At 39.2% G+C, this 72,089-nt stretch overlaps 3 protein-coding genes across 3 annotated transcripts in view; 2 read left to right on the top strand and 1 right to left on the bottom strand.

Annotated features, from left to right (window-relative positions):
• Window positions 1-17,150, top strand: part of ankrd6a (ankyrin repeat domain 6a) — an 18,131-nt gene extending 981 nt beyond the window's left edge. The window contains exons 2-14 of the mRNA XM_049464267.1: window positions 5-103; window positions 1,639-1,752; window positions 2,351-2,449; window positions 3,841-3,939; window positions 5,171-5,269; window positions 5,964-6,041; window positions 7,337-7,441; window positions 9,389-9,514; window positions 9,740-9,895; window positions 11,229-11,381; window positions 11,463-11,576; window positions 13,271-13,598; window positions 14,189-17,150. Coding sequence (XP_049320224.1) covers window positions 5-103; window positions 1,639-1,752; window positions 2,351-2,449; window positions 3,841-3,939; window positions 5,171-5,269; window positions 5,964-6,041; window positions 7,337-7,441; window positions 9,389-9,514; window positions 9,740-9,895; window positions 11,229-11,381; window positions 11,463-11,576; window positions 13,271-13,598; window positions 14,189-14,781 — 2,163 coding nt within the window. The 3' untranslated portion in view covers window positions 14,782-17,150. The remainder of the gene's footprint in view (window positions 1-4; window positions 104-1,638; window positions 1,753-2,350; window positions 2,450-3,840; window positions 3,940-5,170; window positions 5,270-5,963; window positions 6,042-7,336; window positions 7,442-9,388; window positions 9,515-9,739; window positions 9,896-11,228; window positions 11,382-11,462; window positions 11,577-13,270; window positions 13,599-14,188) is intronic.
• Window positions 17,151-19,532: 2,382 nt separating this feature from the next.
• gja10a (gap junction protein alpha 10 a) lies at window positions 19,533-23,748 on the top strand. The gene is made up of 2 exons (XM_007233664.3): window positions 19,533-20,380; window positions 20,924-23,748. The coding sequence occupies exon 2, from the start codon at window positions 20,946-20,948 to the stop codon at window positions 22,416-22,418; it is 1,473 nt and encodes a 490-aa protein (XP_007233726.3). The 5' UTR covers window positions 19,533-20,380; window positions 20,924-20,945; the 3' UTR covers window positions 22,419-23,748.
• Window positions 23,749-29,286: 5,538 nt separating this feature from the next.
• bach2a (BTB and CNC homology 1, basic leucine zipper transcription factor 2a) lies at window positions 29,287-71,396 on the bottom strand. The gene is made up of 5 exons (XM_049463329.1): window positions 71,205-71,396; window positions 47,406-47,661; window positions 42,839-44,263; window positions 34,983-35,189; window positions 29,287-33,145 (listed from the first exon to the last, which is right to left on the bottom strand). Exons 2-5 carry the CDS (start codon window positions 47,646-47,648, stop codon window positions 32,816-32,818), a joined length of 2,205 nt encoding a protein of 734 aa, XP_049319286.1. The 5' UTR covers window positions 47,649-47,661; window positions 71,205-71,396; the 3' UTR covers window positions 29,287-32,815.
• Between the last annotated feature and the right edge of the window lie 693 nt (window positions 71,397-72,089).

Genomic DNA, 72,089 nt, shown 5'->3' with positions numbered 1-72,089 from the left:
TCAGGGGCATCAGACAGCACTGCACCGGGCAGCTGTGGTGGGAAACCGTGAGGTCATCTCCGCCCTCGTCCAGGGAGGCTGTGCCCTCGACCTGCAGGACAAGGTAATAATACAGTGCATTTATATTTTAATTTAATATTGAAGACTAAATTAAAGCTATAGAGGAACACATGCAAAAATTATTCTCTAAACAAAAAGTGCACTGTAAACCCAGAAGTAGTTTGAACTCAAATAATTTGAGTCTGTTTTACGTAAAATTGGATATTTCTAAACAATACTCAACTATTTTGAGTCAGTTGAACATTTGTGGGCACATATACTGTACTATTCAAACTCAGATATTTGAGTTGAACCAACTTATAATAACTAAGTTTAGTCTGTTGCCATTAACAGCTTCTTTTCCATTGGCTTCTGTCACAATCTATTTGCATACTGGGTGTGTCCAACAGTTTCTGACTAACACTCACCATCAGTGTGTAGTGATTCCCCCCGGACTACCTTACAAATAAATCAACTTCCTCTTTAGTTGTACTAACTTGACGTTTTAATTTATGTTAACTCAAGTTGTCATTCCCCACTACTTCACTGTTTTAAGGCAAACGGTTTCCTAAGTAAATTCAACTTTTCTGGGCTTACAGTGTGTTAAACAAAGCAGAATATGTTAGAATTATACTTAAGATTCTTCTAAATAAGAAGAAACTTATACATAAAGCTTAATAATTGAACAATATACTTGTTGATTTTCTAATTGGGATTAATTTCAATACCCCACCTTGGTTAAATTAGAGTTATACTGATAAAACAACTCTGTTATGTGAAAAAAAAGTATCTAGACATAGGCTGAGAATATAATATGCAAAAGTGGAAATAGAAATAAGTGAGAATACAAATATGATAAGTAAATTAAAATGTAAAGAAAACTGTTGATCGTTCAAAAGAACAAAATAAAACAAATTATGTTTTTAATGTGTTTAATGGGATATTCTTCACCTGAATTTTAACAGAATTTTTCCTTTTTACAGATTGTTTTAACCTCATTTTTTTATAATAAAAAAGAGGAGGAAATTATGAAAATACATAAAATAAAAAAAGACATCCACCGTAATTTTATGGTAAAATCTGATTAAGGATTGTAGGAATTTCCTATTGATGTAATGAGAAAAATATATATTGGTACAAACAATTTAAACAAATATAAACAAATTTGTACAGTATAACAAATAATGTAAAGATTACTAGCACACATTAATGAATAGTTATCCTATTTTCAATTAGCTACTGTACACATATACAAAGTGGTAAAACACGTCTGCCTTACAAAGAGATGGTCCTTTATTTAATTGCTGAGTTAAAAGGCTTTTAACCAACAAACAAACTATATACAGAAATGAAATCTCTACATGCAAACTGTGGATATTAATATCTCAAATCTTCAGCTGTATTCTGTATTCTCGAAATAAGCAAGGAAATATCTTCACGTTGCATTTTTATATCTCTAATATTAATCTACAATGTAATAAAGCATAAAGACATTTAATGAGGTGATACTGTATACTGTAACTCCTTCAGAAAATACATTATATATTAGCCTTCTAAAGTTTTTAGAAGCATATATCGACCTCCTGTATAAAATAACAGGATTTATTTCAGCAGGAGGGAAACACCGCTCTGCACGAGGTGGCGTGGCACGGTTTCAGCCAGTCTGTTAAAGTTCTGGTGAAAGCTGGAGCGAACTTGCACATTCAGAACAAGGTAAGGACATCCTACAGTACACAACTCCTGTTCTGGGTGACTATACTGTTCTACACTAATATGTTTCCTTGGGCAAGACTCCCAACGCTACATTGGCCCATCTCTGTAATAGAAATAAACCTGTAAATCTCTCTGGATAAGAGCATCAGATAAATGCCGTGAATGTAAATGTAACTCAGATAAAAACTCTTAAAACTTTATGAACATCTTATGAACATCTTTTTACAGTCTCTAGTCTGAAAGCTCTGCATCTTTTTTTGTTATTTCAGTCATTTCTCATTTTCTGTAAATAAATGCTCTAAATGACGATATTTTTATTTGGAATTTGGGAGAAATGTTGTCTGTAGTTTATAGAATAAAACAACAATGTTCATTTTACTCAAACATAAACCTATAAATAGCAAAATCAGAGAAACTGATTCAGAAACTGAAGTGGTCTCTTATTTTTTCCTGAGCTGTATATATAAAATGTATCGCAGAAATCGTATAGTGTTTATGTAATAATTTAACATAGTTAGATATTAGTGAGGGGTGTAGAAATATACTGCTGTACAGTATGAATTGAGTTATATGTGAAAGTGTACCTGATGTTTTTCAGGGAGGAAGCACTCCTCTTCATCTGGCCTGTCAGAACGGACACGCTCAGAGCGCTCGAGTGCTGCTGCTCGGAGGATCAGTTCCAGACATCAAAAACAAGGTGGGCACTAAATGTGGGCATCAGTAAATACCATGCATTATTTCTGGGTAAGATTTATTGTTTATAAAAGTTAGCTCTGCTCTTTGGGCTGTCATTGGTTATGTAAATCTTGTAAAAAATTACAGTGGCTTCCCAGTAACTTTACAGTGATTAGTCAGCAGGTTGAAGTACAGTACCTGTCAAAAAAATGTAGACACCTTAAAATCAGTGTTTTTACAGTATTTAAAAATAATTCTGCAAAATTGAGTCAGACCTAGCTTTGACTTGGGTTCTGATTCTGGCCTAAATGCTCGGCACACATCAGAGCTGATAACCGCTTTTGCTAACACAGCAGTCACTATAGTATAATACGGCATTAAAGCCAAGCTGCTTGTGCCAAAACCCCGGTTGCAGAGTATAATATGGGAATCTGCTCCTGCCAGTTGTGCAAATAATCCAGTTATCAAGTATAATATGGCAATCGGTCCAAGCTGCTTGTGCCAAAACCCCGGTTGCTGAGTATAATACATCAATTGGCCTAAAACACTTTAGCCAACACCACAGTTACCAAGTATAATATGGCAATCGGCCCAAGCTGCTTGTGCTAACAGCCCAGTTGCCAAGTATAATATAGGAATCACCCTGAGCCACCTTTACCAACACCGCAGTTACCAAGTATTATACGGCAATCGGCCCAAGCTGCTTGTGCTAACAGCCCAGTTGCCAAGTATAATATAGGAATCACCCTGAGCCACCTTTACCAACACCGCAGTTACCAAGTATTATACGGCAATCGGCCCAAGCTGCTTGTGCTAACAGCCCAGTTGCCAAGTATAATATAGGAATCACCCTGAGCCACCTTTACCAACACCGCAGTTACCAAGTATTATACGGCAATCGGCCCAAGCTGCTTGTGCCAACACCTTGGTTGCAGAGTACAATATGGGAATTGGCCCAAGCCGCTTGTGCAGACACCCCAGTTGCAGAGTATAATATGGGAATCTGCCCCTACCACTTGTGCCAATTGCCTAGTTTTAAGTATATTATGGCAATTGGCCCGAGCTTCTTCTGACAACACAATTAAGTTCAATGAATCCAATTTGAATGCTAAATGGCGTTGTTTTGCTGTCTAAAATATTAGAACTGTAAATAAAATCAAAAGAGTCAAAACTGTGAGGTAACAGTTTGGGGGATTTAAAATTAACTCATGTTACAGTGCTTGAGGTTTACGGTTTGTCAATTACATGTACTAAACTGTATTCATTTTTCAACAGTATCAATATATATATTTTTTTTCAATACAGAATAGAATATTTTATTTTAAGAGTGGACATGCAGTATATTCCCATTATGGTTTTTAAAAGGCATTCAGAAACATATCTGTGTCAGATCAAGGCTTATTTTTGTTTCAGGCAGGTGACACATGTTTACACATTGCCGCTCGGTACAATCACGTGGTGGTGGTGAAGATTCTCCTGGGTGCGTTCTGCTCTGTGGCTGAGAAAAACCAGGTCAGTTCCTCCAGCGTGCTGCCGTCTGTTCTGGATTCAGCGTGGAGACGGGTCACGGCTGTTTACTCGGGGGGTTCGGATGAATCGCGGAGGCTTTGATGTCTGTAAATCTGCTATTTGGCAGCGTGAGGTGTAAAATTAACATTATAGTCTTCTATACATTAAAGAAATATATATAAATATATTTTCTCTACTAACCTAAAAAAAATGCTGCAGCTGTTTAATCAGATATTAATGAAACATGCTAATTTAAGCTCTGGCATCTCTTGATAGAACAGCTTCAGCCAGTATGTTGTTCTATGAATCGTTTGTCCTAATGTAGTTCCACACTCCGGGTTGTCAGGTACGCAACACAATAGCTCAATAAGCAGAAATGGAGTAAAATACCAGTAAATATTTGCAGTGTGTTGATAGATAGAGACAGCTTGGATCCCAGAAGGACTACAAGACACACAGATACAGCAGATACAGAGGTTGGACAATGAAACTGAAACACCTGGTTTTAGACCACTATAATTGATTGTGGTGACGGACAGTTCTGGTGGAAACAGGAGAGTTGAGGTGCACATTGAATTCTGCGTGATTTGATCAGCCGTGGTTTTCTGTTTTTTGGATACAATCCGGGTTAGCACCCGAACATCCCTTTCAGACAGCTTCCTCTTACAGCGTCCACAGTTAATCCTGTTGGATGTGGTCGGTCCTTCTTGGTGGTATCTCGCTGACATTACCCTGGATACCGTGGCTCTTGAGGCATCACAAAGACTTGCTGTCTTGGTCACAGATGCTCCAGCAAGATGTGCACCAACAATTTGTCCTCTTTTGAACTCTGGTATGTCACACATAATGTTGTGCGCATTGCAATATTTAGAGCAGAACTGTGCTCTTACCCTGCTAATTGAACCTTCACACTCTGCTCTTACTGGTGCAATGTACAATTAATGATGATTGGCCACCAGGCTGCTCCAATTTAGCCATGAAACCTAAAATCCCACACTAAAATGACAGGTGTTTCAGTTTCATTGTCCAACCCCTGTACATAGCAGTTAATTTTCCAAGCTTCAGCCAAGGTTAGCTAACCTGAGCTATGTGTCTAATTCAACACAGGCACTACAATATTTCGTCTTGCGCTTGTTAGTGTAAATTCAGTGTCCTCAACCTGGCAACCAATATAAGCTTAAAGTATATACTGGTCCATTAAAGAGAATCTCTGTGTTGTTGATTCTTTTCACAGGTAGGAGATACTGCTCTTCACGTGGCCGCCGCCTTAAATCACAAGAAAACAGTGAGTCTGTTACTGGAGGCGGGAGCTGACTGCAGCATAAAGAACAATGTAGGTGATCTCTGGAAACATTATGTCAGTTAGTCAGTTAAAAAGAATGGCTCAGATATATGGTATGTCCACTTATTGTTGGACACTTCTTCTAATGACTGTATTCAGTGGTTGAAGGACCGACATTTACATTAATTGGAGAAGAAACCAACACCAGAACATTCTAACTGGGAGAAATGACTCGGTTATAAAGCTCCAATGAAGAGGAAGCATTAGCTGCTTATAAGGTTTTTAAACTAGCTCTTATTATATGTAATTGGCCCCTGCCATTGTCCTGACACCCCGGATGCTGGGTATAATACAGCAGTCATTTAGGTGGATGTTTTAATTGTAGCTCCTATAACCACAGACGCAGCTCCCCTTCTTTGAAAGGCATTGGATACCTGTTATATGCTAAGACAGAAGAAACTAACTTTAAAAAGAGGGTGTGGCCAAATAAGGTGGAAAAACATTTAGTTATCAGTCTATTTATATCAATTTAAAAGAAAATAAGAAGCTACTTTTTGGTGATTGTCCAAAAAAAACCCACCATTTCATCAATTTGTTTGACTGTCAGTGAATTCCTCTGTGTTCTGTAGGATGTTTCTACAGTAAAAGGCTATATATCCAGTCTTGTCAGTATATAATGTGTGTTTATATATGTCATTGTGTGTAATGAGATGCCGGTGGTGTTAACTGTTGTGTTCTCTGACAGGCAGGTCGCACAGCGCTGGATAAAGCCAGAGACAATAATAACAGAGAAGTGTCTCTTCTTCTGGCCAGATCCAACCAGGTAAATTAAAGAGCGATAGGATTTTCGGATCTTGCTCATGAATATTCATACATGCAAACATATCGCCTCTGATTGGCTAACAGCACTGCGACACCAGGAGGCAGGGAGATAGACAGCAGTTTAAAACATTTTAAAATAAAGACATTTTTACGCTAATAACAGTTTTTTGCAATGTCATATGTTACTTTACAACATGTGTAATAATGCCCTGCTAAGTGCAGTTCAGACACTGACCTAGTCTTAGAGTCTCTGTAATACACCAAATCCACTGGAGATCCTATTTAAACCTAAAGTTTCTTACACACAGAGGTGGGTAGTCCAGGTCCAGAAAGTAAAATTCCACCCCGGTGTTCTAAACATACACCTAACTATCTCAGTTGTACTTGGCTGGTGGTGTTTTTCCTCCATAGACTAATTCTAACCATTTGTTTCTTAGCTCTGAATTACTGGGTAAAGTATATAAACACTGATGTGTTATTCACACAAATAACACAGGAATTAACTGCAAGCTATTCCTAGCGCTAAAAGCTCCTATCTGACGAGACAGCAGGGTATTATTGAAAGAAACACATTAGTCCAAATATTTATGAGTTGTTATCTTGGTTTTCTACGTCTTAAGTCCTCAAATCACTGCTGCTGTCCATTTTCCCGCCTATTCATGCCGTTCTTTCCATTCTCCTCGCCATCTTTTTTTCCTTCTGTTTGACATTAAAATGGTCAGAATGGTATTGCAGTTAGTTGGATATGTATCGTATTTCAATATCACATATTAAAGTGACCCAAATTGGTATTGAAAATGTTTTAAAAAAGTGATATAATTACCCACCAGAAAGTCCTTTACTTGGTTTCATATTCTAAAAAGAAACAGAAAGACATGATAGATTAATACATGTTTCATCAGTGCAATAGTTAATTGTTTCCATTAATTCAGTTTTTTTAGTGTGCATACTTTGATATGGTCTACAAATTCTAATTCATTTTATTTAAATTGTCAGATTCAGTGTGTGATTTTCTGTTTACACACCTGTGTTACATTAAATGCTTAATTAAACAGTTTAAATTCAACCAAAAAAGCCCAGACACAACAGATTAAATATTTACTCACTAAATTTAGTACTTCCCACGGCCTTTTAAACCTCATGTTTAGCTGTTTTTCTGTTGTTTTTAGAGGTGGAGGACATGGCAGAAATAATCATTGACTAATCGACTAATCGAAAAAATAATCATCAAATTAGTCGACTACCAAAATAATCATTAGATGCAGCCCTACTATTAATGTAATTGTTATTGTGTAGGTTCAGAGGTTCACACGCGGCAGGACTGTGAGGAAGAGGAGGGATGTACTGAGAGCTCAGAGAAGAGCCCAGTCTGTACCCCGAGATGAGGTGCTACCTGGCAAGGTAAGAATTATATATAATACAAAAAAACACCATAAGAGTTTCTGTCGATTAATCGCATTTGTTCTTCTTAAGACGCAAGTTTTTATAGTGGATACATAGTAGTGTTAATTAAAATACTCGTATATACTTGTGTGTTTGAGGGGAGATAAAGCCAATATGGGGCGCTAGAATAAAGAATACATGATAAAATGGATAGAGGAAACCCTTTTTACTTTATTTTAAACATCTCAGCTTGATTGTAAGGATTTCTGAATTAGAACTTAATTAGTTGGGTATAAAAAAAAACAAAAAAAAAAACATTTTCACACCTGTAGTTGTGAAAGTTTCTATGATCCGGATCAGTTGATGAGTTTATTTTGATGTGTTTATTTGGGGCTTCAGTTTCTCCCGCTGTTTGGTTTGGTTTCACACAGGCATAAAAACCTAAACGCATCAAAATGTGCACCAATAAACCACGCAAGCACATCATATTCTCTGATTGGTCAGAGCTGTCTGGTGCAGGAAAGAAGCAAGAAAGTAAATATATAGAGCATACATCTGTGCAGAGTGAAGCTGCTTTAACACAGAGCGCTGAAAATGTTCCACTGTCAGTGAACGCTGCACATACCGTGCTCAGTGTGTAAACAGCATGGAGCAGCAGAGACAGCATTAGTTCATAGCTGTGGTAATTAGTGTTTTCTGACGGGGCCTGAGCAGATTACGACAGAGGTTGGGGTCAAACTTGGTGGTAACTGAATCATGTGCATTAATGCTTTAACGTTGCCAGCTCTAAATATAACACATGCATACACATGTTTCCTTTAACCCACATGTAGATGATCAGTAAAGACATGTAGAAATGCATGAAAAAAGAAGGACATTTCCAGATAACAGCTAACAGATTATTTCAAGTGTCCTATCATTTACATGGGGTAGATTTTTCCCAAGTTAAAGTAGCTAAAAGCATTAATTAGATATGAACAAGTGTCCACAGTCTTTTGGACAAAAAAATTAAAGATCACTTAAAAATGAGTTTCTTTGATTTTACCAAATTGAAAAGCTCTGGAATATAATCAAGAGGAAGATGGATGATCACAAACCATCAAACCACCAAGCTGAACTGCTTGAATTTTTGCACCAGGAGTAAAGCAGCATAAAGTTATCCAAAAGCAGTGTGTAAGACTGGTGGAGGAGAACATGATGCCAAGATGCATGTAAAATTACAGCTTGAAACTCACTGCAGCGCTGCATTGAGGTGTAATAGGAGGAATAGCGGTGCTCTCGTGTCTGTGCCGGAGCTCCTCTGAGCTCAAACCAGACTCTGTAAGTTTTCCGAGGCGGCCGCGACCAACACTCGCGAGAACTGCGACCTGCTTTCCGACCTTTAGTTCTAACAGTTCTACAAGGACTACTGGTTAATTCTTTACAAACTAACATACAGACACTCTGGCAGAAGCTGGAAAGAGACGGAATATGTCTGTGAAAGCCAGAAAACGAGAAAGAGAAACTAATCCGCCTGAAACATTTATTACACTCTACAACTGTAGGGGGAGCCCACGAGCAAAAAATCTCAATCCTACCTAGTGGAGCTTTAAAACTTTATGAATATGAACTTGTTTTCTTTGCATTATTTGAGGTCATGAATGATCTTTTTGTGTTATTTCAACCATTTCTGTATATGGCTCATATTCTGTAAATAAATGCTTTAAAGAAATGTTGTCTGTAGTTTATAGAATAAAACAACATTTATTTTTTTTCCAGAGCTGTATATAGTGTAGTACGAGCTGTGTGTCTATGTGTGTGGATCTGGATTACCATTTATCACTCAATATTTGTATGGTTATGGGTGGGATAAGAAGCAATTGGCACGAGGACTAATCTCCTATAGTCCACACTAAAAGGCCAGCGGTCATGTGGCGGGAGCTCACAGTAATCCCTCACATACTGAAGGCTCTGGACGTTCTGCAGGACAGTCCATCGGTGGGCGAGGACACGCACAGCAGCGACCGCGTGATTCGCAGGATCGCACATCCTTTGGGAAACACCACGTCCAGCCCTCACACCAGGAGGAAGATCAGGAGGCATAAAGAGAGGGTGAGAATGTGATTTTAATTCATTAATTACATATTATGTAATTTACAATCATTATACAAAAGCATTTGGACGTTAAACTGTGGGCAAGTCTCCTGAACATGGATTAACCCAGCCTAGTGAATCAATCGCCATTAAAAATCCCATTTACTCCAGGCTTATTGCTAATCTGTGTCGGGAAACTGGCCATACGTCTCATAATAGCTTTATGTTTGGATAATAAACCAGTCAGAACACACTTCCCAGAGAGAGACCCTCCTACAGACAGCAACCAAGCGACCTGGACACAGCAGCTCCAGCCCTCAGGAAGAGGAACGGCATCCAAACGGAAACGCGTACCAGCTTTACACCCTGTACCGGGACATAGATGGGTGCATAAAACAGGTAATGTGCTATAATAATAATAATGGCTAATATAATTTATAGTATAGGGCTCTGTGTTGCTCTGTATTGCTGATATGATACATACAATTATGATACAGGGCTTACAATTCGGTATATAGAGATATATTGTATATAAAGGAACACATAAGGAATCATGTAGTAACTTAAAAGTGTTAAACAAACCAAAATAACTTGTTAACTTGCAGTTTCTGAGGCTGAAAACTCAGCCTAATGAACTTAACCTTTACAACAGAGGGAACTCTTGGCGAACCTGATAAGTGCCGGTTTCATCATTATAATGTTTTTGATGTTTTTTGTAAAGTGACTGCACTTGAGGATACTTTGAAAGTTCTTTAAATTCTTATTTTCAGATTGACTGACCTTCATTTTTTCTTAAAGTCATTTTTTTCTTTACTCGAGTTGAGGACCGTATTTTGCGCACTATAAGCTGCACTTAAAATCCTTAAATTTTCCCAAAAATCATTAGTGCTCTTTATAATCCGGTGCTTATTATGTATGAATTCTACCAGTCAGGTATTAAGTAGCAGTAAAGCCACTCCACCTGAAGTACAAAGTTATACAGGAGTTTCAGACTCGAGACTGGAGCAGCATTAGCATTAGCCGCTAACTGCGCTAAGTGCTAGCCCTTTTGCAATTCAGCTTGCTAGCTTATATCGCCCTGGCTTACCACAACACTCAGGATTCCTCAGTGTAGCGCTGTCAGGCGGCATTTAATAGCGGTTAGCCGCTAATGCTAATACTGCTCACTCATCTGTGTAGATTAACATCCAGCACTCGTTTGATTTTGAAAGAAAATGTTTTTTAAGAATTGCAGTTTTGTTTACTTAACTTAGCGTTTAGTTAGTCCCCCACCAGCACCCAGCAGCGAACCTGCTAAATTAGACTGAAAACATGGCGACACCGCTGTTCCTTACTAGTGTCACATAATGTGCCTTATAATATGGTGCGCCTTATAATAGCGGTAGTTCTTGCTATAATGTGGATTCGAACATTACTCAAATATTCACTATTCACTGTATACTTGTATACAACTTTACAGCTGATGCTCTTAAACACTTTATTAAGAGACAAGAAATTCAAGTAATTAACTCTTGGCGAGTTCAGCAGCACAGCTGTTAACTGAAAGCCTGAATTCCAGGGGACTCTACCTCATGTTTAGCTGCATACGTTCTAATAGCAATAGTAGTTTTTTTTACAGTGTAAACTCTCTCACTGTTATAATAACAGGATTAGGATTAAAACTTCTGAACACTACTGTAATTATACTCGTGCATTTCTTTATTATGGGACAATCATTATGTTACTAATACAGGCACCTGCTAATGGCTGTAACTGCAAACCCTTAATCAAGAAACTGGAGCACCAGCTGAAAGCCACCAAGAAGGAGATGAGGTCTCAGATCCACATGGTTCAGGAGCAGATGAACTGCAAACTGGGGAGAATAGACTGTCAGAGCAAACAGCAGGTCTGTACCTTCACTCTCATTACTATATAGCAGTGGATCTCCATTTCTAATATACTGTATACGTCTTCATACCTGTTCTAGATTAAAGTTCTGGAGAAGATGACGCAGGAGCGAGTATCTGCTGAGAGGATGGAGTGCCGTTACCGCATCAATCAGAGAGCCACTTTGGAGAGAACGGAGAACCAGACGAGACAGGTAGTAGCAAAAAAAAACATATTTTTCAGACTATAAGCGCTTAAAATCCTTTAATTTTCCCAAAAGATTCTTATAATCCAGTGCTCCTTATGTATGAATTCTATCAGTCAGGTATTAAGGAGCAGTAAAGCCACTTAAAGCTGAAGTACAGAGTTATACAGCAGTTTCAGTTTAGTTCTCCAGCACAGAGACTGAAGTAGCATTAGCATTAGCCGCTAACCGTGCTGGCTATTTCCCTGTTCAGAGGTGAGTGTTATCAGCCTGTTGCCTGCTCTCTACCCCGGCTAGCACTGCTGGAGTGGTTAGCTACTAATGCTAATGCTAATGCTCCAGCCTTAGTGCTGGAGAATTTGGAAAAATCTAAGCTTACTCTAAATAAAGGGAAGCGCTTTACTCACCCAAGTAAACAATTTTCAGGAGAGAAATCTGTGTAGATTAACATCCAGCGCTCGAATGACATTAAAAGAAAGTGTTTTTTGATTACATTTATTACATTATTTTATTTTTGTTTTACTTTACTGAGCTTTATTTAGTTACTTATTTAGACTTATTTAGACTAGAGTAGCATTAGCATTAGCTGCTAACCGTGCTCGCTATTTCCCTGTTCAGAGGAGAGAATTATCAGCCTGTTGCCAGCTCTCTACCCCGGCTAGCACTGCTGGAGCGGTTAGCTGCTAATGCTAATGCTAATGCTCCAGCCTTAGTGCTGGAGAATTTGGAGAAATCTAAGCTTACTCTAAATAAAGGGAAGCACTTTACTCACTCTACACTTTATTTAGTTACTTATTTAGACTTATTTAGACTAGAGTAGCATTAGCTGCTAACTGCTATTTCCCCGTTTAGATATGAATATCATTGGCCTGTAGCCTGCTCTTTACCCCGGCTAGCACTGCTGGAGCAGTTAGCCGCTAATGCTAATACTCCAGCTTTAGTGCTGGAGATATTTGGTAATCTAAGCTTACTGTAAATAAAGGGAAGCATTTTACTCACCAAAAATAAACAGTTTTTAGGAGAGAAATCTTTGTAGATTAACATCCAGCACTCTTTTGACTTTAAAATAAAGTATTTTTTATTACAGTTTTTCTTTACTTTACTGAGCTTTATTTAGTTACTTATTTAGACTTATTTAGACTAGAGTAGTAGAGTAGCATTAGCATTAGCCGCTCAATGCTATTTCCCCGTTCAGATATGAATATCACCGGCCTGTAGCCTGCTCTTTACCCCGGCTAGCACTGCTGGAGCAGTTAGCCGCTAATGCTAATGCTCCAGCCTTAGTGCTGGAGAAATGTGGTAATCTTATCATACTGTAAATAAAGGGAAGCACTTTACTCACCAAAAATAAACAGATTTCAGGAGAGAAATCCTGATATATCAGTGCAGTGTTTTATAGAGATGAGGATTTCATTTTCCAGCAGGACTTGGCACACTGCCCACACTGCCAAAAGTACCAGTTGATCATATATAATGTTAAAATTTTCTGGGACACTGATTTTTTGTTTTTTATTGGCTGCAAGCTTCAAAATCATTAACTATAAAAGAAATAAAGGATTAAAATAGATCACTCTGTATGTAATACATCTATATACCGCATTTTGTACACTATAAGGTGCAAAGTCCAAAGCTTCATAATCATCATATATAGTACATATATTAATCTGAGTCTAATCTAAGTTGTGTCTGTATGTGTTAAGCAGGCGTCTGCAGCCGGCGAGGTGAAAAACTGGTGCATGTCGAAGCTGCAGGAGATGGAGGTGCAGCTACCAGCAGAATCTGGGTACTATAAACTGGTCCAGTCTCCTTCAACTGATCATTCAGTGCTGGAGACTGACCCAGAGCGTCTCCCGCTGCTGTCGGTCATCTCTGCGGACAGCGGCAGCTCTCTGGCCACCTACGTCAATCTGTTACCAAACCCTGCAGCCACAGGTTCTGCTGGGAAAAGCCCAGAGTTTGATGATCTTCAGGGAAGGAAATATTTTGAGGTGAAGCTGGACGGATCACCCAGTAGACCAACATGTCTGTCGGGTATGTGAATACTTTTTTTTATCTTTTTTGTTTTACACCTACGCTATATTGCCTATAAAAGTATCCTGGTCTTTGCTTTCAAACTTCTTGAAATTCGTCTTTTCAAATTGACTGACCAAGTATTTTAATTTCTTTATTTAGTTGAGTATTTGAACATTACTCAAATAAAGCTATTCACTGTATACCTGTAACTCTACCTCTTCACTACTTTACAGTAGCAGAGGGAAGCATGAATGCTGTAAGATTTTGTGGGAAAACACTGCTATACTGACTTTAGACTTGATAATAAAACACAGTGGATCAACACCAGCAGATGACAGACATGTCTCTCCAAACCATCACTGATTTGTGGACACTCAAGCAGCTTGGCCTGTGTGTCTCTCCACTCTTCTCCAGACTCTGCTCCCTTGATTTACTAATAAAATGCCAAATTTATTGTGATCAGTGATGGTTTGGAGAGACATGTCAAGTGCTGGTGTGGTTAAATGACCAATTTATGCAGTTTAAGCCGTTTTCTATAAGCTATATTGGGATAATTGCTATTGGTTGAGAGATGTGACAGTAATGTGATATTTTCCACTCTTTTACAGACAATTACCAGAACATATCACAGCACTGTGCCACGCCGCCCATCCCAGCCCATCCCGTAAACCCACACAGACCCCTCATCAGACAGCTGGCCAACGCTGACCCCCAGTGGCTGAACCCAGAACAGAGAGAGTCTGAGTGCAGACGGGGTCAGAGCGAGGAGCTGAGCTACAGCAGCACCAGCAGCAGCCTGTCCCCGTCCAGCAGGGGCTTCGACGACAGCGACCCCGAGCCCTCCAGACTCCAGGCCTGGCACCACCGCAAGCACCTGAGGGACCGGATCAGAGCCCACCGAGCCAACGCCCAGCCGGGCAGCACCCTGCACACCCTGGAGTTCTTCACCGAGCGGCCCCCGGAGCCCTCCTTCATCCAGGAGAGGGCCAACCTGCACGCCGTGGAGGTCACCCAGCGCTTCTTCGAGACGGTGTCCACGCAGCTGGAGCGCTGGTACGAGAGGAAGATCCAGGAAGCACAGAGAGCCGTGGAGCACAGGGCACAGCAGGACAGAGCCGGCCTGCTGCATCGCATCGACGCCCTGGAGGAGGAGCTCCGGAGACTGAGGGCCAGAGAGCCTAATGACTGCTTAAACCCTTAAAACCCTACAGACGGACTTTACGGCCAAAATCGCACCTTGTGTTCTCAGCTTAATTACTCAGGAAACCCTTCACACATAAACCTAATCCATATATGGTTAGAAAGGGCGGAGCTTACTCTTTCTAAAAATAGTGATGAATAACATCCCAGTGCGGTAAAGCTAAATCTACAAGAAACCCATTGAGAAAAACACCTAAAAAAGTGAAAAATCTCCTTCCCCAACCAATATTTAATATTTACCTTTAGTGCTTCAAACATATTTATATGATGTTTCAAACCAAATAATATCAGTAAATAAAGACTCAAAAGAAAAAACACAGAAAAAACGTGTGAAACTACCTGCTTTACTCAAACTAAAGCTAGGTATGTTGTGCGCACTACTTTATATCGTTTTTATTTTACTCGCACATTTTTACTAAGTAGTTATTTTGCACTAAACTAAATTTTTATTTATTTAGACTAAAAAGTTTACATTTTTGTATATATTTATTTATTTTCTTTGTGTGTCCTGACTCTCATATACACTCTAGTCTAAGCATTTTTGAAAAGATATCTTAGGTGTGAATATATTTAAAGTCTATACATTAAAAAAATGAGTAAAAAAAAACAACTAGTTTTTATACAGATTCTCTCCAAAAAACCTAATGTAGCATATTTAGAGTGGCGCTGCCACTTTGGTCGGGAGATTGCTAGTTTGAATCCTGGTCATGCAGCTTGCCATCAGCTGCCGGAGCCCTGAAAGAGCACAATTGGTCTTGCTCTCTCTCTCTGGGTGAGTACAGTAGATGGCGCTCTTTCCCCTCATCGCTCCTAGGGTGATGTGGATCAGCACAAGGCTGTGTCTGTGAGCTGATGTATCGGAACCGATTCGCTGCGCTTTCCTTTGAGCGTTAGCGCTGTGATGCTACTTAGCAGTTGCAAAAGAGGCGGAGTCTGACTTCACATCACTAGTGATAGGGGGAGTCTTATTGAGTGGGTTGGGTAATTGGCCGTGTAAATTGGGGAGAAAATGGGATGAATATAAATGTGATTTAAAATAAAAGCACAAAAATATTAAATTATTATAATTATTATTATAATAATAATTATTATTATATGGTAATTTATGTGTTTATTGAGAGCAACCCACTCCACACAAGAAGGATGCCAAAAATAGCTTTTAGAGGATCTACACTCAGGATTTGTTGATTTACATAAAGTTGAAAAGGCTACAAAGGCAAACTATTTACAAATGGAGACAATTTGGGACTGTGGCTACCCAGACAAAATTGCCCCTAGAGCACAGCAGAGACTCATCTATGAGGTAAAGAAATTCTGAGTGAAATAACTGCATGTCTGAAATTCCTCAGTGGTACTGGCAAAATCTTTTTTGAGATTGAAGTGCTGTAAGATTGAATTGCTGCTCTGATAAAGATCACACTAAAAACATCATGCTAACTGTATAACATGGTTGAGGGAACATCAGGATGTGGGTCTGCTTTGGTGTATTAGGGTCTGGACAGCTAAAAATCACTGAGGGAAAGATTAATTATTATAGGATATTGTGAGAGTGTCTGTACATCAGATGAAACCCTGTAGATGTTGGATCACGCAACAGGACAATGACCCAAAACTTATTATATGTTTTGGAGTACTAGTCAGATTTATTCAATGTTGGCATTGTAAAAAAACGATATGGACACAGTCTGATGCTAATAATATGTATTTCTTAAAACAAAAATAAAATACAAATAGTAAGTAACTGAATACAGGATGCAGTTTTGTTTTTTCTAGATTGTGAAAATATTTAACTTCTTTCCTATGCTTGGAATTATGCTTCTTATTTTCTCTGTTTGTATTGGAAAGGCAAAACTAATTAATAAAAAAAAGCCAGACCTGTCAGTTACCCATCCATAATGCTGTAACATGTATATATAATATGATATATACAGCTCTGAAAAAAAATAAGAGACCACTTCAGTTTCTGAATCAGATTTTGCTATTTATAGGTTTATGTTTGAGTATTTAAGCATTCATTTAGAGCATTTATTTGCAGAAAATGAAATGAAATGAAAAGATGCAGAGCTTTGAGATCTCAAATAATGCAAAGAAAACAAGTTCATATTCATAAAGTTTTAAGAGTTCAGAAATTAATATTTGGTGGAATAACCCTGGTTAGTTTTTAATCACATTTTTCATGCATCTTGGCATCATGTTCTCCTCCATCAGTCTTACACACTGATTTTGGATAACTTTATGCTGCTTTACTCCTGGTGCAAAAATTCAAGCAGTTCAGTTTGGTGGTTTGATGGCTTGTGATCATCCATCTTCCTCTTGATTATATTCCAGAGGCTTTTAATTTGGTAAAATCAAAGAAACTCATCATTTTTAAGTGGTGTCATATTTTAAGAGTAAATTCTTCTCTAAACTTTAAAGTAATACAATTAGCAGATTCTAAGATTTTTTTTATATAATAATGACTCAAGATAGCAGCGTGTAACTCTACTCAGACTTTACACAGATGTTCTATTGTAAATATCCGTGGGTGAGGGGAATCTCATTATCTGCAAACAGGCAGATCAGGACTGCACGAGTTGGTATTGACCCGCATGGATCAGTGGGAAATAATCTATCACTATAGTGGGGGCAGGGGAGGAGAGCGATGCCCTGGAACTGCCAGCCCAGCCAACAACACCAGCCAAACAACAATCAGAATATGAGCGCAGGGGAAGAGTAGTTTCTAAATTTAAAGACATCAGCAGCTAAAGGACTTAAACCATCCTGAGATAACCTATTATATCCTGGAATAATATATTAGTAACTGTAAATACTAGTGCATCTTAAAAAATTTAAATATCATTGAAAAGTTACTTTATTTCAGTAATTCAGTTCAGAAACTTCCGTTTCTCTACTATTTATAGGTTTATGTTTGAGTAAAATGAACATTGTTGTTTTATTCTATAAACTACAGACAATATTTCTCCCAAATTCCAAATAAAAATATTCTCATTTAGTGCTTTTATTTGCAGAAAATGAGAAATGGCTGAAATAACAAAAAATATGCAGAGCTTTCAGACCTCAAATAATGCAAAGAAAACAAGTTTATATTTATAAAGTTTTAAGAGTTCAGAAATCAATATTTGGTGGAATAACCCTGGTTAGTTTTTAATCACAGTTTTCATGCATCTTGGCATCATGTTCTCCTCCACCAGTCTTACACACTGCTTTTGGATAACTTTATGCTGCTTTACTCCTGGTGCGAAAATTCAAGCAGTTCAGCTTGGTTTGATGGCCTGGGATCATCCTTCTTCCTCATGATTTTAAAGTGGTCTCTTATTTTTTTTTCATATCTGTAGATGTATTACACACAGAGTGATCTAATTTAAATGTTTAATTTTATTATTGTTAATGATTATGGCTTACAGCCAATAAAAACTCAAAAATCATTGTCTCAGAAAATTTTAATATTATATAAGACCAGTTGGTACTTTTGGCAGTGTGCCAAGTCCTGCTGGAAAATGAAAACCGCATCTCCGTAAAAGTTGTCAGCAGCAGAGGGAAGCATGAAGTGCTGTAAGATTTTGTGGGAAAAAAACTGCACTGACTTTAGACTTGATAATAAAACACAGTGGATTAACACCAGCAGATGACAGACATGTCTCTCCAAACCAAAAGCCATATTATGAAAATCAGGAAATACTCAACTAAGTAAAGAAAATGTTACTTTAAGAAATGAAGGTTTGTCAATTCAAAACATTTCAAGAGAGAATCTGAAAGCATGCTCAAGTGGAGTCGCAAAGACTATCAAAAACATTATAATGATAAAACTGGCCCTCATCAGGACCTCCCCAGGAAAGGAAGAGAAAGAGTTACCAGCCTCAGAAGCCATAAGTTAACAGCTCCCCAGATAAGAGCATCTAAATGCTTTTTCACTGAGTATTTTGGTTTGTTTAACACTTTTAAGTTACTACATGATTCCTTATGTGTTCCTTTATAATCTGGATCACTTTTGGATGAATTCTCAATGTAGGAAGAAAAAAATGGCCTTAATGACTGGACAATTGTCTGAAGTTTGTTTAAGTCAAAGTTCGGCACATCGCTTTTTTGCATCTGGCTCAAAGAAGGTAGCTGTGAAAGCTCTCAGAGTTTGTTTGTTTATTTTCTACTCTAGCTGCTGTGTTGAAGCTGTTAAGAATCTTTTATATAAATAAAGAAATTCCCAAAAGCCTCCCAGCTGATTTCGTTTTCAATCAAAGCAATTAGATCCCCTGAACAGTAGTAGAAACGCAGCAGATAGACTGTTTTCTACAGATCACTAGGTACGCTATGAACCCATTATGTAATAGAGAGTCCCCGATGTGACTTCTGGCATTCGCTGTTCAAGCTTCTGCAAGGGAAAATCAAATCAATCCACCATTGACTCTGTCAGAGGGTGATGGAAAGCTAATTAAAAGCCTGAGGCATGGCTGGTCATTTTATGAGCATGTAGTGTAGCTCAGCGATCCAGTCGTGCGGCGCTCACAGGCCTGGTGTAGGACACATCAGGATAACACGCTCACGTGCATGTGCTGATCCGATGGAGCCTGTTCTGCCTTTCCAGCTCCTAGAAACAACAGAAACATATTGTTCTTTCGCTTCCAAAGAGCTTTGCTCGGATGCGACACGTGGAAACGGGCGACTTTTTGCAGACGAAGACTTCTGCAAAGGTTTATTTACGCATTAGGTGCATATTTATGGCATTGATGGATTGAGTTTAGATGCAAACTGATGCAATCTGGTGCATAGTCTTTCATTTGACATTGACATTGGCTTTAGATGCAAACAAGGTTGCAAAGCCCCTGCGCAAACAAGGAATCAGCGATTAAATAAAGGTAGTTAGCGTTTTCAAGAGATCACATTTTGGAGAGGAGTGATATCCCCGTTTGACAGACAACAGGCAAAGAGAGAGAGATAGAGAGAGATGCAATTCAGTTAACTATGAAATCGGACATGAATCATTGACCAGCTTGTCTGGCTTTATAGATTAGGCATTTGATTAATCAAATATGATGGACATGTACACTTATATAAGTTTGGTATTGTTTTTTTTGCAGTTTGAGGCACCACATTGCCAGAGATGACACCATCTGGGGATGCCTGTGAAGGCGCCACGGGTAAACACCCTACGGACCACTTTATTAGCAGTACTGCCCTATCGATGGTGCTGGTACAAGGGGCACTTGGTCGCTTTGCATCCTAGGCTGACTTCATAAAAGTGTGTGTGCTTGTATGTGTGTGTGTGTGTGTGTGTGTTTGTAGCAGCAGTGGTGTTTGTGTTGCATCGGTGATGATGGAGGGGGTGGTAGTTGGCTGCTCTTTTCAGTAACTGCTTGATAAGATGTGCCATGGGGCATTGTCCGGGCAGTTTCGGATCAATTCCTACATCCTGTGAACTCTGCATGCAACAACCGTGGTGGGGAACATTCACTGCAGCCAACATTATGCAGAGAGAGAAGCCGTGTGTTTATACTGGGACCTTTACCTCGAATCCATGGCTGTAAAATGACAAAACGAATTTGTTCTTTTTGGAGAACATGCGCATCTTTCTACACAGGAAAGGAGAGAGCACTTCCCGTTGATATGTGAGTTAATATCCCTAGTTTTATGCAGAGATTTGAGTGCTTTGTTTTGAATTTTGGCTTTTGGGGATCTTGAGAAAGTGGGGTTGCACGTTAGGGAGAATTACTTAAACCAAATGGGATTGTTGTTTAGTGGAATTGTCCTTCAGTTCTCGTCCTATTGCAGGGTTTCTCAATCCTGGTCCTGTAGGTACTGCAAATTACATTTTTAGTTGCATTCCTTCTTCAAAACACCCTTTGCACTTCTGGAAGGGCTTGCTAGTTATCTGGTTAGCTGTATTATGTTTTCCGGGTAATGAGAAGAGTGCCTCCCAGATCAGATTTTAGAAACAGAGTCAACTATTGGATGGGATTGGTTTTGGGCTTAAAACACAAACCTGGTTAAACAAGTAATTCTGCTGTGTAAATACTTGATTTGCTTAATATTAATCTGTACAAGAAGAAATAAAAAAAGGTAATGCTTGGAAGCATTTGTCAACACTACAGACCAAAAATGTGTTACAAATTTGTTACTTAAATCTAACATTTCACTTCGTTTTCATGTAGCACGGACATGTGGCAATGAAAAATGGGTGACTGGAACCTGCTGGGCAGCATTCTCGAGGAGGTCCACATTCACTCCACCATCGTGGGTAAAATCTGGCTGACCATCCTATTCATCTTCCGGATGCTGGTCCTTGGCGTGGCGGCCGAGGATGTGTGGGTGGACGAGCAGGACCAGTTCATCTGCAACACCGAGCAGCCTGGGTGCAAGAACGTCTGCTACGACCAGGCCTTCCCGATATCCCTCATTCGCTTTTGGGTGCTTCAGATCATTTTTGTGTCCTCTCCTTCGCTGGTCTACATGGGGCATGCTCTCTACCGACTGAGGACCCTGGAGAAGGAGAGGCACCAAAGGAAAGTCCAGATCAGGGCAGAGCTGGGAGAGACTGACACCTTGATGGACGATCACAAGAGGCTGGAAAGGGAACTTCGTAAGCTGGAGGAGCAAAAGAAAGTGAAGAAGGCTCCTTTGAGGGGCTCATTACTGCGCACATATATCATTCATATCCTTACCAGATCAGTGTTGGAGGTGGGCTTCATTATGGGGCAGTATATCTTATACGGCATCGGACTGGATCCTTTGTATAAGTGCGAGAGGGTGCCTTGCCCGAACAGCGTGGACTGTTATGTCTCCAGACCCACGGAAAAGACCATCTTCATGGTCTTCATGCTCATTATTGGTGGGGTCTCACTATTCCTCAACCTCTTGGAGATATCCCACTTGGGAGTGAGGAAAATTAAGCAGACCTTATCTGGCCTGCAGTACATGGAGGATGACAGTTTTTGCAAACCCAAGCAAGCGCCAACTGTCCAGTCTTTATGTGTGGTGGCGGATTCTTCACCGCACAAATCAGCACAGTTAAAAACATTCATTCCAACTGGGCACACGGACCCTCCCCCACTGTACTTACCCAACACGTGTCTGAATCCCTGCATTGATGGGCAAAGGCACAACAGCTTTGCTGACACCACCCTCCCTGTGTCTTGCATAACCCAGCAACCCAGGCAAATGCGCCAACCCAGTCAAGGGATGATCCATGACCTGCGCTTCCGGCTACCGATGGAGCAGCACGTTGCCGAGGAGCCAGAGGAAGACCAGCGTCCAGAAAGCAGCAGTGGTTCATTCAGGGACAGCAGACCTTCAATTTCAGGTCAACAAAGTCATGAGCGTCTTCTCATGCCAAGACCAAGCCATGCGGAGTTACCGCCCTGCCTGCGCAACGCCCTGCACAGGCCCAGTCACGTGCCGGACCTAATGGACGATGGCATGGACTCCACAGACAGTGACTTACTTTACCCCAACCCAAGGAAGGCCAGTTTCATGGCCCGAATGCCCTCGGACAGCATGTCGGACAGCCCGTCCTGCACCCCGACGAGAAGCTCAGAGTCCGAGCTGGGCTCCCTCGCTGACCTTCCGATGAACCCACCACCAGGGGGGCGGAGGATGTCAATGGCAAGTAGAGCCAAAAGACACATGGCTACTGATCTGCTAATTTAGAGGCGTGTGTTCTCAGCTGTTGTAATTCAGTTCTCTGTGAGTAATAACCGTTAGAATAGAGAAGATGTAGAATAGAATACCATATTAGTGTCGTCATTTATTGTTTTTTTATTGTGTAGCATTGTGTAGCATGTCTGGGAACAGTTGGGACTATTTACTTGAGTCATAACCTGAGTCGTAAATCATAAGATAATCATGTTCAGATGGAATATAGTCTCCACCTTTAATCCTACTTCAATGCCACAACTAGAATCAATTTCGTCAACCCTAATACAGAGCCCTGGGGGATTCAGGGACTCGATGTGCTAAACCAAAAGACTACCAAATAATTGCTAATGGATTCTTTATTACAACTAATGAAGTACAAACTAGTGAGAACACACACTTAGTGACCTGTTAAAGAGATTTGGGTTGCAAGTGCTGTGGTACCCAGGAAACAAATGCGGGTTTAAGGGCTTTGGTTAAGGGCCCAACAGTAGAAAACCTGTCAAACCAGAGTACTGAACCCACAACCTTGTAATCAATAACCTGGTACTCTTACCACTGATCCACCAATACCCCTAAAATCATGTCAGAAGCGGGAATTGAAAACACAGTATGTCTTCCGAGCAGACTGTGACCTGAATCAAGCCACTTAGATGGCTTGACCAATTTGATAGACAGTGTCAGGTTCATTAGTAGAACTATAATATGTGATAATCAATGCAAAGATCGATGCATTTGCTTTATTTTTGGTTAGGCTAGTAGTTTGTGAAATTAAAAACTGTTTTATTACCTAAAAACTGAATTAATTAGATTTTCTGTTTTTCTTCCAGAGCGTATTCTTGGATATCTCTTCCATCATGAAGAAGTGAGGACTACGAGTACGGGAGTTGAAGACTACAGGAATGTAACAGGCCATGCATTAACAGGACTAAACGGACGAAATTATCAACAGCGTTTAGCGTGATTTTCCACTGCATGGCTGAGAAACGCAGGAGAACCTTCTGCACGGACGAGGTATATGGAGTGCTGTTGTACACAGTTTCTTTTTTATTATAAGCACCTTAAAATACCTGTAAAATCACGAAGTGAAGAACTCCTGCCGTTGGCGCCCGCTGAAGATGGAAGGAAGCTGCACATCAGAAAGGCCTCGGACTGGAGCGTGTTGGGGGACTTTAAATGTGATGCACTGTACATCTCATGCCATTACCAGCAAAATAAATTTTGTTTTGGTTTCCATGTTTTTTTTTCTATTTGTCATTGTCTCCAGATTTTGGGGATAAACTGTTACAGATGGTGAAATGTCAAACAAATTGCATCATATATTTTTGATGTAGCAGAATATTTATGAGGAACAAAAGGAAAAGAAAACTCCTAAATGGGGAAAAAGTTGTTTAAAAATTGTTTTACAAAATAAAAGACTAAGCTGCTAGCTGTCACTATGCTGTTTTTGCTGCTAATCTACATTGGCTCTTGTTAACAGTCGGTTAAATTGAAGGACCACTTAAAAATAATACATTTCTTTGATTTTACCAAATTGAAAACCTCTGGAATTTAATTAAGAGGAAGATGGAGGATCACAAGCCATCAAACCAAACTGAACTGCTTGAATTTTGGCACCAGGAGTGGCATAAAGTAGTGTGCAAGACTGGTGGAGGAGAACATGATGCCAAGATGCATGAAAACTGTGATTAAAAACCACCAGGGTTATTCCAACAAAAATAGCGATAAATCGCTTTTTACACTGTTATCTAGGTTATAAAGTAGCTCCACACCTCCTTGGTAGAATCTGGAGAGCTCTGACATTTGAAATAAGGAATTAATAACTTTAAAGGTGCACAAGAAGCTCCTTAAAAAACACTGTTTACATCCTATAACGCTAGCTATAACTGCCATCATAGTACTGATAATGACCATAGACATATATATATATACATAGACTCCGCATATATGGCCACCTGACGTAGCAGCCGGTGCCCATTGTATTTATTTACAGCTCAAGTGTAAACTCTATAGACATATAGACCATATGTCTGTCTGTGTTTCTTCTGCACCTTTTAAGTTATTAATGCCTAGTTTTAAATGTCAGAGCTCTCCAGAAGAAGAAGTGGAGCTACTTTGAGCTGGATAACGGTGTAAAAAACAATTTTTTGGGCAAAATGGGCAAAAAACACAAAATTACTGGACCTCAGAAAGCTGCGGGAGAGCAGAGGTGTGCTATTCAACAAAGGTTAGTACTCTTTATCATGTTTTACTACAACAAAAGTTCTCCTTTAAAGCATAGAGCGGTAAAAATGCTGCCACACAAATCTGTATTTGACAAAAAAGTGATGAACTATAACATTTTATTTAATGTCAAAAATTGTCAAACATTGTCAAAACATTCAACTTTGAACAAAAATTACAAAAATTTAAGAGTATCCAAACACTGAGGTCACAACTCCGAACATTCAGTTAATAATCAAGAGCACAGAACCGACAATAATCAAAAGAACCCCACAAACAGCTATAAATAACCAGATATTTACATACTTATACAAAAAAACTAGCTGAAAAAGACTGCAAAATATCTGCTGCAAACGCTGTAAACCACACAGGTCTCGACCGTATGTGAGAGAGGTATGTCGATTTGTTTTAGTCTGCGTTGAGGCTGTACTCCATGTACTGTGTGTAAACTCATGAAGAATATCATGTTTAAATGGGAATTCCATTGGGATTTTCAGAAATTCCAGTATAATTCAAAGAATAAGAAGAAAACAGTCGATTAAATTGCTCTAATTCAGCCGTATGATATCTCTTATGAACATTTTCACAATAAAAAGACCAGATTAATGACCGTAGTAAAGCAGGTACAGATGAATGTCTCTCAAACATGAGGTCTACTGCCTCTGCTGGCTGGTGGTGGCAGTGCGATATGTAGCTCCACCCATCCCCATATTTTTTTATACTGTTACAATGCCAAAATAAATCAATGCCCCGCCAATTTTCCAGATTTTTTGGATGCTAAACCGAGTACAGTACCAGTCAAAAGTTTGGACACACCATCTCATTCTGTGTTTATAGATTTTTTTTTCCTACATTATAAATGAATAGTAAACATAAGGAATCATGTCAATCCAAAATACTCAACAGAGCAACAGAGGGAACTCTTGCTCTTCGTTTCCTAGGGAGGTCCTGATGAGGGCCAGTTTCATCATTATAATATTTTCGATAGTCTTTGAGTGACCTCCATTTGTTTTCATATTTTTTTCTTTACTAAGTTGATGGATTATAGAACATTACTCAAATATTCACTATTCACTGTATATCTGTATCTCTACCTCTTCACTACTTTACTTTAACTGATGCTCTCAAACACTTTATTAAGAGACAAGAAATTCAAGATATTAACTCTTGAGTTCAGCACAGCTGTTAACTGAAAGCCTGGATTCCAGGTGACTCTACCTTATAAAGCTGACTGAGAGAATCCAGCCAAGAGTTTAGTTTAGGCCATTTTGAAGAGTTTCTATTGGTCTGTTCATCAAAAAAGTTTGCCATAGTGTAAGGGGGTAATAGTTTGTCTGTTCAAACTATGTAGTAAACAAAAATCAGCAAAATTGGAGATGCTAGTTTTTTAATTGGACAGCGACGATATTCTGATTTGTTCAGACTTTTTGACTTTTTTCATGTTTTTCTTCATAGTTTGGATGACTCTAGCATTAATCTATAATGTAGAACAATTTAAAATAATGAAAAAACACAGAATTGAAGGTGTGTTCAAACTTTTGACTGGTACTGTGTGTGAATAGAACACCTTAAATAAGTAAATAAATCACTTTCACGTCATCAGCATCGAGGGGCACTTTAGGGACCGTAGGGAAAATACAGAAGAAAATGAGTAATGAATAAATCTATTCATCTTTCATAAACTTTCATGTGACCTTGTGATGTCAAACCAATGGTAAATATGTAGGCAAATTTCTTTGTATTGGTTGTATCGTTTGATTTGACATCACAAAGTTATTATACAGCGTTATTCATTACTCATTCTGTCTGTTATTTCTCCTACAGTCCCTAAAGAAGTATTTTAAGTGCTAAAAAGTGGTGGTAAAGAGCCCCTAGTGTCCAAATAATTCCAACAGTTCGTTTTCCCTGTGTTAATACACTCTGGTAACCAAATCAGCAACATGGTGTTCATTTTTTTTTGGTTAATTTCTATGGAACAGATACAGTCATTAAACCAAACTCTCTCAAAACTATGGTAAATCACTGTTTTAACCTTTGGGCAGTGTATTTATAACCATTTGGTGTCTGGAAGGAAGCTTTTATGGGCATTAAATTCTTCAAATTTTATCTTATTCCATTTATCACCACTTGTAAACACCTTTTTATATCTCAAAAAGTTGAATTATACTGAAATTCTGAACCAAGTTGGCAGATATTCCTCTTTAACAAGCTTATTTAGCTTATTTAACAACCATATATTATTTCATATTATAACCTTGGCACAACAGAATTGTAAGGCAAGTCAAAAAATTATGTACAACAATCTTTTTCTTTTACCAAGTACCGTTTAAAATTTTTTCGCACTCTAAGGCTCATTGAAAATCCTTTAATTTTCCCAAAAATCATCAGTGCATCTTATAATCCGGTGCTCCTTATGTATGAATTCTATCAGTCAGGTATTAAGGAGCAGTAAAGCCACTCCACTAAAGTATTATAGTCTGCTGCTAATCCTGGCTAGCACTGCTGGAGCAGCATTAGCATTAGCCGCTAACTGTGCTAGGCGCTAGCTCTTTCGTCATTCAGATGCAAGTATATTAGACTGTAGTCTGCATGTTTACCGCGTTAAAACAAGCTAAGCGGAACAAACCTCTGTCTAATATGTTTCCCTGGCCTACTGAAACACATGGTTTTCTCAGTGTAGCGCTGTCGGACGGCATTAGCTGCTAACCAAGGGTAGTGTTAGCAGTTAGCTGGTAATGCTAATGCTGCTGCACCTAGCGCTAGTGGAAATCTGGAAATCTAAGCTTACTGTAAATAAACAGAAGCACTTTACTCACCTAAATAAACAGTTTTAGAAGAAAAATCTGTGGAGACACCCCTGTTCCTTACTAGTGTTGCACAATGCGACTTTTAATCTGGTGCACCTTATAGTGGGAAAAATATGATACCTTTAAATTTATTAATATTTTCTACATTTTAGGACGGTCTAAGCCTAAAATTTAGCCTTTATCTTCATCTCTGTTTCATAAATAAAAGGAAAATTACGATTTTTGCATTAATTTAGTACATTTTCTCGAATAAAAATGACTTGTCGTGACTGTATTTCAATTTCAAAGAGATTTTACAATATTGTGCTTCTCTTAACATGATGGAGCAGCAACATTTCACCAAACCTGTGCCTAAAAAACGTGCCAGCAGACTGAAGGCGGAGTTTCAGAGTAAGAAACCGTGGTTAATTTCCTTTAGCAAAACAATGAAAAGTGAGATTTTCCTCTGTTTCTGTGAGTGTGATGAACAGAACCGTGGCTACATGAAAAACTTCAGTGTGTTTTTTTTAATCAACCCCTGAGATACAGAACAGTGGAGATCTGAGTTTATAATAGAGCTGCCTCCTTTATAAAGTCTACAGTATCAGGTCCCACATTTTATTAACTGTCTCTAATAACTGTGCTTTAAATGTATTTATGTTCATTTTATGTTTTTTCCTACATAGTAAAATGAATAGTAAAGTGATTCAGATTATGAAGGAACACATAATGAATCATGTAGTAACTTGAAAGTGTTAAATAAACAAAAATACTCTGAAGAAACATTTAGGAGCTTTTAAAAACGTATTCTGTGAACAGGAGAAGTTTCTTGGGGCGTTCCTGATGAGTGCCTGTTTCATCATTATGATATTTTTGATGGTTTTTGTGTTGACTGCACTTGAGGATACTTAAAAAAATTATTGAAATTATTCTTTTAAAATTGACTAACCTTCATTTTTCTTCATCTTAAAGTATTTTTTCTTTACTTTCCTGATTAGTCCTCTTTATAATCTGGATTAGAACATTACTCAAATATTCACTATTCACTGTATACCTGTAACTCTACCTCTTCACTACTTTACTTTAACTGATGCTCTCAAACACTTTATTAATCAGTATCAGTGTCAGTATCAGTAAAAACACTGTATAAGTTGATTTGATTTCTGGTTTAATTGGTTTCATTTCTGTTTCAGCTGCAGTTGTTTTCTCATTTAAAGTGAACTCTCCATAACTGATGACCTTGCCGCATTTATAAATTATAATAAAGCATATATATATTTTTTTTTTTGCCAAAATAAATGTCCTTATTAAACCCTAAATCTACTTTATAATTGGCTGTAAAATTGTCATTGACATCAAATCTAAGGATCGGAACGAAATAATATTTTAAATCAGATATCTGATCAATTAAAAAGCCTGACTAAACTGGATCAAGGCATATAAATGGTATTACACAGATTGTTAAGGTATAACTGCACAGTTATTAAAGACTTTTAACCAAAAGTGGGACTATTTGTTTGTTTTCTGTCGCCTCTGATGTGTGTGTTTTTTTTCGGTAACAGTCTGAAACGACGGCTCAGAGTTGGGAATTGCTTTCCTTGGTGTAGCAGCACTTAATAATCAATACATACTGCATCTGCAAGTGTAGATGAGGCCTTCTGGCAGTGAGAGGCAACAAAAGAAGGCAGAAAAAGTGAAATAAAACAAGAAAATATTAATTTTTGGAAGAAATAACATTGCATTGGCCTGTGGGATACGGTACCAGTCTGTAAAAGTTTGGACACACATTTTTTCTTCTCATTCAGTGAGTTTTCTTTTTCTTTATGATTTTTTACATTGTAAATTTAATATTGAAGACTATATTAAAGCTAACCATAAACCAGCCAATGAACAAGATTATAGTCCCACTGCACTGGAACAACAGTAGTACTTGAGCCATTGAGGCAAAGCAGCAGCTAATTTTAAAGGGTTAAATGGAGCCACATTAGTGAGGAACATGTATTTGCTGGATAAGCATGTGCTTAGACCCATTAAAAATGAGCCAAATCTTCTCTGCTAATTCCAAGCAGCTTATTATTCTGATGCTATTAACTCTTAATTACTTGTTTTGAGCGTCTAGTTTCTTTAGATGAGGTGCAGAACCAGTGATCATGGGCTCTGCTATAGTGGTCAGGATGTATCTGAGCTCTAAGAATCAGCATCATGCCACATTTGGCTGATCTGGATATAGATAGAGCTGTGATATAGAGCAACGTTAAGCTGGTGTTCCTCAAAACCGTAAAAAATGTTACAGCATTATTTGGAGTGAGCCCTGGTACCAGTATCTCCAAACTGAAGGCCACTGAAGTTCCATATAAGAGGGGATTTCAGGGACTCAAGTCCCGAGAAGACAAAACCCCAAACGAGTCATTGGCTCTACTTCTCATCCCACAAATGCATGTTCCTCACAAATGTTCTCCATTTAAAATATAAATGAACAGGCTTTCCAGTTGTATAAGATTTGGTACCAATAAGCATTGATACAATAAATAAATAATCTACCAAACGCAAATTTCCTTACTGTTTGCATTATGTTTTATATATCCCACAGGTCAGTGCAGCATTCGTTTGCTTCCATGGGACTGGAAAAAAAAAAAGACATGGGACACCATACAAGTTCCTATCCCATGACTTTTGGCACATAAGAGTACAGCTCTGGAAAAAAAAGAGAAACCACTTAAAAATAATGGAATATAATCAAGAGGAAGATGGATGATCACAAGCCATCAAACCACCAAACTGAAATGCTTGGATTTATCCAAAAGCAGTGTGTAAGACTGGTGGAGGAGAACATGATGCCAAGATGCATGAAAACTCTGTGTGATTAAAAACCAGGGTTATTCCACCAAATATTGATTTCTGAACTCTTAAAACTCCTTTATGAATATGAACTTTATTTTCTTTGCATTATTTGAGGTCTGAAAGCTCTGCTTCTTTTTTTTTTTGTTGTTATTTCAGCCATTTCTCATTTTCTGTAAACAAATGCTCTAAATGAGAATATTTTTATTTGTAATTTGGGAGAAATGTTTTCTGTAGTTTATAGAATAAAACAACAATGTTCATTTTACTCAAACATAAACCTATAAATGGTCTCTTCATTTTTTTCCAGAGCTGTATATATTTTTGAGGGTGCAGCGACACAATAAAGGAGAAAGTAAATCAAAAGTAATGATTAAAAGTAAAGGAGTTCCTGCTCAGGTTTTTCTACGCTGCCCTTAAAAATTCACTTCCAGTAAAGAACTTCATCTGTTTGACTGCGCAAACCTCTCTCCTCATTATCTCTCCTTTATTCTCTCGCTTTCTATTTTCTGCCTTTGTCATTTCCTCTAGCCACCCATGGGGAATGCTTTGTGAACAGAGAGAGAAGGGGGAAAAAGACGAGTCGGTTCAGAGAAAGAACAGAACAATCTATCAAAAGCAGAGAGTCTGCAAACAAAGGATCATCTCCACCTTAAAAAAAGATCAGAAAACATTCATCGAGATTCCTGAGATTAATCTGAGAGCTGGAGAGAAAGAGAGAGTTACTGCAAACACAGAACAATACTGTGCCGTGAAAAGAAGAAACAAAAAAAAAGAAGTGTAAAGACTTGTGTGAGAGTAAAAAGAGATTTTTTTTTCTAACAATATCTTGCCTTATTAAGGCTGTGTTCAGACTGCCAGCCCAAATCAGATTTTTGGTATATCTAGATTTGGTGTATCCAGATTAATTTTCCATAGTCTGGACACACTGGAAGCACATGAAATACCACAATAACCCATGCAGATACACAAATCCGATCTGATCGCTTGCAAATCTGAACAGTACAAATCCAATTTTCCTGCAGTCTGAACCTTTAAAATATAATCTATAGGCTATTTCTATACTGCTAGTCAATTTTCAACTCAATCCAGATTGATATTTAATAGTCTGCACAGCCAGAAGCCATGTTAAATCATATTTTTGCAAATCAGACTCAAATCAGACAAACTCAATTTGGAAGTGGTTTAAAATGCGATTAAAATCAGATTTGTACAGAAGAGTCTCTGTATGGATGCTCAAATCTGATTTCAACATGATATCACCACATGTCAAAACTACAACCTTATCAAATCTGATTGGATTACTTTTAAGTAAGTCATCTCAACAGATCTGATTTGAGAAACAATTCAGATTCTTCAAATCTAAGTCTGTTCTTTGGATTTTTGGTGTCTAGATTGAATCCAGTTTTTTTAAAGTGTGCACAGCAAGAAATCTCATGAAACCAGAATTTTGCTAATCAGACCCAAACCACATTTGAAAGTAGCTTAAATTGTGATTATAATCAGATTTGTTAAGATTTTTGGAATTTCTAGATTGATTTTTGATAGTCTGAACAGACAAAAACCAAATTAAATTTAAAATCTTTACCTAATCAGACACAAACCACATTTTGAAGGCTTGAAATGTGATTATAATCAGAATTGTATAGATGCCTCTCAGTCTGGAAGTTCTGGACACTGGCATCCAGAAACCACATGAAATCGAATTATTGCTAATCGGATTTCAAACCAGTGAAAATATTTTGAAATGTAATTACAATCAGATTTGTACAGATGCTGGATGCTATAGATGTCCAAATATGTCCGGATATACGGGTGACAAACAAATCTGATTCGTCTAGCCCAAATCTGATTTTTGGAATTTCTGGATTGATTTTTGCATCAAACTGCAGTGAACTGCATCAAATCTGAAATATTTTAGTAATTAGATCCAATCCACATTTGGAGGCAGTTTCAAATGTGATTACAATCTGATTTTGTACAAATGTGCCAGATGAAATCTGATCTGACTTGTCTGGCCCAAAATCTGATTTTTTTTCTTAGTCTGCACAGCATGAAACCACATCCAATCTGAACTGAAATATTTTCTGAATCCGAATCCACATTTTCGAGGTGGTTTAAAATGTAAATGCTATCAGGTTTGTTAAGATGTGTCACATTCTGGCTGCTCAAATCAGATTCTAAATCACATCAAATCAAATCAAATCAAATCCGATCTGATTATTTTAACAGATCTGATTTGAGAAACAAATGTGAATTTTCTAACCCAAATCAGATTTTTGGATTTTACCATATCTAGCTATTTGGAGGTGGTCTGAAATGCATGTTATTACTGTATTTTTACATTTTAACAGATCTGATTTGAGAAATAAATCTGATTAGCTTGCAGTCTGAACACAACCTCATGTACCTTCAGAGCCATAATAAACCACACCACCATAACACACGAGACAACCACAGAACGGTGCACTCCCTAACGCCGTAAAAAACACCCAAACATTCGTAAAAACTCTGAACTATTAATAAACGCAGATAAAGGAAGGGTTAACGCAGATCCTGCAGCCGTTACTCGTCTGTGGTGCATTTATCAGTCATTTCCTGACACAGAGCTACAGTCACTGTGGGGCTGCTGGTCTCTACAAGGACGCCGGTGTCCGGCGGTGTCCTGGGGGACGAGGACGGCAGGGTGAGGTCCACGCTGCCGGGGCTGGAGGACACGGTCAGGTCGACGTGGACGGGGCTGGACGAGACTCGATCCGGACGCTCTGCAGATACAGGACTCGTCTTCTCCTCTCTACAAACCTCCTGAGACAAAAACGAGAAGTTCTCCCACAGCTCCCCCATACACACCTTCAGCTGATTCCTCTCCGTCAGGAGCTTCTGCTTCTCACACACCTGATCACAGAGACAGACACACACACACACACAGTATCGGTTAAAAGTTTGGACACACCAACAGAGCAGAATATGTTTTGTATTTTAGATTCTTCAAAATAGCACCTCTTGCCTAAATGACAGCATGGCACAACGAGTACAGACAGAAAGTACTGACAGAGAGTAAAGACTGTGAGCACTGACAGTGAGTACCAACAGAGAGTACTGACAGCAAGTACAGACAGTGAGTACCAAAAGCGTACTGTCAGCAAGTACTGACAGCAAGTACTGACAGCAAGTACCAACAGTGAGTACCAAGAGGGTACTGACAGCAAGTACTGACAGTGAGTACTGACAGTGAGTATTGACAGGGAGTACCGACAGGGAGTACAGAGAGGGTATTGAAAGCAAGTACTGACAGTGAGTACAAAGAGGGTACTGACAGCAAGTACTGATAGTGAGTACTGACAGTGAGTATTGACAGGGAGTACCATCAGGGAGTACAGAGAGGGTATTGAAAGCAAGTACTGACAGTGAGTACCGACAGAGAGTACAAAGAGGGTACTGACAGCAAGTACTGACAGCAAGTACTGACAGCAAGTACCAACAGTGAGTACCGAGAGGGTACTGACAGCAAGTACTGACAGTGAGTACTGACAGGGAGTACTGACAGGGAGTACTGACAGGGAGTACCAACAGGGAGTACAGAGAGGGTATTGAAAGCAAGTACTGACAGTGAGTACCGACAGAGAGTACAAAGAGGGTACTGACAGCAAGTACTGATAGTGAGTACTGACAGTGAGTATTGACAGGGAGTACCAACAGGGAGTACAGAGAGGGTATTGAACGCAAGTACTGACAGTGAGTACCGACAGAGAGTACAAAGAGGGTACTGACAGCAAGTACTGACAGCAAGTACCAACAGTGAGTACCGAGAGCGTACTGACAGCAAGTACTGACAGTGAGTACTGACAGTGAGTACTGACAGGGAGTACCGACAGGGAGTACAGAGAGGGTATTGAAAGTAAGTACTGACAGTGAGTACTGACGGTGAGTACCATTACATTACATTACATTACATTACATTTGGCAGACGCTTTTGTCCAAAGCGACTTACAATAGTCAAGTACAAAAGTAATAGAAGTTAAAGGTAAAACATTGTTTAGATAGGGCTTAAAGGAGGTCGAAGGGAAGTAAGGTCACTGAGCACAATCAGTGAGTACCGAGTGGGTACTGACAGCAAGTACTGACAGTGAGTATTGACAGGGAGTACCGACAGGGAGTACTGAGAGCAAGTACTGACAGCAAGTACTGACTGTGAGTATCGACAGTGAGTACAGAGAGGGTACTAACAGCAAGTACTGAGAGTAAGTAATGACAGTGAGTACCAACAGTGAGTACCAAGAGTATATTGAAAGCAAGTACTGACAGTGAGTACCGACAGAGAGTACTGACAGAAGTGCTGACAGTGAGTACCGACAGAGAGTACTGAGAAAGTACAGAGAGAGTACTGACAGTGAGTACAGACAGCAAGTACTGAGAGAGTACTGACAGCAAGTACTGACAGTGAGTAATGACAGAGAGAAATTACAGAAGTGCTGACAGTGAGTACCGACAGAGAGTACTGAGAAAGTACAGAGAGAGTACTGACAGTGAGTACAGACAGCAAGTACCGAGAGGGTACAGACAGCAAGTACTGCTAGAGAGTACCGACAGAGAGTACCAACAGAGTACCACCAGAGTACCAAGAGTGAGTATCGACAGCAATTACTGAGAGATTACTGAAAGAGAGTACCGACAGCGAGCACAGAGAGAGTACCGATACTGAAAATATCTAAAATTTTAAAGAAGCACCCACCAGTTTGTGGATCTCACACTCCAGGTTTTTGATGCAGTCGAGTTTCCTCTTGCGGCAGCGCTGAGCAGCGATACGGTTCTTACTCCTCCTCCGCAGGTCGTGAACGATATCCAGCTGTTCTGAAGACAGTTTGTGCATCTTCACCAGCAGCTGGAAATCATTCCGAGGAAGATCTGTGATCTGATCGACTGGGAAAGGCAGCTTCACCTGGAAGAATTCAATTCATATCATTACATGATTTATAGAATGTTTGAATGACTAAATAAAACATTACAAACTCTAAATATAGTATTTCCCAATTAAATAAAAATAAATAAATCTGTTAAAAAGCAACAAAAAAGTAATAATTCCAGTAATTTCCATTATACTAAAACAATGACACAATATAAGTTACACATTAAAATGGTATCAATAATAGTGATAACTGAAACACATAAAACATTCTACTCAATCAATAGGATCTGCTGCAAAAAGGAAATGATTGTACAACTAAAAAACTTTAAAATAATTACAGTATCTGAATTGATTGATATTGTTTTTTAATCTGCAATTCAATATCAGTCAAAAGTTTGGACCCTAAATTCAGTGTTTTTCATTATTTTAAAATGTTTTGCATCATAGATTAATACTAAAGTCAATCAAAGTCTAAAGAAAAAATCATGGAATTATTTAATAAACAGAAATGGTGTTTAACAAACCAGGTTTTTTCTTTTTTATTAATTTTTACATTTATTAATTCTCTGCATTTAATTCTCTGCTGGATTTTCTCAGTCAGTTTTCAATTCAGGCTTTCAGTTAACAGCTGTGCTGAACTCGTCAAGAGTTAATTACTTGAATTTCTTGTCTCTTAATAAAGTGTTTGAGAGCATCAGTTAAAGTAAAGTAGTGAAGAGGTAGAGTTACAGGTATACAGTGAATAGGGAATATTTGAGTAATGTTCTAATCCAGATTATGAGAAGCAACAACTACTCAGCTAAATAAAGATGAAAATGACTTTAAGAAAAAATGGTCAGTAAATCCGAAAAAAAAACTAATTTCAAGACGTTTGAAAGTATCCTCAAGTGCAGTCACTGCTAAAAACATCAAAAACTTTATAATGATGAAACTGGCACTCATCAGGACCGCCCCAGAAAAGGAAGAGCAGTGTACAGTGTACCCTGATGTATTTAAACAGCATGATCCTCACTCAGCACTAGATGGTGCTGCAGTCTCACTCATACAGCATTATAAACACAGTTCATTCATTCAGTTTTAATAACAATGGTGTAAATTGGATTATAAATTTGCCCCAATTAAAGCTCCTCTTTGTTTAACGCTCAGTTTAGACTCACTGGTGTTTTAACCACAAACTGATTCCACAAAGGAGGATCTTATACACTGATAACATTACATGCTAATAGCATTAGCACCACCTGCCTAATACTGTGCAGGTGTAGATTTCTTGGCATGCTCTTTACCAGCCTTTTACACTGTAGCTGGATGTCTTCCTGCCATTCCTGGTACAAAACTTCAACCAGTTTAACCGAGTAATTGAGAAAATGACTGAAAAGAAATGTGTAACGTGTGTAGAGATGTTGTTTTAATGTTCTGTACTGACAGCGAGTACCGAAAGGGTACTAACAGCAAGTACCGACAAAGAGTACCAACAGAGAGTACAGAGAGAGTACCAAAAGCGAGTATTGACGCCAAGTACAGATAGCAAGTCCATTTAGGGTACTGATAGCAAGTGCTGACAGAAAGTACTTGGTGTCAGTACTCGCTTTTGGTACTCTCTCTTTCTCTCTCTCAAGTACAGACAGAGAGTTCAGAGAAAGTACCAAAAGTGAAGACTGACACCAAGTACTGATAGCGAGTCCCGAGAGGGTACTGACAGCAAGTCAAGTGAAAGTACTTGGTGTCAATACTTGCTTTTGGTACTCTCTCTCTCAAAACTCTCTGTCTGTATTTGAGAGAGAGAGTACCAAAAGCAAGTATTGACACCAAGTACTGATAGCGAGTCCCGAGAGGGTACTGACAGCAAGTACAAATAACAAACAGAGTACTGACTCAAAGTATCGAAAAGGTAACAACAAAGAGTAACGACAGCAAGTGCCGACAAAAAGTACTTGGTGTCAGTACTCGCTTTTTGTACTCTCTCTCTCTCTCTCTCTCAAGTACAGACAGAGAGTTCCGAGAGAGTACCAAAAGCGGGTACTGACACCAAGTACTGATAGCGAGCCCCGAGAGGGTACTGACAGCAAGTACAAATAACAAATAGAGTACTGACTCCTAGTATCGAAAAGGTACTAAGAGCAAGTTTTGACAGTGAGTAACAACAGAGAGTAATGACAGCAAGCGCTGACAGAAAGTACTTGGTGCCAGTACTCGCTTTTGGTACTCTCTCTCTCTCTCTCTCTCTCTCTCTCTCTCTCTCAAGTACAGACAGAGAGTTCCGAGAGAGTAAAATGGGAGTACTGGCACCAAGTACTGACAGTGATTCCTGAGAGGGTACTGACAGCAAGTGCTGACAGAAAGTACAGACAGAGAGTACTGAGAGAGGACCAACAGTGAGTGCAGAAAGAATGCTGACACCAAGAAACGACAGCAAGTACTGACAGAAAGTACTTGGTGTCAGTACTCACTTTTGGTACTCTATCTCTCTCAAGTACAGACAGAGATCTCAGAGAGAGTACCGACAGCGAGTACAGACAGCGAGCACCGAAAGAGTGCTGACACCAAGGACCGACAGTGAGTTCCGAGAGGGTACTGACAGCAAGTGCTTACAGTGAGTATCGAGAGAGTTCTGACAGCAAGTACAAAGAGAGTACTGACAGTATCGAGAAGGTACTGACAGCAAGTGTTGACAGAGAGTACCAACAGAGAGTACTGAGAGAGTACCAACAGCGAGCCCAGACAGCGAGTACCGAGAGAGTACTGACACCAAGTACCAACAGTGAGTCCAAAGAGAATACTGACACTAAATACCAAAAGCGATACCTGAGAGGGCACTGATGGCAAGTGCTGACAGCTAGGGCTGACAGTGTGTACTGACAGAGAGTACCGAGAAAGAACAGAGAGAGAGAGTACCGACTGCAAGTACCGACAGCAAGTATTGACATTCAAGCAGTTCAACTAATATATTGATAAAATGACGTATTGAAAAAAAAGTCTACCAAGATAAACTTGTTTGGCTTAAATGGTGTCATTTTGTGGTGGCACTTTGTGAGGAGTCAAGCATGGTGGTGGTAGCATCATAGTCTAGGGCTACATGAGTGCTGCCAGTACTATGGAGTTTAATTCCAACATGTACTGTGACATTTGCTGTTTTACAACATGATAATGACCTAAACACACCTTCAAGATGCCAATGAAGCTGAAGATAAAGACGTTGCACTGCCCAAGTGTGTCTCATGACCTATGCTAACCCAATTGAGCACCTGTGGGGCATCCTCAAGCAGAAGGTGTCTAACTTCAGCTTTAGTGAAGAACTTGCCCAAGAGAGTTAAGGGAGTCCTGGAAAGTAATGGTGTCCGAACAAAATATTCGCACTTAAGGCACAATTTGGCCATTTTCACCTAGGGGTGTAAAGTGGTACTCATTTTCGTAGCCAGTGGTTTAAAACATTAATGTCTGTGTGTTACTGTAAGTTATATTAAAGGTACAGTAATCAAAGTGTATCAAAGTGTCACATCTTTAGTGTACATAATATATAAGATATATTTAGATATATAAGATAGAGTTAATAAAATATTTGACTTGGACTTGTATTATGTGAACTTCTCTGGGGTTTAAAGGCAAAATTACAATAATCGTGTCTCCTTTCCAATATGTATAATTTCCAATAAGCTTACTGTATGTTCATAAAACATATCTTCATCTCAATCTCAATATATATAAAAATATATACAAAATATTGCAATCTGCTCCACCCTCCCATTTCATTCAGTCTTAGATGAGTCTTTACTTAAAGCTCTACTGAAGGAGAACATTATGGTGCACAGTAATAAACAGAGAGGACAGCTCTTCCTGTCTCTCTCTCTCTCTCTCTCTCTCTCTCTCTTTCTTGCTCTGATTATTTCTCTCTCTCTCTCTCTTCTGACCTTGCTCCAGAGCTCGTTCTGTGTAAGATGATGGAGCTCTATATTTAGCCGCTCCGCCACAGAGAGAGCTGTAATAAGGCTGCAACGACAGATTGGGGCTTCCAGCGGCACGATTTACGCGTCCAGCACCCCGTTTCCAGCTCTCTCTCTCTCTCTTTCTGTCTCTCTCTCTCTCTCTCTCTCTCCCTCTCTCTCTGAACAGCAGTCAGGTCATTTCTCTAACAGCGAGTCCGGCGCTGGAAAGTAGGGCTCATCTGTTAGGCAGTGAGGTGAGGCGGCCCACATCGTGAGCTGGGAGCCCGCCAGCGTCTGGCCCAGTTCTGCGTCTGGGGACCCGCAGCTGCCAGCGAGACGGCCCAACACCTCCAGCAGGGAGAGCAGCTCGGCCGGCCTGACAGACAGCGGGGGGGGGGGGCGGAGTCACGCGGCGAGATGAATGTTATTCCTGGGAGAACGGTAGAGAATGACACAATGAGCCCAGAGAAGCTCAGTGATGGTAAACATGCAGGTCTGGATCCTGCAGGAGGAGAGTTAGTTCTTTAGCTAATTGATGGACGTGTCCTACAGCAGATGAGTAATGCACCTTAAACCACTGTTACACCAACATTACACACCACTCTTAGGGTGTTTTCCAGTGATGGCATAGTTACTTTGAAAACACAATCCAATTACTGATTACTTCTTTAAAAAGTAACCGAATTACTGATTACTCCTTTAAAAAGTAACCGAATTACTGATTACTCCTTTTAAAAGTAACCGAATTACTGATTACTCCTTTTAAAAGTAACCGAATTACTGATTACTCCTTAAAAAAGTAACCGAATTACTGATTACTCCTTTAAACAGTAACCAAATTACTGATTACTCCTTTAAAAAGTAACCCAATTACTGATTACTCTTTTAAAAAGTAGCCGAATTACTGATTACTCCTTTAAAAAGTAACCGAATTACTGATTACTCCTTTAAAAAGTAACCGAATTACTGATTACTCCTTTAAAAAGTAACCGAATTACTGATTACTCCTTTTAAAAGTAACCGAATTACTGATTACTCCTTAAAAAAGTAACCGAATTACTGATTAATCCTTTAAACAGTAACCAAATTACTGATTACTCCTTTAAAAAGTAACCAAATTACTGATTACTCCTTTAAAAAGTAACCCAATTACTGATATATAAAAAAAAGGAAAATAAAAAAAACAAAGTAATGCACAGTGACTTGCATAAGTAACTTTAATCTGATTACTGGATTGGAAATAGCAGTGTGTTAGATTAGACACATTTTTTATTCTTTTTTATTTTTTTTTAGATTCCGTCTTCTAGATTCGGTTCTTCGGTTGTTTTCCAGTGATGGAATAGTTACTTTGAAAAAGTAATCCAATTACTGATTACTCCTTTAAAAAGTTAAAGAGTTACTTTATTAGTTACTTTCACAGCAACTGCCAACAACTTCCCCCCATTACAGTTGGAAGTTTTGCTCCACCTGGTGGGAATCGCTCTGTAAGTCTGACTGCGTCCCGCTAAGATTCCAAATGTTTCTTCAGATTCTTTAGTTTCTGAAGCTAGGTAGCACTTTGTCGCTGCACTCGACAGCACTCAGTCTCACTGGAATGCGTTTGGAGTGGGTTAGCCACTATGCTATCAGCTGGGCTGGGAAGGGTTGGAGCCAAGATGCTAACAGACACATCAGTAAGACTCAAAGGGGTTTGGAGGGGGTTAGCCTCAATGCTAACAGCTGGGCTGCTTAGGGTTGGGGCAAGATGCTAACAGACACATCAGTAAGACTCAAAGGGGTTTGGAGGGGGTTAGCCTCAATGCTAACAGCAGGGCTGGGCAGGAGTGGAACCAAGATGCTAACTGACATATCAGTCAGGTTCGAAAGGTTTTGGAGTGGGTTAGCCTCTATGCTACCAGCTGGGCTGGGAAGGGTTGGAGCCAAGATGCTAGCAGACACCTCTTTAAAAAACGGTCTGTTTTCCAGTTGAAAGATACAAGCTGTACAGAGCTAGTATAGTAAAATTAGCGGTGCTAAATTAGCCTTTGCATTTGTTTGTTCATCAAAGGTCTGTCTGTAGTCAGAAAAGGGCTTGAAAAAGGATTAAAATGTACTATTAAAAATGTTGGGATTGATTTTGTTTTACTCTGAATTTAACCAACGCTGCATTTAAGGTGGAACGGAAAACTTGCTAACTTGTTCGCTAAATGTAAATGAAACATAAATGTTCTAGGAACACCTATGACTCACTATAGATCCAACTAATTGATTCTTAAAATTAGTAACTATTTTAATAATTGATTTTAATTTGATTTAATAGATTAGTTAGTTACTTAAACAAACATTTTGACATTTAGTGTATTCTCAGAAATTCCCCCATTCTGGCATAGCATCAATTTCTACATTCATCTCCTGTAATTAGGATGTCAGAAATGAACAGAGGTAATGAACCAGTCAATCACCCAACATGTGCTCCTCAGCAGCGTGAGAGAGCGAGAGAGAGAGAGCTTTCTGCTGAGTGACGACTTTCAGAGAGAGAGAGAGAGAGAGAGAGAGAGATAAAGAGAAAGAGCCTATTGCCATGGCAACGCTCAGAACTACTCCAAGATCTCAGGACTGGAGCCGGTAAGTAGTTCTGAGAGGATACAGAAACATGGAGGAGATGTTTCATAACTGTAAAAACTGTAAAAGTCAGTCGTCAATGAAAACAAAAGAAAAAGCACTTTACTATTACAGCCATAATTTCTCACAATCTAGCATAATGCATGCATCTATGACCAGGCCGACCAGAGGACCTGAAAATAGCATTATGTGATCATGGATGATTATATAGAAATAAAGCTAATAATGTCCACCATATTGTCAATTTTGCAACCACATCTGCAGATGTACAGACCAGAAGCAGATCCAAAGTTTCCTACTCATTTAATGGCCCACCATCTCTCCACAGAAAAAGTGTCTCAGCCTTTATTGAGTTTACAGCGTAAGCACTGTAAGCAAAAGCAGATCAGATTTTTTCACTTGATTCTCAGTTTCTCCAGTATGTGTAAACAATGTCCCAATAGTTAAAGTGCTTTTCAGGTATTTTAATACCAAACTATTTATATTTCTAATAAAATACAGCAAATTACAGCAGCGGAACCCAGCTCTGTTTACTATGTTCACCTCTGAGACAAAGCTCTTTCTAGCCATATATATATATATATATATATATAAATATATGGTCTATTTCAGGGGTCGGCAATAGGCGGCTTTACACTATAACTATAAGGCAGGTTTAAACTATAATGAATGTTAATGAAAAAATATATAATTAAAACACTTCTCTGGTGAGCTTTTGTTTACATTCCTCCCCCTGTCTCTCTCTCTGTCGCACTCGGCGTGACTTTAGTTTCCGGCCGTTCTCGTTTTTCCACTCATTCTTGGGCCATCTCCTAATAAGGGTGTTTTTTTTCCGGCTGTGTCCCAATTCAATAGCTGGAGCAGCGACAGATTATTGAACCGCAACCCTGACCTCACGGCTTCGATCCCATGTGAGGAACGATGTGTTTATTTATTTATTTATTCCTTTCTTCTCGGGTTTGCCTGCTTTGAATTCAACTGTCTGCCATTAGGTTCAACAACCCTCTGGGCTGGAGAGCTACAAGTCTGTAGCACTCCATCCTATTACACTTAATTTTCCAAAACAGATTTTTTTTTTTTTGTGGCCCGCATTTGACATTCAACCACCAAGCAGATAGAGGACTAAAAAGACTACAAGCCTAAAACAGAAAGATTACCCACCTCGAGTGAGTGCGGCTCTTTGGAGTGGCAGGATTCGCTGTCTCCCTCTGAGAAAGAGCCGGACTCGTCGCTGGAGTTCGAGTCGTACGATTTCTCACACTTGATCTTGGGCAAACCAGAGCGAGGCGAGGACGAGGACAGCTCAAACTGTGGCAGGCTGGACGGGGAGCTGACGCTGCCGTCCTCGGCGTACGAGTAGGACGAGCACGAGCTGGATGTTCTGGGGCAGGTCTCGGTGCGTGTAGAGCGGGGATCGACTCGAATGGGGACAGGGCAGCTCCTCTTTAGCCTTCGGCGAGACAGGAGCGAGGGTTCTGAAGGTCCGGAGGTGGGCGAAAGAGCTTGAGAGCCTGCCCAGAGGCCTGAGGGGGCATCCAGCTCCAGAGACGGCTCGTCCGGATAGGAATTAGCTGGCAGTCGCTCAGATGGTCTTGAGAAAATTACGCTTCTGCGTTCCAACTCTTGATCCGTATCCTGGTTACAGATCCTATCGCAGGAGAGGGACTTTCCTAAAGCTGGGAATCTAAGCGACTGCTTCAACGAGGCAACTGTAAGCCCTCCGATAAAAGCCTGGTAGTTTGTTTTAAAGTCACACTGAGGAAGATGGTGGTTCTGGGCAGGAAATAGCGGACTGGGGAACTGCTGGTTGCTTCTGAGCATGGAGGAATCAGTGGAGAAACTGCGGAGTGGAGGAATAAGGCTGTTTTTGACCAGGGAGCGCAGGCACAAGGGTGACATCCGGTTCGTTGGCACATCAGCGGGCGTAGAACTAAACTGCTGGTGACTGTAATCCATCTCTGTGTCCATCTCTGTGTCCATCTCTGCGTCCATTTCCTCTATCCTACATCCAGCATCGCTTAGCTCCGCTCCAGAAAGATCAGAAAATCCCAATCGTTCTTCTTCACCTGAAGCTGGTTCTGCTTTTACTCTGGACATATCTACGCCCTGGGCATCACTGCTGGTGATGGTGTCTTGGAGCGAGCTGCTGGCTGGGCTTGAGGTACTGCTGCTTAGAGAGGTGTTCGTGGTGTTGTGCTTCGCATAGGCCTGCTGGTGCTTCCTGTATTTGGGACTTCGGTAGCTGGGAACCTCCGTGATTTCAGGCTGATTTTCTGACGGACGCAGGCTGTTGGTGGACTGTAATCGCTCCTCGTCTGAAGATTTACTGGGGGAACTTCTTGGAGAACTTTGAGGAACCTTCAGAGAACTGTTCCCGTCCCTGTGAGCTGGTGTCTGTGGAGATTTGGGTCGTTCCTCACCATCGCTGCTCATCTGTGCCTGCAGGAAGAGGAAGCAGGAGTCCTCCAGGTTGTGGACGCCCAGGAAGTCGGCACAGCACATCACGTCTTGGATGTTCTCCCGGCTCAGCAGCAGCTTGGCGGTGTAGGCAAACTGCAAGAGGGGCGCAAAGCCTTTCATTGTGATCTGCAGAAGACAAAAGACACAAAGAACACAGTCATAACAAGCTTATTTAGTTACGTTCTCAGGTTTCATAGTTTTAGTATGTTCCTCAGAGAAATTAGGGTCTTTGGTTCAAGTCCCTAACTGGGTGGAGTTTCCATCTTCTTTTGTTCTTCTTGTGTCTGCAATTAATTCAATGTCTTCCTAAATCAATCATTGCCAATTCCCAATCCCTCTTAGGGAACATACGATGCCACCAAAGCAGAAAGCAGATAAAATGAAGGCTAGCATATAGTTTCTGGCAACTGTGTATTTTCCAGTTGGCTTTAAAACAATGTTGTTGCAGCTCTCCAGAGTTCTGATGGGCGAGTTCTCTCCACATTGGTACTCGTTGTGTTTGGCCAGCTTCGGCACTACTATTAAACTCTGTTAAAGTGGGGGTAGTTAAATTATAATAATATTAATTTATGTAATATATTAATGTCGTAGGCTTTATCAGAATTAGACGTTACTCAAACTCATTATAGAGACTCTTTACTTATTTATAATTATAAATCACTCTAAAAGCACTGTAAAAACTAAAAACTAAAAGCACTGTAAACTATACTGTTTTTGACTACATTACTGTCATACATTATATGGATTACACCTTATCACACATCTCTCTCTCTGTCTTTCTCTCTCACTCTTTTCTCTTTCTTTTCTTTCTTTCTCTTTGTTCTCTCTCCCTATCTTTTTATCTCTCTGTCTCTCTCTTTTATCCTCTCTCCTCTCTCTCTTTCTCACCCTCTCTCTATCTTTCTTCATTTTGTTCTTCTCTTCTCTCTCACTTTCTTTCTCCTTTCTCTCTTCCTATCTTTTTCTTTCTTTCTTTCTTTCTTTCTTTCTTTCTTTCTCTCTTCTCTTCTTCTCTCACTTTCTTTCTCTTTTCTCCCACACTCTTTTCTTTCTTTCTCTTCTTTCTCTCTCCCTATCTTTTAATCTCTGTCTCTTACTTTCTTTCTTTCTCTCTCCGTCTCTTTCTTTTTCTCTCTCTCCTTATATTTTTTATCTCTCTGTCTCTCTCTTTTTCTTTTTTCTCTCTTACTTGTCCCCTCTCCATCTCTCTCTCTTACTTTCTCTCTCCCAATCTCTTTCTTTTTTTCCTTTCTTTCTTTCTTTCTTTCTTTCTTTCTTTCTTTCTTTCTTTCTTTCTTTCTTTCTCTCTTTCTTTCTCTGTGATGAGATTGGAGGTGTTGGTTTTCCCTTCTGCTATGTTACTAGTATTGCAGATAATTATCACAGATAAAATAGATATAGTTTTTTAGCAGCATGGTGGTGGTGGGTGGGTGGGACTCTGGTGGTGGTCATCTGTTGATGCCAGGGGCAGGGAGGCCGCATCTGAAGCACAGCCTTCATAAAGGAAAGTCATCCAGTTTAAAATAAGGCTCGGCAGCTCTCCCAGAGCCGCAAATAAATAGAGGAGCTGCTGGGGGGAGAGCGCTGAAGCTCCGCTGGATCTATTTTCAGCTTGTCTCAGCAGCTGCTGCCTGCAGAAGCGTGTCTTTATGGAAGCCCAGCTCCATACGAGTCTGCTTTAATGTTATAAACAGTGATCCTAATGAGGGCGGCAGGCAGGGAAACGCGGGCAGACGGCAGCCAGGAGAACAGAGAGCCCAACTACAAAAGCCCAGAGGATCCGGTTCTGCCTCACGCTGCAGAGAGAGAGACCCAGCCCGTTATCCAGTCATTACAGAACACGCTTTTTAACATGTCGGCGCTGAAAGATTAATCGAGATTTAACGTTAGAAGCGTAAAGGCTGGTAGAAAACGAGGGTGTTTGACATATCTGGGACATCAGGCAGTAATGTGTGTGTGTAAATAAATAGCCACAGTGTTCAGAGTGACAAGACCAGTATGAATAAATGATGCTCCTGCAGCTTTCACTCTTAAACGTCTTCAGAAACTCTCAGCAACTCAGCAAAGACCTGTTCCAGCGAACAGTAGGGGTGTGTACATCCACTGTAGATTGATACGGTTTATTAAGCGTTAAACAAAGCAGAATATATTATACCATATATTTTTTTAATTCTTCAAAAGTAGCTCCTCTTGCTTAGATGACAGCATTTTCTCAGTCAGTTTTATGAGGTAGAGTCTCCTGAAATTCAGGCTTTCAGTTAACAGCTGTGCTGAACTAATCAAGTCTTAATAAAGTGTTTGAGAGCATCAGTTGTAAAGTTCAACTGAACGTATGAAACTCTTACATTTATAGTACGTAAAACACTAATATTTGTTTTGTTGCAATGTATTTTTCGCACTATAAGACGCACCGGATTATAAGGCGCATTAAGCGACACTAGTAAGGAACAGGGATGTCGCCATGTTTTCCTTCTAATTCAGCAGTTCCAACTACTTGGTGGTGGTGGTGGTGGTGGTGGGGGGGGGGTTAACTAAGTTAAGTCAAGCTAAGTTGAGTAAACAAAACTGTAATTCTTAAAAAAAACATTTTCTGTTAAAGTAAAACAAGCACTGGATGTTAATCCACACAGATTTATCTCCTGAAAACTGTTTATTTGGGTGAGTAAAGCGCTTCCATTTATTTACAGTAAGCTTAGATTTTCAGATTTCCACTAAGGCTGGGTGCAGTATTAGCATTACCATTAGCAACTAATCACTAGCGCTAGCAGGACGCAAATGCCGTCCGTTATGCTAATGCTAATAATGCTAATGCTAATGTTGCTCCAGCAGTGCTAGTTGGGGTTAGAATCAGGCTACAGGCTGATAATACTCACCTCTAAAAGGCGAAAGAGCCAGCACTTATCGCGGTTAGTGGCTAATGCTAATGCTGCTCCAGCAATGCTAGCCAGAGTTGCAGCAGGCTACAGGCCCATAATACTTACCTCTGAATGAGAAGAGAGCTAGCACTTAGCGTTAGGGATCATTAGCTTAGTGATCATTCTCAAACATTCATCATAAAATGAGTGGCTCAGATAAAGCAGTGCTGCTGGAGTTTTTAAACACATCAGTGTCCTTACGGGACTAAGAGTAGTGTCCTGTTGGCAGAGTCCTGCGGGTGGGGTGTGCCATGCCCTATGCCCCCTACTCTTCCTGTAGGGTATTATAATATTCTAGAAGGGTTGTGTGAGTGTTTATTTGACAGTAATCATGCTTGTTGGCTGAGGCTCACCTTGGGTGGAAGGCAGATGAGGGGCTCGTGGTCCGTGGGGCCGCGGAGCTGCAGGGAGAAGTAGTGGCAGCAGGCGGCCAGGACGGCCCTGTGGGCCCGGACCTCCCTCCCCTCCACCAGGACGGTCACATCGCACAGGACGTCCTGCTTCCGCTGCTCATTCAGGCACAGGAGGATGTTGGCACAGTGCACTGTCGACTCGTACACGTACACGGGACCGTCAGGCTTCTCGGCCATAGACATCCCGCTCTGGAGCCTGAGAGACAAACAACACACACAGAGACATTACATCAGTACATTTTACATTTCATTTATAAATCAAGGGAGCAGAGTCTGGAGGAAGAGTGGAGAGACACACAGTCCAAACTGCTCGAGGTCTAGTGTGAAGTTTCCACCAATCAGTGATGGTTTGGAGAGTCATGTCTGTCATCTGCTGGTGTTGATCCACTGTGTTTTATTATCAAGTCTAAAGTCAGTGCAGTTTTGTTTTCCCACAAAATCTTACAGCACTTCATGCTTCCCTCTGCTGATAACAACTTTTATGGAGATGTGGATTTCATTTTCCAGCAGGACTTGGCACACTGCCCAAACATAGACCTACAGTATTCTAACTTGTGTAAAAACAGCACACCAGAGTCCAGAATAAAAGGCTTGTGTAAAAAAACACCTTTAAATTCTAAAAAAAAAAAAAGATCTAATAAACCAAACATGTAACCCCACACACAGCACAGGGAGCGGGTAGCACGTACACACCACACCTGCAGGGAAACCTACATCATAAAAGTGCCCAGTTGAAGGGAATCCCAGACCACACACAGAATCAGGAGAGCCAGAGATCGGAGTCCAGAACAAAAGGTTTGTGTAAAAAAAGACGTCCTTTAAACTCTAAGAAAAAGATCTAATAAACCAAACCAATCACATGACCCCATACACAGCACAGGGAGCGGATAGCACACGCACACACACACACACACACACACACACACACACACACACACACACACACATACCACACCTGCAGGGGAACCTACATCATGAGAGTCCACTTGAAATGAATCCCAGACCACACACAGAAGATCGGAGTCCAGAATATAAGGCTTGTTTAAAAAAACGCCTTTAAATTCTAAAAAAAGATCTAATAAACCAATAACACGACCCCACACACAGCACAGGGAGCGGGTAGCACGCACACACCACACCTGCAGGGAAACCTACATCATAAAAGTGCCCAGTTGAAGGGAATCCCAGACCACACACAGAATCAGGAGAGCCAGAGATCGGAGTCCAGAATAAAAGGTTTGTGTAAAAAAGACGTCCTTTACTTTATAAAAAGATCTAATAAATTCAATATAATGGGAGAAATCGTCACTTTAATCAGCTCTGAGATGCTTCACACATTGCACTAGTGTTGCAGTATCATCCAATAAAAACGTGCTCCATCAAACGCCGCGCTAATCTGCAGCGTTTCTAATGAGTGCGGTGAAAAACGAGCCGCCTGATCGGTTTGAGGAACGGCAGCAGATGAAAGCCGCGGACGCGCCGCTGTTTTCTGACGTGATTGGGTTGACGTGTTTTACACATGTAGTGTTTTTTCCTCTTAATCCAGTTCAGAGGGCTGCTGAGAGTTCCGCGATTACGCTCGCTTGCTTTATATCAATACAGAAGAGCAGAGGACTGAAGGGCCGGGAGAGGAACGCGCTCGCGGGAACGCTCTAATTATTCCAAACTAGCGAACGCAGCCGGGAATCGCCTGCAGCTAAACCTCCACACACAGCACAAGTGTTGAGTAGTGATGAGTCTCTAACACCCACAGACAACACACACCATCCTGCCTGCGGGGCACACACACACACACACACACACAGATACACACACCAAGATCATGGTGTGGATTGTTATTTCAATTCTAATAAAGCAACACACACACACACACACAGACACACACATTCTTCAGCTGTCTGGAAGCAGATGTAACTCCCTCTTTAACAAGCCATCACTTCCACATCAGAGCCCTCAGACGCTCACACTGGAACCCACCAATCACACCAACACCGGCGTTCACGATATTGCGGCTCGTTTCATCATCCGCACAGCCGTGTGTAATCACATCAGATGGCCATGAGTTCCATCTCGCTCCGTTTCTCTATAAGTGAGAGACTTGCAGTGTATTAAATGTGTCACAGTGCGTCCAAAAGTTTGTGGACGCCCCTTCTAATGAAACCAATTAACAGCTACTTTAAAGGAGAATGAATTAGGCATATTAGGATTTTTATATTTCCCCTTGGGTCTCGACTGCCCCTTTAAACACTACAAAAACTATTAACACTTCAAGTTCCAAAAAAAAAAACATCTGTTTTCTGTAAATCTGCTGTTTTATACGATTACTTCATAAATCAAAGATATTTTCAGTGGAATACTTGATTAATAAAATATTCGATAGCTGCAACCCTACATATGATAGAAAGGTTAGTAATGTGATAAATCAGTCATGTTACAAAATGAACCAATAACATGACCCCACACACAGCGCAGGGAGCAGATAGCACACACCACACCTGCAGGGGAACCTACAGGGGTTGGACAATTAAAGTGAAACACCTGGTTTTAGACCACAATAATTGATTGTGGTGACGGACAGTTCTGGTGGAAACAGGAGAGTTGAGGTGCACACTGAATTCTGCGTGATTTGAGCAGCCGTGGTTTTATGTTTTTTTAACACAATCCGGGTTAGCACCCGAACATCCCTTTCAGACAGCTTCCTCTTACAGCGTCCACAGTTAATCCTGTTGGATGTGGTTGGTCCTTCTTGGTGGTATGCTGACGTTACCCTGGATACCGTGGCTCTTGATGCAACACAAAGACTTGCTGTCTTGGTCACAGATGCTCCAGCAAGACGTGCACCAACAATTTGTCCTCTTTTGATCTCTGGTATGTCACCCATAATGTTGTGTGCATTGCAATATTTAGAGCAGAACTGTGCTCTTACCCTGCTAATTGAACCTTCACACTCTGCTCTTACTGCTGCAATGTGCAATTAATGAAGATTGAACACCAGGCTGCTCCAATTTAGACATGAAACCTTCCACACTAAAATGACAGGTGTTTCAGTTTCATTGTCCAAACCCTGTATATATATATATACCGGAAACTCAATGCATTTAGGCATGAAGACACGGCCAACACAATCTGCTGCAGTTCACCTTTGGGATTTGGTGGAGTTTCGGGAGATTCGCATCATGGATGGCCAACTGATAAATCTGCAGTAACTGCATGATGCTCTCATCTCAATATGGACCAGAATCTCTGAGGAATGTTTCCAGTATCTTGTTGAATCTGTGCCACGAAGGATTAAGGCAGTTCTGAAATTAAAAGTGGGTCCAACCCAGTACTAGCAAGGTGTACCTAATAAAGTGTCCGGTGAGTGTATACAGTTAGTTATAGAGAGAATTGCAGCACAGTGTAATTAGATTGCTTCATCTCACACTGTGGTAACTCTCCTCCCAGTCTAACTGGTGTGGCCCACATTCTCCAGCACATGACCTACATGCAGAACCAGTCCCATTAATGGTCTTCCATCAGGAGGGAATCAGTTCCCAGTAGAATGAGGGAAAGTCACAGGAACGAACATGATCTAGAAAAACAGATTCACATCACCCCCTCACTGCAGCAGCAGCAGCAGCAGCAGCAGGACTAACACTCAGCCTGAAACCAGCAGATAAAACTACAGTTAAAAATACAATAAATAAATTCAATCAATTAAAATCTATTTTATTCAAAACTCAGAAACACACATACAGATCAGAGGAGAAACATCCGGTAATCGCATTTCAATGTACAGACCTAAAAATCAATGGATCTAAATTTTTAAACCTGAGAAAATGTATGAAAATTATTTTTTTAGGATAAAAAATGTATGCAGGTTTTTATTTTATATAAAAATGTATGGATCTGATTTTTTTTTTTTTTGAAAACTTGTGAATCTGATTTTTTAACCTAAAAAATATAAGAAACTGATTTTTTAATCTGAAAAATATATATGTCTGATTTTTTAATCTAAAAAGTGTATGAATGATTTTTTCTTAATCTGAAAACTTACGGATCTTAATGTATTAATTAGATTTTTTTCAATCAGACATATGTATGAATATGTTTTTTTTATATGAAAATGAATTAATCTGATTTTAAGAACACAAAACAACAAAAAAAAAATGAAATTGCAAAATAAAATATTTCAAGTTAACTTAAATAATCGTAAATTTAATTAAAATACACTAAAATGCAAATTCTGATATTTATATCAGCATTTAAGCTTCATTTTTAACACTCATCACGGCAGAATAATATATTTGTTGCCATCACACAAACATTTTGGACTTTCAGACCAATTATAGGAAGTTGAGGCAGTCTCTCGTCACCAGGGTATAAAGCCCCCTCTGAAAAAAATCTTCAAAATGTCTTTGTAGGAACTAAAAAATATATTAATTTTTTTAAAATATTAAGTTTTAAGATTTTATTCATTTTTAGTCCCTTTGAAGCATTTTATTGGTCCATTCATCATGAAATTCTAACACAATATAAAAAACTATCAAATTTCCCTTATTTCACAAAGTGAAAAACAGAACAAATGGAAATCTAAAATTATATTGCACTGTTCTATTGGTTAATCGGCAACATAGCAGCATCAGCCCAGCGTTACCAGCTTAGACCAGAGTGTGTGTTGTAGGTCAGGCCTAAAATATGTCAGAAAAAGCAGAAATGTATTTTACTGAGACCTAGAGGAAAGTCTACAACTCGCCCAGGTAAAGCCTCACAAAGCATGAAGAGCAGAATCTGATATTCTGCTCTTTATGTTTCTGAGAAAAGCACAAATAATGTTTTTCACTGGAGAGCTGGTATATCCACCGTGGGCACCACTGGCACCGTGGGCACCGTGGGCACTCATGCCCCAATTCAGCACAGAACTGACCTCATTAATCCCCTGTACTGTGAGAATTCTCTCCATAAAACCTGCAGAACAAGATTCACTGCAGAGAGAAAATGAAGGGTTTCTAATAAAGTGGCCACAGTGAGTGGTACTTTAGAAGGTGTTTCTAACAATGTGGCCACTAAGAAGAAGCACAAGGTAGGCTAGCAGGTGTTCCAAAGAAGTTAGTGTTAGAACTTAGGAATATATTAACGCTGATGAGTGTGGTGGTCTGAAAGTGAGGTGTGTTCAGGTAAATATTTTGCCATGTTTCTTCTGTATTTTGGCGCCGGGAAACACAGGTGCGCCACTGACTGATTAAAACCCTGAGAACAGTCCACAGTCAGTAACCATGTCTGGATCACCGTGCACACTGAAATATAATTAAAAATCTGCACAGTAACTTTAAGTTTTTATTAGTTATATTTATTTCTGACATTTATAGTGCAAGTATAAGATAGTAGGTGTTTCTAATGAAGTGGCCAGTGATCTGGATATAGTGATTCTGGTATTATACTCTGCAGCAGGGTTTCCTCTTGCAGCGCTGAGTTTGATTGTCTCTCTGAATCTGAATCTGAAGCTTTTGACAGAATCAATCTCAACAGAGATAAGAGCCTGACCGCAGAGATAAAGGCTCATCACCGGGGGGGTTTCCAGCAAACTGAGCACGACAGGAAGCTCTGCAGTGACTTCATCAGGTCTGAACAATGCGTCTTTGTGCTGGAATAAGGTTAGACTTCTCTCTTTCGGCTCGGCTCCTGAACCTCCGTCAGGTCTGAGGAGATCACACCTCCTCAAAGCAGCGGCGCTGCATATCACTTACTGCACCCCAGGACATTTCCCACAAGCTTTAAGTGAGTGTGTACACACAAAAACACACACATAAACACACACTCAGGTCTCGCCACCATGAGTCAATCCTTAAATTAAGAGTTAAATCATCGTTTAGGTTTTTTAAACTGCATTTATAACATTAAGCCTACAAAAAAAAGAGTAAATTAAAAGCTCCCTATAATTAACATCAGTCAATAAAAATGCTATAAATACTTTACTAGTGCATCTAAAAAAGTGCATATAATGCTTATAAACTCATATTATATAGATATAATGTAAAATGTACTGATGATCAGTGATGGTTTGGAGAGTCATGTCTGTCATCTGCTGGTGTTGATCCACTGTGTTTTATTATCAAGTCTAAAGTCAGTGCAGTTTTGTTTTCCCACAAAATCTTACAGCACTTCATGCTTCCCTCTGCTGCTGACAACTTTTATGGAGATGCAGATTTCATTTTCCAGCAGGACTTGGCACACTGCCCAAACATAGACCTACAGTATTCTAACTTGTGTAAAAACAGCGCACCAGAGTCCAGAATAAAAGGCTTGTGTAAAAAAAACAGCCTTTAAATTCTAAAAAAAAAAAGATCTAATAAACCATACACGTAACCCCACACACAGCACAGGGAGCGGATAGCACGCACACACCACACCTGCAGGGGAGTCTACACCATGAGAGTCCAGTTTAAGGGAATCCAAGACCACACACAGAATCGGGAGAGCCAGAGATCGGAGTCCAGAACAAAAGGTTTGTGAAGTGGAGATACAGATTTCATTTTCCAGCAGGACTTGGCACACTGCCCACCCTGCCAAAAGTACCAATTGGTCTTCTAACCAATAATATTCTAACTTTCTGAGACACTGATTTTTGAAACAAAAGCTTAAAATAGATCACTCTGTGTGTAATACATCTATATAATATATGAGATTCACATTTTGAACTGATTTACTGAAATAAAGTAACTTAATATGCACCTGATTTAGGCTACTTTTATCTACAGTGTGAACAAAGACAGTGGCACCCTGTCTGATCTTCTGACTAAATCCATTCAGACAGAGGTTAAACAACATCTGCTGAACATGTTCTCCAGCTTCTACCAGCTGCCAAACATCTGTGCTAGTCAGAAAGCGGCTTTCAGAGACCTCAGGTTGAACTCTCTTACTTTTATCACCAAATTGACACCAGTGAACAGGTACAAACCAGATCAGAATCCAAACATATCACACGCCGGAATCCCCCTGCGGATTCTCCACCTCCGCTTTCTGCTTCACCATGACCCGCTAAATCCCAGCGCTGCCGGGTCTCTCCCAGGTGAGACACAGAGCAGCTTCCCCCAGGCAGGAAGTGATGTCAGTTTCCTCAGCTGAAACAGGAGTGGAGTGGATGACAGCTCAGAAAATAGAGTGACGAAAAACAGAAAGGTCAGAAATACCTGAGCCCGGCGCTGGAAGCTGTGCTGTTTTTAGTAACTTTCGTTCATCCTGAAGGTCATCAGATTTCATCCATCAGTATTTTTATTTTATTTATTTTCCTACATTATAAATGAATAGTGAAGTGATTCAGACTATGACGGAACACGTAAGGAATCATGTAGTAACTTAAAAACTGTGTTAAACAAACCAAAATACTTATATCCTTAATATCCTGTACAACAGAGGAAACTCTCGCTCTTCCTTTCCTGGAGCTGTCCCGATGAGTGCCAGTTTCATCATTTTTCAACGTTTTTGATAGTCTTTGTGGTGGCTACACTTAAGGATACTTAACAAAGTTGTTGAAATTCTTCGTTAAGAAAAAATGAAGGTCAGTCAATTTGAATTATTTTTTCTTTACATAATCTGGATTCGAACATTACTCAAATATTCACTATTCACTGTATACCTGTGACTCTACCTCTTCACTACTTTACTTTAACTGATGCTCTCAAACACTTTATTAAGAGACAAAAATTCAAGTAATTAACTCTTGATGAGTTCAGCACAGCTGTTAACTGAAAGCCTGAATTAAACCTCATAAAGCTGACTGAGAAAATCCAGCAGAGATGTGCAAAACTGTCTAATCTAAGCAAGAGGAGCTACTTCGGAGAATGTAAAATATAAAACAGTCTGGTTTAACACTTTTTTGTTCACTAAATAATTCCACGTTTTTCTTCGCAGTTTGAATGACTTTTAATTAATTAATGTACTGAATTTAAGGTGTCGAAACAGTTTTGTTCCACATTAGCTTTGTTAGCATTGTCCCAGGTTAGCATTGTTAGCGTTGTACTTGTTGATAACACATTATTATACAATATTTTGAGATTCCAAACCCCATGGGAAAACATCTACAGATACAAGTTAAGCAGTACTGTGTGTAGAACTCATTTAATGAGTTGCTCTACATTATATGCTTATATTATATTATATGCTAAAAATTCATAACACACACAATGACACAGAGTGACCCCTCCAGCTGGCGGAGCGCCAGACGTGTAGTTATTCTGATAGTAATGCTGAGACTCGCATTTTAATGAAATGTGATAGTCTGGCCCTTTTACACACACACACACACACACACACACACACACACACACACACACACACACACACACACACACACACACACACACACACACACATACACACACATACACACACACATACACACACACACAAACACACACACACACACACAAACACACACACACACACACACACACACACACACACACATAAACACACACACACACACACACACCTCATCTTCCCCTGAGCTCTTACCGATTCTGCTTCCTAATCAGGTATCGGTTTGGTGTGTGTGTTATACAGTGTTTACACCATCATTTACACTCACGGCAGTGTGTATTGAGTTGTCTTAAACAGGGGTGATGGGAGTAACGCTGTTACTTTTTTCAGTTAGGAGTAATCTAACTAATTACTCTGATTGTAACTATAACGCCGTTACCATTTCCGACACCCCGTTACTGCACCTTACTTTAGCCGTTCAATTAACTTTTTTTTTTTTTTACAAAAGCATGCCTGTCAAGTCTCCCATTTTAGCCCGAAAACTACCGTTGTTTACCCCTCTTTTTTGCCATCCGTGTAACGAAAGGGAGCAGACGGGAGGCGGACGTAAAAGCGGGTAAGACAAGATTTATTAAATAACAAACAAACAAAAACAAGGAATAAACGAGAAAATATGAAAACATAAACAAACAGGGAAACAAACCAAGAACTAAATCTAGACAGATATTAACTAAACAGGGCTGGGGAAACAAACAAGAGAAATAAGCAGAGAATAACTAATAAACAAAGAACTGTGGGACGTGAAAATAAACAACTATAAACGTGGCAAGACAAACGACAGAGGAAGGTACAAAGACCGACAGCAAACATAGACTAACAGGTACTATTTATACTAACATGAAACAATGAACACCTGGGGAAAGGGCGGAGCTACAAATTACAGACATGTGATGGAAAATTACAGGAGAAACACACTAGGAAACGGGGAAAAAGACAGGGAAACATAGCGAGGATGTGACAATCCGCCCGTATTAGTATTTATGACCGTATTGATGAGAGATTATTCAATCTCTTAACGCCAATCATGGTGCCAGTTCAAGGAGAAAGTTCCGCCTTTCAGGAGAAACAGCCAATCAGCTTGCTGGTTTTGCGGAGCGCAGAGGAGGGTCAGTGTGGGGAATTTTTTCATTCAAAACTTGACAGGTATGCAAAAGTAACGCAATAGTTACATTTACTGATAACTAGTTACTTTTGTAGTGGAGTAACTCAGTTACTTTTTGGAGAAGTAACTAGTAACTATAACTAATTACTTTTTCAAAGTAACGTGACTGATCACAGGGCATTTCACAATACGATATTATCATGATACTGTGATTTTGCGATACTCGATATATCACAACATAATAGCGATATGGCCATAAAATAAGATCATGATATTTTTAATGCTATTTTCGCGATAATATTTTTGGCGATATGACAAAACACTAAATTAATAAAAAAAATAAAAATACACTACTGCAACAAAATGAAAATGTGATTTTATTATTGCGTACGATATAATATGGCACACCCCTAACTGAGATATTAAAAATTTATTTATTTATCAGATTTGTAACAGAAGCCAATAATGCAGAATGTCATAATACTAATAATAATGCATTCCTCCAAATATCTCCATATATCCAGGATTAAAATAAAATAAATGATAATAAATGGACAGATATAATATGTTTCTAGTATATGTAGATATATAATGGGAAACGAGAACAGTGTGATTTTTTCTTTTGGTAAAAACAGTAAAAAAAGCAAATGTGTTCGTGAAGAAGATAAAATACTCCTAGGAGAGGTCTATAATTCCCCTAAATCCTTGAAACTTACAAACTGTCACTTTAAATACATTTTTAATGTAATTTTAAAGGGTGTACATGTATTTGTATGCTATTATACAGTGGTGTTAATAAAACAGTGGTATTGAATGAATGTCTCAAATGACAGCAATTAAAAAAAAAGTGTTTATCGCAAATATATAAGAGATAATATATTGTCAAAATGTGTATATTTTATTGTGACAAGGCTTTTAAATGCTGTATATTTCTGAAACTGTTCTGAAGTTGTGAGCAGGAGCTCTGAACAGTCAGTACTGCTGATAGTAAGGTGAGGAATGTGTGTATCTGCAGTCAGCACATTACTGCGGGGGGTTTAAATAGCCTACGCTGTGTTTGTGTCACATGGCTGCGGGTGACCTTGTGAAACTCTGTTCTGAGTCACTATGCTCTCTGGGATCTCATTCAGCTGCTGCTCCTGCAGTCAGACGCCCAAAATACCCTGGCATGCGGGCAGCAATGCCCACCTCACCCCAGCCTCAGGCCTCAGGAATACCCCCAGACCCAGCCGGGGGCTGCCGGGGGTCTACAGCTGGGTGCTGTTTGAACTAGACTAAAGTGCATGCTGAATGTATAGCTGTTTATACACTGCCTGACCAAAATATTAGGTTGGACCGCCTTTAGCTTTGATTGCAGCACACTGCATTCACTGTGGCATTGTTTTAATAAGCTTCTGCAATGTCACAAGATTTATATTTAAATCCAGTGTTGCATTAATTTATACATTTTTCATCAAGATCTTGCAGCAGCATTGATGATGGTAGAGTCTGACCGCTGCACAAAGCAGCTCTTCTCCATCCAGCACATCCCAAAGATTCTCAATGAGGTTAAGATCTGGACTCTGTGGTGAACTCTCTCTCAATCCATGTGTGAAAATGATGATCTCATGCTATATTCAGTATATTCAGGTAGTCAGCTGACCTCATTCTTTCAGCAGCACATACTGTTGCTGAACCTAAACCTGCAGACCAACTGCAGCATCAACCAACCCCACATCATTTACTTACTTACATCCAGGTGGAGACTTTTATTTTGGCCAGGCAGTGTATAATTATATAATATATGAGTTTCACATTTTGAACTGAATTACTGAAATGAAGTAACTTTTCAATGATATTCTCATTTTCTTTTGTGTGGCATCTCACAATACAATATTATCATATTACGTTGCCCACGGTAATGATGATATTACACAACTGTGATTCTGTGATACTCGATATATCACAAGACGATTATCTATTATACTTTATAGCATATGTGTTTCTGAAGAAGACAAAATACTCCTAAATAATCAAATACCAGTTTCAGTTTAACTACCAATATTCCTCACAGCAGGATTAACCCTATTCATTTAATTATAGCACCACCATGTAAAAAATTTAGTAAAAATCAGATTGAGGGGCGAGTCTTAGAGAGTTTAGGGCACCAATATTTCAATAGAAATATCCATTTTGGTCACCATATATCAATAACTTATCAAAAAAAATCTATATACATATACCAATATAAGGTGCACCATATTATAAGTCACACTATCAATAAACATCTGTTTTCCGCAACAAATTCAGCAGGTCTCGCCACTGGGTGGTGATGGGGGGTAACAACGTTAAGTAAAGCTAAGCTGAGTAAACAAAACTGTAATTCTTAAAAAAGTCAAACGAGTGCTGGATGTTAATCTACACAGATTTCTCTCCTGAAAACTGTTTATTTGGGTGAGTAAAGTGCTTTCGTTTTCTTACAGTAAGTTTAGATTTCCGATTTTTTCCAGCACTAAGGCTGGAGCATTAGCATTAGCATTAGCGGTCCGATAGTCCGATAATACTCTCCTTTGAACGTCGAAAGAGCTTACTTGTGCTTAGTGCGGTTAGCAGCTAATGCTAATGCTGCTCCAGCAGTGCTAGCCAGGGTTAGCAGCAGTCTACAGACTGATAATACTCAGCTTTAAACAGCTAAGGAGCTAGCGCTTAGAACGCTTAGTGGGTAATGCTAATGCTTCTCCAGCCCTTTACAACCTGACAGGTAGAATTCATTCATAAAACGCACAGGATTATAAAGGCGTACTGATGATTTTTGGGAAAATTGAAGGATTTTAAGTGCAACTTATAGTGTAATAAATACTGTAAAAATTCAGAAATGGGTCAGGGCTTTTATATTTTGTAATTGCTGAGATACAAGCTTTGAGATAAAAGCCAATCATTTTCTCAGATGTACACACATTTTAGCATGTGAAAAATTTTCTACCTGACAAACAAATTTACATAAATTTATACGTAAATATTATATTTTTCCATGTTGTTTTAGTGCTCACTGTGCACTCACTTTGCTGCCTGGTTTTCTGAGGTTGGGCTGCTGAGATGGTAGTGTGTCATGTTTTACCAGCTCAGCTGATGACCTACTTCAAAACCGGAGAAGAGTCAACCACACTTCCTCTCTGTGTCAGTCAAGGTGGAGTCTGCAGGCAACAGATGATATCTGCAGGAGCAGCGAGCTGAACGTCTGGGGAGATCTCAGTATCACGGCGCATTTTCCCCTGGAATTTGTCCAATGATGTCTGGAGGTTTCACACCGTTTTTTTTGTGGGGTTGGTGTGTAATATCACTTCCTTAATATCGCTTAGTGAAGTGTGCAAAACTGAGCTCCACTTAAGTTTCAAGATAGGGGTGTGCCAACATTTTTGAATATGGTGACCAATATTATATATACCCTTAATTATGGTGCCATATCACCCCCTCTAATTATCACCTCAGGGTTACAGTTTTGAGCAAAAGAAAAATTCATGCAGTTCTCATTATTTCTCATTATGTATCTACTAGAGACTTTAGATTATATCTGTCCAGTATCATTTATTTTACTTTAATCCTGAATATATGGAGATATTTGGAGGATTGCATTATTATTAGTATCATGACTGGATTCTGGATCATTGACTTCTGTTACAAATCTGATTAAATTCTTGTACTTTTTAATATCTCAGTTAGGGTGTGTCATATCACATCGAATGCAATAATATATTTTATTTTTGTTTTCTTGCTTATTGTTGGGTATTTTGTCATATCTCCGAGAGTACTGTTATTGCGAAAGTACCATTAAATATCGTGATATTATTTTAGGGTCATATTGCTCACCCCAACTGTCCAATAAAAATACGCATCGGAAAAAAAAACAGCAACTTTTCAGAAGAGAGATAAAAACGTTAATGTTTCATGGATGTCAGTGTAAAAATATTTTATTTCTGGTTATTTTGGATAATTCCTATAGGCCCATTCATAAAGGACAGTTTTTGCCAGATCAAATTATGCCACAGTAGTACGCCATAAATGGAAATACTTATTTTTATTGGTCAGTGTCAATACGATAAGAAAAATTAATCACAATGTAAAAAAATGTCGTCATATTGCACAAACACAGAGGCATTTCTTCCAAACTGGGTGACGTGGTGTATGGCCCGTTAACCAGAATCATTAAATTCTGGTTGAACCTTCTGAACATCTACAGTACAAAGTACTGTCTACAATAATACTGATCTGGAATTTCTGCCGTGTTTGTACCTTGGCAGCTGAAAACACTGGCCACTGACTGATTAAAACCCTGACAACAGTCAGGTGTCAAATTCTATCTCAGCCATGCAGGAGCGCTGTGCTCATTGCATGCCCTCAGCGTGTGTATACCCCCACTCGTTACACACACAATTAAACAGGCTGCAGAGCGCAAATCCAGCTTTTACATCAACAATAAACAGAATAAAGAATAAAATAACATCGCTGTTTCCTTAAATGAGTCACAGGTGCGTATCCTGTGCTAAGACGCACAAAAGATATGAACACGCCAAAGTCAGAGCTCACCTGGCTCTTAAAGGGAATAACTACTGGCACGCTGATTGGTTTATTTCAAGTTACACCCAAAATTAACCACACCCATAATTAATTAAGAGAATTAGTACATGCTGTAGCAACATCTGTCTGTAAATGATCCATACGAAACATGTAAAACCTCCACCATACCCAACCGTCTTAATCTCATTTTATATCCAGGATAGACGCTTTAGATTTATTCTATTCCAACTACTCATTTTTTTATATTATTTTTGGCAATCAGTGTACTTAGGATGATTTATAAGGTGCAATGCCATCACTTGAATGAATTATGATGTTATAAAATAGTAGTATGCTTTAAACTGAGCTACAATAACAAGATCAAAGGAATTCCTCTCCGAGCTGAGAGACATCTTAGATGACCCTCTGCCAAACAACCTGGAGGTGATATCTTCATAATCCTATAAGCTGTGTTTGTTGCTGTTTTCATCTATCCTGCCATGTTTCCTCCTGATCTACAGGGTGTTTCTCTCCGTCTGACAGCTTTCTGACTGCCTGGGAGGAAGTGAATCAGTCCAGCCTGGGTTCACAGGGTCCAGGCTGTTAATAAGTGACAGCTAGGGTACAAGAACATGTACGTTCAGGCTGAATAACTCCCCCTCCCAACCTGCCTGGAGCTGCTGCTCAGGTGTGGACAGTCTAAAAAACTCACCATTAGAGTTTATATTCTACAGAGGAGCTAATGAGATAAAACTAACTGGTGTGTTGGACCCAGAAAATGAGTTACCATCTTCCAAATGAGGTCTTTCCTCCTCAGTGCCAGAGACAGCGTGCTAACATGTTCATTTTCCAAAGAAATGCATTTTGGGAGGTAAAGTAGTAGTGTAGTATAGTATAGGATAGTATATGGGGTAGTATAGGGTAGTTTGAGGATAGTATAAGGTAGTAAATGGGAAGTAAAGAAGTAGTATGTTGTAGTATACGGAAGCATATGGAAAGTAAAGTAGTAGTTTGGGGTACTATAGGGTAATATATGGGAAAGTAATATGGTGTAGTATATAGGGTAGTATGGGGATAGTATAGGGTAGAATGAGGGAAGTATGGGGTAGTATATGGAAAGTAAAGAAGTAGTAAGAGGGTAGTATAGGGTAGCATATGGGACAAAGAAATAGTATGGGGTAGTATAGGGTGAAATATGGGAAGCTAAGAAGCAGTATAAGGGAAGTATAGGGTAGTATATGGGAAGTAAAGAAGCAGTATAAGGGTAGTATAGGGTAGTATATGGGAAGTAAAGAAGCAGTATAAGGGTAGTATAGGGTAGTATATGGGAAGTAAAGAAGCAGTATAAGGGAAGTATAGGGTAGTATATGGGAAGTAAAGAAGCAGTATAAGGGAAGTATAGGGTAGTATATGGGAAGTAAAGAAGCAGTATAAGGGTAGTATAGGGTAGTATATGGGAAGTAAAGAAGCAGTATAAGGGAAGTATAGGGTAGTATATGGGAAGTAAAGAAGCAGTATAAGGGAAGTATAGGGTAGTATATGGGAAGTAAAGAAGCAGTATAAGGAAAGTATAGGGTAGTATATGGGAAGTAAAGAAGCAGTATAAGGGAAGTATAGGGTAGTATATGGGAAGTAAAGAAGCAGTATAAGGGAAGTATAGGGTAGTATATGGGAAGTAAAGAAGCAGTATAAGGGAAGTATAGGGTAGTATATGGGAAGTAAAGAAGCAGTATAAGGGAAGTATAGAGGAGTATATGGGAAGACAAAAAGGAGTATAAGGGTAGAATATGGCAGTAGGAAGGTAGTATAGGGTAGTATATGGGAAATTAAGTTGTATGAAGGTAGTATAGCGTAGTATAAGGGGACGTATAGGGTAGTATATGAGAAACAGAAGTAGTATGGGGCATTATGAGGGTAGTATAGGGCAGTATATGGGGTAGTATGAGGGTAATATAGGGTAGTATATGGGAAATGAAGTAGTGTGGTGTAGTTTAGGGTAGTATAAGGTATATGGGAAGTAAAGAAGTAGTATGGTATAGTAAAGGGTAGTTTAGGGTAGTATGTGGAAAGTAAAGTATGATGGGTAGTATAGGGCAGTATATAAGAAGTAAAGAAGTAGTATGAGGGTAGGAAGGTAATATAGGGTACTATTAGGGAAATACAGATGTAGTATAGGGTAGTATATGGTAGTATGAGGGTAGTATAGGGCAGTACATGGGAAATAAAGAAGTATGATGGTGTAGTATAAGGTAGTATAGGGGGAAAAGTTCCTGCAAAAAGCTACTGTGCAGAGAACACACCTGTAGTAATGTAAAACATTACAGACTGAAAGTGAAATCAGTGAGCAGATCATCAGATCAGGTTAAACGTATCTCAGGATCTGCAGTGTGATAAGAGAGGAAAATCTGCCGGCTGTCTGTGCCTCCTTTCTACCAGAGAGAAGAAGATCCAATACGAGATCCAGATTCTTCAGTAGAAGATAAGTGAGAGGAACTGTCCACACCTCACACTGTGCTCTTTATCTCTACCAGCTCTGCCTTCCATAGCTGAACATATAGAAAAATTCTTAATCATTATAGTAAAACCAGTCTTTAAATTAACGCTGAAATATTCAGTGAACTATTCGCTGAACTATTCAGCTTTAAATGGGTGTTCAGCAGGTCCAGAAGTACGGAGCCCCTAAGGTGACATCATGGGAAATTAATGCGATTATCGTTGGATTAAAGGAGCTTTGATGTAATATTCAGTTTATTCATGAGCATTCATTTACAGAAAAGCAACATTTATTGTTCTCTGTCTAGATTTAATCAACTCGTTCCAACACATTAATAAGTCGTGCCCATGACTTCATTTTGTTCCCACTTATTAGTATCTCACTCCCACACCTTAATAAGGTGTGGCCACGCATTATTATTATTATTATTTTTTATTACATGATGTCACTTTAGGGGCTCCATACAGAAGAGCTTCTCTGAGTGATTTAAAAAATTAAGGTAGATTTAAAAACAAACCACTGACCAGGGTTTACTAATCCTTCTCCTGCAAAACACACTTTCCTGCAATTTACACCCTTATCCCAAATCTAAACCTCTTAATAAACCACTCAATAAACTTGGGATGCCTCTCAAATTTGATGTTTAATTTTGGTGCATTACTTTTAATAAATGGATTTGATTGTATTTTTACAACAATACTAAGTTCTCATAATGCATAAAACCCAGCATCTGTTTAAGGATTAAGTACCGCCCTTCAACAAAAAGAGCCAATCAGCTGTTAGTAGAGAAAGAGATTTGATGTGGGGATCTGCGCAAGCGCAGCAACCCTAACAAGCAGAGAAATCACGCTTCTGTGCATTACTGAGCCAAACTCTACAAACCATTTTATGAGGTTTTTATCAAATTGTCTAAAACACTTTGTCTAGGCTTCTTAAAGGTCTCATTCCATCGTTTTTAAATTGATTTTAAAATGTCTAGTTGTGTCTCTAGTATGAATGAATGCCCTGTGAGCTGGTTTTTGTGGTAAAAAAAAAAGTGATCTGGTATAACGCTGCTTTAGTCCGGTGTAGAATTGGACGGGGAGCAACGATAGGATTTCAGCTGTTGCTCATGAATATTCATACATGCAAACATATCGCCTGTGATTGGCTAACAGCACTGCAACACCAGGAGGCAGCGAGACGGACAACAGTTAGAAATGTTTTAAAATGAATACATTTTTACGCTAATAACACTAATAAATAGTCTTTGCGATGTCATATGTTACTTTACAACATGTGTAATAATGCCCTGCAAAGTGCAGTTCAGCCACTGACCTAGTCTTAGACTCTCTGTAAAACACCAAATCCACCGGAGATCCTATGTAAACCTATAGTTACCTACACACAGAGGTGGGTAGTCCAGGTCCAGAAAGTTGAAACAAAACCCTGGGGTGGATTTTTACAGAACTGTTCTAAGCATACACCTACCCATCTCAACTGTACTTGGCTGGTGTTGTTCCTCCATAGACAAATTCTAACCATTTGATCCTTAGCTCTGAATTACTGGGCAAAGCATACAAACACTGATCGATGTGTTATTCACACAAATAACACAGGAATGAACTGCATGCTGTTTCTAGCGCTGTTAGCTCCTATCTGATGAGACGATGCCACTGCCCTGCTTCAGCTTTGTGCCTGTGGGTGGTCCCGAGCCGAGGTGGGCGGGGCCATGAATACTAATTCACAGGTTGATGTAGACACGATGCTTTTCCTGATCGACTTGTTTTTCTAATTATTTTCTTTTTTACTAGCTACTGCAGACAATATAGGCTGAGGAAGAGTTTCATCATGTGCAGCATCATAAACAACTCAGAGAGACCTACTGTATTTTACAAAGAACAAGAAAAAGAGGATTTTAGCAGAACTATAGTTCATTAAAGGAAGACTAAATCACCCACCTCTACATTCAGCTACAGTTAAATGCTGAAAGAGAGCAGAAGCAGCTTTAACTCATCATCGCACGTCATTGTCACTGTCACACTTTCTGTTTCAGCACCTGTGATCAGTGATGGATGCTGACAAAAGCTCAAAATAATAACAGGTGTTTTCACATATGCAAGACGCTCCTATGCATATGGTGTATTCAGCCTCATAAACCTGAGTGTGATAAACAGGCCTGGATGATCACAAGCCATCAAACCAAAATGAACTGCTTTAATTTTTGCACCAGGAGTAAAGCATCATAAAGTTATCCAAAAGCAGTGTGTAAGACTGGTGGAGGAGAACATGATGCCAAGATGCATGAAAACTGTGATTAAAAACCAGATTAAGAGCTTTCTCTTAAAACTTTATGAATATGAACTTGTTTTCTTTGCATTATTTGAGGTCTGAAAGCTCTGCATCTTTTTTTGTTATTTCAGTCATTTCTCATTTTCTACAAATAAATGCTCTAAATGACAATATTTTTATTTGGAATTTGGGAGAAATGTTGTCTGTTTTTATAGAATAAAAAAATAATGCTAATTTTACTCAAACCTATAAAATAGCAAAATCAGAGAAACTGATTCAGAAACTGAAGTGCTCTCTTAATTGTTTCCAGAGCTGTATTTACTCATGAAAAGGCAGGCCGTCTTTTGGTGAGGCTAAGGCTAGCTCACCTAATGCTAGCTACTATCCTATCCCTGTACAGCTCATATATTTTAGCTGGAAAATAAACTGTTACGAAGCATGATAAGGGATGCCAAATGCTCTAATGTGTTTATAGAGTTTATAGTGCTTGTAGAGCGTAAAAATGAACTTAAACCTGCCGTTTATTGGCTGTGAGTGTGAGCCTGCTGCCGCCACCACTTAAAATATCATCCATTATTTTATTAGAGAAAACAATAATGCAATATGACTCTCAAAAACAGCTCTGTATGAATTCTTTGTGTATTTTTTTAGTATGAATTGTATGAATGTATGTATGCATGCATGTATGTATGTATGAATATCTGCATGTATCCATCCATGTACACAAGTAGTGACATAACAGTATTGATCTTTATGTTCAGTAGTATTGATCGATAAACAAACTGCATAACTCTATTCGTTTCCATAACATAAGCCATCACTGGCACATTGCCATTGTTGTACTGTGTAAGCATCGCTGTATGTGTTATTAAAGAGGGACTGCATTATATATTTTATGTAATTTTATATGTAATGTGTTTTATTATTAAGTCTAAAGTCAGTGCAGTTTTGTTTTCCCACAATATCTTACAGCACTTCATATCTTACAGCTTCCCTCTGCTGACTTTAACTTTTATGGAGATGCAGATTTCATTTTCCAGCAGGACTTGGCACACTGCCCACACTACCAAAAGTACCAATTTTCATTGGCTGTAAACCATAATCATGATCAACAATAAAATAAATAAACGCTTAAAATAGATCACATTTTGAATCACTGAAATAAAGTAACTTTTCTGTTTCTTGAGATGCACTAGTAGAGCACTATTATTATTTTCAGCCTCTGAGAGAATGTTTCCACCCAGCACAGGAAGCACGTTACACCCCTGCAGCCGACAATAAAAACCACCTGTGCACATCTCACCAACCACAAACACCTCCACCCTCACCTCCCCGCCTCATCACCCCCACCCAACTGCCATGAATCAGGGAAAATTACCACATCTTGATTTATGCAGTGATACAAGCAGAGCTGGGCGATATGATAAAAATAATATATCATGATATATATGTAAAAATGGTTTCTGGATGCCCAATATTTATTAGGGGTGTCACGATTTCGATATTGTATCGAAATCGATCGAAATTATGTCATGGTCTCGAGCCTCGAAGTCAAAAAGAAGATCGACGATCCCTCCCTCTAAGCTACGCGAGCACGCGCTACGCAAATGACGCAGCACACTGCAGCTCAAAGAGCCGCCCTTTCTCCAGAGAATGTGGACATTCTCATCTTCTTAAAGAAAAACTTTAAAATATAAAAATAACAGTTGTTTTGTCTAGCCTTAAATATGTTAATAGTTTTGGTACCTTAAGGAGCATCTTTCTCTCAGATAAAGTTAATAATATATCTTTATTAAAGAAAAAAACTTCTCATTCTCAGGGACCGAATCTTATTTTTCATGTTTAACTGTTATAGTAGGATAGAGTTCAGTTTGTTAAGGATCTAATTGTTCTATTATTTTGTACATGACTGTTCCTGCATTTGTTTTTTATTATTTATTTTGTTATGTTGCACATTGCTGTTTTAATAGTGCACACTGCTGCTACCAAAAAAAGCCACTAGATGGCATTACGTATATATCTTAATTAAATTATTTAAATTTGACCATTAGTGCCTAATGTGGTGTATTACAGATCACTTGTATCACTTTGAATCACTTATATCAAGCCCACCTTTTGAAATGATATATTGTAAATTTGATGAATCAAACCAATGACTGACCATAGACTAATCTAAAACTGGCATAGGCCTCTCTGCTGTAAAAAAAAAAAAAAAAGAAAATCAAGAATCCAATCCAATCAAATCGTGACCCTAAAATCGGAAATAAAATCGAATCGAGGATTTAGAGAATCCTGACAACCCTAATATTTATCAATACTTATATTCATTTGTAGAGGTACACTACCGTTCAAAAGTTTGGGGTCACTGAAACAATTTTGTGTTTTCCATGAAAAGTCACACTTATTCACCACCATACGTTGTGAAATGAATAGAAAATAGAGTCAAGACATTGACAAGGTTAGAAATAATGATTTGTATTTGAAATAACATTGTTTTTACATCAAACTTTGCTTTCATCAAAGAATCCTCCATTTGCAGCAATTACAGCATTGCACACCTTTGGCATTCTAGCTGTTAATTTGTTGAGGTAAGCTGGAGAAATTGCACCCCACGCTTCTAGAAGCAGCTCCCACAAGTTGGATTGGTTGGATGGGCACTTCTGGCGTACCATACGGTCAAGCTGCTCCCACAACAGCTCAATGGGGTTCAGATCTGGTGACTGCGCTGGCCACTCCATTACCAATAGAATACCAGCTGCCTGCTTCTGCTGTAAATAGTTCTTGCACAATTTGGAGGTGTGTTTAGGGTCATTGTCCTGTTGTAGGACGAAATTGGCTCCGATCAGGCGCTGTCCACTGGGTATGGCATGGCGTTGCAAAATGGAGTGATAGCCTTCCTTATTCAGAATCCCTTTTACCCTGTACAAATCTCCCACCTTACCAGCACCAAAGCAACCCCAGACCATCACATTACCTCCACCATGCTTAACAGATGGCGTCAGGCATTCTTCCAGCATCTTTTCATTTGTTCTGCGTCTCACAAACGTTCTTCTTTGTGATCCAAACACCTCAAACTTGGATTCATCCGTCCTCAACACTTTTTTCCAGTCTTCCTCTGTCCAATGTCTGTGTTCTTTTGCCCATCTTAATCTTTTTCTTTTATTAACCAGTCTCAGATATGGCTTTTTCTTTGCCACTCTGCCCTGAAGCCCAAAATCCCGCAGCCGCCTCTTCACTGTAGATGTTGACACTGGTGTTTTGCGGGTACTATTTAATGAAGATGCCAGTTGGGGACCTGTGAGGCGTCTGTTTCTCAAACTAGAGACTCTAATGTACTTATCTTCTTGCTTAGTTGTGCAACGCGGCCTCCCACTTCTTTTTCTACTCTGGTTAGAGCCTGTTTGTGCTGTCCTCTGAAGGGAGTAGTACACACCGTTGTAGGAAATCTTCAATTTCTTAGCAATTTCTCGCATGGAATAGCCTTCATTTCTAAGAACAAGAATAGACTGTCGAGTTTCAGATGAAAGTTCTCTTTTTCTGGCCATTTTGAGCGTTTAATTGACCCCACAAATGTGATGCTCCAGAAACTCAATCTGCTCAAATGAAGGTCAGTTTTGTAGCTTCTGTAATGAGCTAGACTGTTTTCAGGTGTGTGAACATGATTGCACAAGGGTTTTCTAATCATCAATTAGCCTTCTGAGCCAATGAGCAAACACATTGTACCATTAGAACACTGGAGTGATAGTTGCTGGAAATGGGCCTTTATACACCTATGTAGATATTGCACCAAAACCAGACATTTGCAGCTAGAATAGTCATTTACCACATTAGCAATGTACAGAGTGTATTTGTTTAAAGTTAGGACTAGTTTAAAGTTATCTTCATTGAAAAGTACAGTGCTTTTCCTTCAAAAATAAGGACGTTTCAATGTGACCCCAAACTTTTGAACGGTAGTGTAGCAATTTATATAATGCACACTTCTGCAGTTTTCCAACATAAGATTGAGACCATTATTGATTAGTTATTGAGTGTGATCTGCTCATTTAAAGCACACTTATAGTTTGCAAAAGAGCACCTGGATGTTCCACAGCAGTACTGGTTAAATATACTGTGGACAGATTAAACTAAAATTTAGTTAGTCCTGACCTCCTGAACCCAATTGAGATGCTGTGGCATCATGACATCAAGAGGGAGATTCACACCAGATATCCCATAATATTATAGCTGAACTGAAACAGTTTAGTGAAGAGGAATGATGCAGAATTCCTCCTGACCGTTCTGCAGGTCTGACCTGCAGCTACAGGAAACGATTGGTTGAGGTTTTTGCTGCCAAAAGAGGATCAACCAGTTATTAAAATTATTAATGTATGCACGTTAATTAGAGTATATATTTACTGTACAACAAATGGACATGACCTCAATAATATGTGATAAAGGTGATATTGGTCTATTGTCTTTGTTCATATGTTTTTTCTCCAATATAACAATAAACTGTATTTTATACAAAATATAATTTAAAATGTATTCCCAATTTTGTTGACTGCTTTGATATTCTATTCAATGATCATTATATCAGTGGAGATTAATGGTCTTAAAAATACAAGATCATTATTTATCACAATCATATCATCCACAAAAAATGATCATAATAGGCCCAAATATAAATAAATATCACAATATTAAAAAAATAATAATAATAAAATGAAAGGTATGGAGATAAATATTGTACAATGAAATAAATATATTATTAAGCAATTAACACAATAAATAACTATAATAAACTTTATCATACACAGCAATCAGTCTATAATTAAACTCTACATGGGAGTGTGTGACCTGTGATCCCACTAATGTGACCTTCTACCTGCTACAACACACACACGCGCGCGCGCGCTGCATAATTAGAGCAGGTGTGAAAATGTGGTAAGTGTTATTAGATGAGCTCTTCCTGCGCGCGCTGAGGACAGTGAGCAGAGTGAAGATGTTGTGGATGTTCTGCAGCAGATCCTGAAGATGAGCAGACGAGCAGACAGACACTCACCCAAACTTTCTGATCTTCCCACGCGGATGAGCTCGCGGGCAGTCAGCGGCTTCACATGGTCCCCCCACCTCGCGCTCGTGCAGGGGCTCGCGCAGGGGCTCCCGCAGGGCTGGATGAAGGTTTTATCCTCGGAAGTTCTGGAGGAGCGGCCGCGTGTCTCCCTCTGAACGCGCGCGGGAGAGTGTGTGTGTGTGTGTGTGAGCAGCAGCAGCGCCTTCACACCACTACCAGTGTTGATACAGGGGGGTGACGTCACCACTGCCATGCAGCGTGAAAAAAGCCATTCACACTTTTATATACGGCTTTAAATATATACTGTTATTTTTTTTATACAATAATACAATACTATACATTATTCACAACCTGCAATGACTTTAAAACTTAAAAAATGAAAAAAAAAATATATATATATTTATATAATTTATATAATAAAAAATAAACAACGTTAAAACACAACGACTATACAAATAAATATATACTATGCTATATATACAGTCCTATACTAAACAAATAAATAAAGATTTAAGAAATAAATTCATATACATATATATTTTTGCAAATACTGTATATTATTATATTGGGAAAAAATAAATGAAACGTTTAAAACACAAATACTATAAAAAATATAAATATATGCATAACATGCTGGAAAACAATAAGACAAATTTATATATTTCATATAATTAATATAATATATTTGCCAAAAGATATTGCAAATATATTATTATATTTCTTATTATATTATATTAGGTAAAAATAAATTGAATATTTAAACACAAATAAGAATAAAAAACATATGTATATATACTTGAATGTATAAACCATAAAGAAAAAAACTGTATATATATATATATATATATATATATATATATATATATATATATA

This window comes from Astyanax mexicanus, chromosome 14 (assembly GCF_023375975.1).
Source record: "Astyanax mexicanus isolate ESR-SI-001 chromosome 14, AstMex3_surface, whole genome shotgun sequence".
Lineage (NCBI taxonomy): Eukaryota > Metazoa > Chordata > Actinopteri > Characiformes > Acestrorhamphidae > Astyanax > Astyanax mexicanus.
The sequence above is the reverse complement of the archived record's forward strand: the minus strand, read 5'-3'. Positions and strand labels throughout refer to the sequence as shown.

Excerpts from the sequence above, each read along its gene's own strand:
- gja10a (XM_007233664.3), top strand. The coding sequence starts at position 20,946 with ATGGGTGACTGGAACCTGCTGGGCAGCATTCTCGAGGAGGTCCACATT.
- bach2a (XM_049463329.1), bottom strand. The coding sequence starts at position 47,648 with ATGTCTATGGCCGAGAAGCCTGACGGTCCCGTGTACGTGTACGAGTCG. Across the intron at positions 44,264-47,405 it reads TCATCTGCCTTCCACCCAAG|ATCACAATGAAAGGCTTTGC; the intron begins GTGAGCCTCAGC and ends TGTCTTCTGCAG. Across the intron at positions 33,146-34,982 it reads AGTGTGAGATCCACAAACTG|GTGTGTGAGAAGCAGAAGCT; the intron begins GTGGGTGCTTCT and ends CTCTGTGATCAG.